The 72,089-nt window shown below is 40.9% G+C and overlaps 1 long non-coding RNA gene across 2 annotated transcripts; it reads left to right on the top strand.

The window, feature by feature from the left end:
• Nucleotides 1-21,361: 21,361 nt before the first annotated feature.
• LOC131225417 (uncharacterized) lies at nucleotides 21,362-23,964 on the top strand. 2 transcript variants are annotated; one of them, XR_009161346.1, is made up of 5 exons: nucleotides 21,362-21,704; nucleotides 22,198-22,269; nucleotides 22,791-22,851; nucleotides 23,422-23,512; nucleotides 23,761-23,964. It is a non-coding gene; the product is annotated as an uncharacterized LOC131225417 (long non-coding RNA). The 2 variants fall into 2 exon arrangements; XR_009161347.1 differs by having other exon boundaries at nucleotides 21,362-21,741.
• The last annotated feature ends 48,125 nt before the right edge of the window (nucleotides 23,965-72,089 follow it).

Genomic DNA, 72,089 nt, shown 5'->3' with positions numbered 1-72,089 from the left:
TTATATAAAAAATGATTCTCTAAAAATCAAGAATACACCTCCTACATTTATAAAAGGAGAATCCTCAAACTCTAAAGGTAAGAATGTAAGAGAGTTTAATTAAAATAATTTCAAAAACATAAAACCTCTTCAAGTTCCTAAAATTAATACTAATGCCATCAACTATAGAAATTAAAGATATTTTAAATCACCTTTAGCTGAAAAAATCATGGACTTACTCAAAGAGCTTCTAACATCCAACTCAGATGGATTTGGAGTTAATAGAAAGTGGACAAATTCTAACTCTCAAAAACAGAGAAAATCAAATGATACTCTTAAACCCAGAACCATAATGAAATGGGTTCCAAAGGTTACATGTATTGTTGCTCACACAATTTTTAAAGCCATGAGTCACTCAAAATGATACATGGATAGTGGATGTTCAAGACATATGACAGCTGACAAAACGATATTCACCAACTTCAAAAAAGTAAAAAATGGTTTAGTTACTTCTGGTGATGGAAGCAACCGCAAAATCATAGGCCAAGGTACGGTTCAACTTCCTAACCTCCCTCTCTTTGAAAATGTACTTTATGTTGAAGGTTTAAAACATAACCTCTTAAGCATATCTCAAATCGGCGATAACAAACACTGTGTAAAATTTTCAAATCACAGATGTGAGATTACAAATGAGAAGGGTTGTGTGATATTAAATGGTCGTAGGACCTCTGAAAATTGCTACATTATTGATGACTCATGCTCATCTAACTATTTCTGTTACATAGTCCAAACAGACGAGACTGAATTATGACATATACATCTTGGACATGTTAACTTTAGAGATCTTTATAGATAGAGTAAGAAAGATCACATTCGTGGCTTACCCAAATTGAAAAAGGTAGAAAAATTTGTGGCTCATGTCAGATTGGCAAGCAAATAAGGAGTAACCACAAGAAAGTGAACTCCTTAGCCACAACAAAACCTCTAGAACTACTCCATATGGACTTGGTGGGTCCAACAAGAATGGAGAGTAGAGGTAGAAAGAAGTATTTTCTGGTTATTGTTGATGATTTCACCAGATTTACTTGGGCAACCTTCCTAAGAGAGAAATCAGATACTCTTGATTGAGTTAGAAAAATTCTAAAAATAATTCAAATTGATAAAAGCATACTTGTGATCAAAATTAAAAGTGATCATGGTACTGAGTTTAAAAATAACAATTTTGTGAAATACTGTAATGACTATGGTATATCATATGAGTTTTTTTCACTTAAAACACCTTAACAGAATGAAGTTGTTGAAAGAAATAATAGAGTTTTACATGAAATGGCAAGTGTAATGCTAAATAGCATGAACTCACTAAAAAACTTATGGGTTGAAACTATTAATAATGTTTGCTATATTATAAATTGTGTGTATATTAGGAAAGCTAAAGATAAACCTATGAGTTATGGTTTGATAAGAAACCAACTGTTAAATATTTTTGGACTTTTGGAAGAAAATGTTTCATTTTACTCGACCGAGAAAATTTGGGAAAGTTCGAAGCCATGAGTGATGAGGGAATATTTTTGGGTTATGCTCTAAATAGTTGAGCATACCGTGTTCTTAACAAAAGAACAGGGGTGATTTAGGAATCTATTAATGTAGTGATTGATGATCACCTGATCACACCCACTCCAAAACAAGATGATGAAGTCAACATTATAGATAAACCTGACTCTTCATCCAAATTAGTTAATACTGAATTAAGATTAGTTAAAGGCCATCCGACTGATCAGATATTGGGGAACCCTTGTACTGGTGTTCAGATTAGAAGACAATTAGAAAACATCCGTAATTACTTCTGCTTTACTTCTCAAATGGAAGTGGCAAATGTAAATGAAGCACTTGCCGATGAAAGTTGGATATCTGCTATTCAAGAAGAGTTAAATCAATTTGTTAGAAATGATGTTTGGTACTTGGTTTTTAGACCTTTTGATAAACATGTAATTAGAACCAGGTGGATCTTTAAGAACAAATATGATGAAATGGGGAATATCATTAGAAATAAGGCATGACTGGTTTTACAAGAATATACTCAGATAGAAGGTATTGATTATGATAAAACTTTTATACCACTTGGGCGCCTTGAATCCGTAAGATTATTTATTTCAATTGTATATCATATGAAATTTAAAATATATCAAATCGATGTCAAAAGTGCATTTTTAAATGGTGATCTATATGAGGAAGTATATGTTAAACAACCTTAAGGTTTTGAGGACCCCAAACTTTCAAATCATGTATACCGTCTTAAAAGGACACTTTATAGTTTGAAACAAACTCCTAGGGCATGGTATGAAAATTGATTAAATTCTTTCTTAGTCACAACTTTATCATGGGAAGTGTTGATGAAACCTTATTCATCAAGAAATATAATGATCATATATTAATTGTTCAGATCTATGTTGACAATATTATTTATGAATCTACATGATCTAACTTGTCTATTGATTTTGCAGATCTAATGAAATCCAAGTTTGAAATGAGTATGGTTGGAGAACTAAATTATTTTCTTGGATTATAAGTAAAACAACATGAAGATGGTATATTCATTTCACAAACCAAGTATGCCTTGAATCTTGTAAAGAGATTTGGGTGTGAAAATGGAAAAAAGTTTGATACTTTTATGAGTACAACTCTCAAACTCTCTAAGGATAAATTAGGTAAAAGTATAGACTCCCATCAATATCGAAGGATGATTGGTAGTCTTCTATACATAACTGCTAGTAGACCTGATATTGCTTTTAGTGTTGAAATATGTGTTAGATATCAATCTAATCCTAAGGAATCACATCTAATCGCTGTTAAATGGATAATCAGATATGTCACAAGTACTGCCAACTTAGGTCTATGGTATCCGCATGGTACAACTGTATAAATTACTGGATATTCTGATGCAGACTGGGTAGGAAATATTGATGATAGAAAATCTACCAGTGGTGGATGTTTCCACGTAGGGAACTGTTTAGTTTCCTGGCTCTGCAAGGAACCAAACTTTGTATCTCTCTCAATAGCTGAAGCTGAATATATCGCAGCTTGTAATGCTTGCACCTAGTTGATATGGATAAAAAGAATGTTAGCCGATTATAGTATTACGCAAGACACAATGACATTATACTGTGATAACTCAAGCGCAATTAATATTTCAAAAAATCCTATTCAACATTCTCGTACTAAACATATCGATATTCGATACCATTATATTTAAGAATTGGTTAAGGACAAAAGTATTACATTAAAATATATTCCGACTGAGAAGCAGCTTGTAGACATAATGACAAAATTGCTGGACAAGATAGATTTTCCAAATTAAATCATGATATTGGTTTGTGTATTTTTAAATAATTAATCATGTTGTTTATGCATTTTGTTACTACTATTTATATGCATAACATGTAAATAAATTTAAAATTTTAAATAAAATTTTTAAAATTTTTTGGCCTGCTTGACCAGTCGAGTACATCCTCGACTAGTCGACCTTCGACGAGTCGAGGACAGGCTCAACCAGTCGAGGATCGTGGGTTTGGACAATAAAAGGGGAAAAAGCACTTTTGTATTTCATTTCCCTTCTTCTTCTTCAACTAGTCGTGGCTTCTCTCGACGAACCCATTTCCCAATTTTCATTATAAGTAGTCCCTTTTCATTTTCCTTCTAGATTTAGGTTGATCTTTGCTAGTTTATCTTGTATTTGTGGTGTATTTGTGATTTTTCAACCTTTTTGTAGTGGGTTTTCAGCAAAAATCTGATCTAGACTCAACCCATCTACCTATGTTAATCTTCTCTCGTGCAATCTCTAAATGGAGTATCGTATTAAGAGGAAGGCAACTCACAAGGGCCATGGCGGCTCCTTCTCTAGGTCGACTCCCATTAGCGTGAGAACCCTAAGAAGCCCCGAAGAAGATTTAAAGCATGTTAGAGATTTTCACGCAAGAGAGATTATAATAGAAAGGACTGTTAATGTTAATCACATTGCACCGTTTCAGCTTGTGCCTATCTTTCAAAATATTGGTTGGGAAAATATTTTTGGTTTAGATGGAATGGCTTACCATTTCATTGCGCAAGCCACGTATGTGTCCATAAGCGACATGTCCCTTAAAAATCTTACTTTTACAATTAATTTTAGAGAAGGGATAGTCACTATTAATCACCATTTAATTTCATCTTTGACTGAAATAGCCGTCAATGATAATGACATTCTCATTGCCAATCTCACCGATAGATTGACTCATACTAAGCAACGGGAGATTACTTGTAGACTATGTCGCTTTGACGCTGAATGAAAATCTGGTAATGCTCTTCGTGCTAACCAGATGATTCCCAACCATCGCGTCCTTCATCGAATTTTCACGTCCATTGTGTATCCAAGATTCGGGAATAAATCTGAACTTACTTCCTTTATGATGTCTGTTATTCATTCTATGGTTATTGGTGTTATAATATGTCTTCTTTCCTTAATGTGTATTTGATCATTCAATTATGAATTCATCCTGTTCATGGTTCAATTCCGTTTGCCTATCTTATGACTTGCCTTGCTCTTCATTGCAATGTTGTCAATCCTTTGACCGAGGCACCAGAGTCACAATTACCTTTTAATAATGCAAATTTGAACAAAATGAATCTGGAATTTCTTTTGGGCTAGCAATATGATGATAAGGAAGAAGCGCTTACACCAGAGGACATGTCGATTGACGATATATTTGCCGAGCTTAATGAGTCAGACGATCCAGCTGATCCAGACTTTCAACTTTTTCAGGTTGATGATCGGCTCAAATCCTTAGAGGAAAAGGTTTCTGAATTGAAGGTCTCTCAAGACAATTTGGCATAAAATAAAAAATCTTCAATGAAATATATGCGCAAGTATTTTCATCTCATTGCCAGAAGTTTGCACCAAATTGATCCTTCTATGCCTTTTCCCTCTTCCTTTGGATTTGACTAAGTTTATTTGTGTTATTGGTCTGTAAACCTTAATATTCTGTGTGTTTGCTTGATGACTTTTCTATTCTACTAAACTCCTTGAATGCTTATTATCCTTAACTTGACATTTGCATATGCATACTTCCTAATCAATTCATATCTTTGTCTTCTTCGACTTTCATTAATATGGTTATTTGAATGTCTTATTTTTCTGATGGTAAACCATTCTTTCCCTTGTCCAATTGTGACAACAGGGGGTGATTTTAGTTTTGTAGAATGAAGAATGCATGATACGTGATTATATGATTGATATGAATGATTGTTGAGGGTCAAATATTGCATATTGGACCCCATCTATTACTTAGTTTTATGAACATGATAACGCTTAATGTTCTCTTTTAATCATGTTTGTGTTGCAAGGTGAATTCAAGAGCTTGGATTGAAAAGGATATTAAAAGCATGTATTTAACACTCAAGAATCACTAAAGCCAAGAATGGATCTGATGAAACCAAGAATAAAGAATGTATATACTGAAGATCCAAGAAAACCAAATCCAGAATGAAGAACATCGGAGTTTTGAAGTAAAATTTGGAGATCCACTAGTCCTGGCTCTGGCTCGACCAGTCTTATGTACGCTCGACTAGTCCTGGCTACACACGACTAGTCCTGGGTCCTGCTCGGCCAATCAAAGGTCGACCGGTCGAAGGTGTCTCGACTCGAACTCTAGCGAGTAAAACTTCGTCCTGCTCGACCCGTTGAAGGAGACCCTCGACCGGTCAAGGATGGCCCACGACCAGTCGAAGGTGGCCCACAACTAGGCAAAGGTTACACAATTTTTGCACGGACTGTGTAAATTTGAGATGGTTTCCGAAAATTTCCACTCGGTGCGAAAGTGCAAGACCTAAAACTATAAATAGGGGTCCCTAGAGCACCCCTAGGCATTATCTAGGGTTTGAGGAGTGGTGCAAAAGCATGAAGAAGCTGTCACCAAGAGTTTTTCTTCCCTTTCTTTAGTTGTTTTTATACTTTTCTTAAGAGTTTCTAGTTCAATCATGTATATGGTTGGCTAAACCACTTAGCTAGTGCTAAGAGGTGAAGCTTGTAGCGTGTTGAGATATTTTTTTATTACTTTGATTCATGCTTAAGTTGAACTAACTTTGATTCTAGTTTGATATTTAAGAAATACTTTCATTTTTTAATGGTTTGTTGTGACTTAACTTACAATAGATCTGTGATAACTTTGAGTATGTTCTTTTCATGTATTGAGTTTGTGAAATTAGGAAATCTTGTTGTTCACCATCGTCCCATTGGCATGGTTAGGTGATGAAATCCTACCTAATCTTCTCAATTCTCCTATGATTGGTTGTGGGATTGGTAAATCCTGTTGTCTGCCTTATCTCCTGGGCATGGTTTTGTGATGGAATCACTTCCAGTTCTCATACCTCTCATCCATTGAGAATTAGGTCAAAGGAAGTTTAGATTTAGTTTTACTGAGATATCTTCCAATTGGATAAGATGGGACTCTGATTCCAGTTGTGTCCTTGAATCAAGCATAGATCTCCCTGATCTCTACAAGTGGATCCATGAAAACCCTAGTTACCACCATTGAATTTGTTAGTTTTAATCACTTTAATCACATTTACTCTCTCAATTAATTCGGGTTTAGATTCACACCTTCTTCTAGTTCTAGTTCTAGTTATTTTCAGAAGACACACAAGTCTGTCCCTATGGATTCGACTTTGGTCTCACCAAGATTATTACTACATCACGACCCTACACTTGGGGTTGTGAACAATGATATACGTTTATATAAAAATGCTTAAAAGAATGTATGTCATAATACAGGGAAAGCTCAAATTTAAGGGGAGTAGTAAATTTTTTGCTAGTTCATCTATGCTGCAACAAACCTTCTACAACTTGGGATCAAGAATACAAGACTTCATTCTAATTGTTGTAATAATAAGTGTTTTGTCATGAAATTGACAAAGAGAGAGATTGTAAAAGCTATAATGTGTAAAACACACCTTATTTATTAAATTTCATTTAGACAAAACAACTTACGAAGTGGCCTTCGAATGTGGATCAAGATGGAAAGTTCAAGCTCTACTAAAGTTCAAATCAAGTAGAAGATCAAGATGGAAAGTCGGGTCTACGTGACCAAACTCAAGGATGATTGTGAACACTACCCAAAGATCGCGGGTCACCGAAATTTGATTGGTAGGACCGCAGGACCAAAATGAACGAGATGCATACTCACAAATACACATGCACACATGCGAACTCGGGTCTGGTCTCACAACTTTCTTAGAAGAGGAGACAATATCATCCCAACCTATATTGAAGGAAATTATGAAAGAGGTTCATCCATAAAAAAATGAAACTTACATGGACCTTAGAAACTCGAAATGGCTTAATCATACCTAATGTGCCCAAAAGTTTACTCTTGCTCCTCCTTAGCCAAAAAAGCATTCTAAAGATATGTGTGACCTCCCTTAGGGTTCATAAGAAACTGAAGGAAGGTCACCCATTGTGTGAACTTGTAGAATAGCTTGGGGCCCTCTCTATTATGAAAAAAAAGGTAGGCAAAAAGATAAGGAGAGAAAAAATTGTCCAAAACAAAATGTGACCCATAAGTTACACTTAGGTCTTGCTTTGCTTTGAGACCAAGAAAATAAAAGAAAAATACATCAAGCACTCTCTTGAGATGAAGAACTTCCCATGGTAGCTCCCATTTCCTTTTCATATAAGGATCCATGGGAAGCTCTTGTCCCTTGAAAGAATAACATTTTAAGAAGGGAAAAAAAAGAAAAAGTAAAAAAGGGAAGAAAATGATAGGGATGACATGAGGACTATGAGTTGTACCTACGAGAGGATCACCATTTCACCAGCTAGGGGCCTTCAAAAGAGCACTAGAAGAGGGGGTTTGCCTTGAAAGGAGAAGAGAGAAGAAGAACATATGAGAAGGAAAATAAGTAAAAAAGGGAAATGAGGAAGTGGAAAATGAGTTGTTGGAACGAAGTGGGGAGGGGTAGTTATAGTGGAATAAGCAATACATCATGGATAGCCAGCAAAAATCCGGTGGACAATAGGGTGTTGGGCGGCGCATCATAATCCACACAACTACTTTTTGAGATGAGACTTGAGAAGGAGATTCCCCTTGGGAATAGGAAATTCATGGGGAAGGAACGAAATGTAAGGAGCTCTGGGAGGAGGGGAAGTTGATGGGAAAGAATTGAAGGGAGAAAAAATTGAGAGAAAATGAGGAGAAATGAGAAAATTAAGTGAGAATTTAAAAAGGTAAATGAATGATATGAAAGAAAATGAGTGATAGGTGAGAAGAAGATGAAAAATAACTAAGAGAAGGGTGACATGAGAGATAATGAGACATGATAAGAGGGGAAGAAGAAAAAGAAATTATAAAGTGTTGAGTGTGAAATGTTATATATCTCCCTTATTATGCGTTGGTTATATGAACATGGATACACTTAATTGATCTAATTACGCATTTTTTCTCTTGGGAGGTGATTTTAAGAGTTAAGGAGAATTACGCTTAAAGCGATGATTTAATGCTCAAATAATAACCAAGTAGAGGATTGGATTTATAGAGGTTAGCATTTAAGAATTCAAGAGTCCAAGATCTAAGGAAACCAAGTAATGAATGAAGAAAAATCAGAATTTAAAGTGAAGAAATTGGAAAGTGTAAAAATCAACACTTAGATGCCATGAAGTAAGTTCAATGCCATCGAAAAAAAATTCACAAAATTCAGATTTTATTGTTGGACATATTCATGCAACCTTCTATGAGTGTTAGATTCCATTGAAGGAGTGTTTGATGCCATTGAAGAAGGTTCGATGCCATCGATAAAATACCAAAATTCAAGAGTTCGTTACTGGACAGTTTTCTGTTTTTATCCGGTTTCTTCGATGGGAGTTTAATGCCATCAATAAGATATCAGAATTCGATAGTTTGTTGCTAGATAATTTCCTATTTTTAATCAGTTTCTTTGATGGGAGTTTGATGCCATCAAATATGTGAAAGTTGTGTAAATTCAAGTCGATTTTGAAGTCAGTGCAAATCAAGCCTATATAAAGGGATGCTTTAAAATATTCTAAACACAAATTAGGGTAGGAGTAGAATAAGGAATTATAGAACTTCAAGTAGTCCTCCCTCCTCTTCAATCATTCAGTTCTAGTTAGTTTTAATAATTTTCTATTTGAGATTTAGTTCACTCATGTCTATGGTTGGATAATCTCTTAGAGCCAAGAGGTGAAGCTTGTAGTTCTTCTTAATGTTTATTTTACTTTAATTCATGTAATTTGATTTTCATGTTGAACAATTCATTGATATTTGGTTTGAATGAAGAAGTATTTCTAGTTTATTTTGATTCATTGTCAACCCTAGGCATATTGGATACTTAGGAAGACTAAGAATATTTTCTTACCTATTTTGTAAGGGATTGATTTTGAGAATCCATTGATCTATCGTTGATTTCGGGCACGATAGATGCTTTGAATATAATACAATCAAGTTGTTGATACTTTATGAGAGAACCAATTTAATGAAAGTTCAAATGTTTTTTGAACTTATGAATGATGATTTAACTTCTCTATTATCTAGATGGATGGGATAAGATCTCGATTCCAGTTGTGTGATTGAATTGAATAAAGTAAATTAACATTAACGAAGCTATGAGTGGACCCGTAGCACTCTAGTGTTTTATCTCTGATAGTTTATTCTACAATTACTCTTTAAACCAGATTTTATTAGTTAGTTTTGTAACACCCCGAAAATCAGCACTCGAGTACATAAACTCCTATCCCGAGTTTCTGAGTGTTAACCAAATAAAAATGCACGTGTGACCTCGTTCATATTCACACTCATTTCACACACAAGCAATCAGAGTAACGCAATTCAGTTTAACAGATCCCAAAGTGAGGTAGAGATAACAAAAATCCAGAATTATAGGGCTAACCATAAAATATCATTAAAATATGGTGTCTGCTCAAATAGGGATTATACAAGCCATAATATACATATCCAAGACGATTAAAGTGTGAATTTTTCAGTTTGGTCTAATCCTCTGAAACACAACGTCGGTGGTGCAAGCCACTATAAGCTCACCCGTTTGAGATCTCAACAGTACCTGCATTGATAATATCAGCTAGTGAGTGTTTTAAAACACCATCCTAGGGTGGAAGTGAGTGATCAACATAGTAGTTCCATTAACTCTAGGTTACGCATGTTATCAATTCCACTAGCACAAGTAATGATAAAGAAACTTAAACACTAAATTCCTAAATGCTCTTGTTAATGCACATGCATGCTGTCATGAGATTATGCATGCCCTTATGATCCAACACTCCCTCATAAGCGATTTTGACACCTCATTCACAAATGCCAACACTCCCTCAACACACGACTACAACACCTAAGTTGCCATAACCTATTCTAATGCAATGCTATGAATGTTTATGTTACACCTCCATTTAATCAATGTCCTTATCCAGATCACTTGGCCCAGGGCGATTGCAGCGGCTCTAAGCTTGTGATCCATGATCCAAATTTAAGTATCACTCATTTATCTTACAAATTATTAATTCCTGAGGTAAGGCATGATACCCAAAGGTGTAAGGATTAACTCGGTATGGGTCATCACCCAAACACCGAGTATGATCACTCAATTCTGAGGTGCTTGTCACAGTAAACCAAATCACCACAAGGAAAAGGGCTCGTCAACCAATTCCATTCATGCCCGAGTCATTCGAACGATGCTCTGGCACGGAAACATAGGTCAGGTAATTTGACGGGGGCCATTCGAACAAGGATCTATCACCTCATGTGCTTGTTGGTCACTATGGGGAGGCTCGTCACCCCAGTGTAGGCTGACATCATAGACACAATGTCACATATCATCATGCCCAACTCTCAAGACTTGGGGATTGTACCATTAATAGTTAATAGTAGGCCTCTCAAAGGTACGGGGTTCTTCAAATTCAGGCAGACATAATCATACATGGTGAACACAAATGATTGGTCAATTGTTAGGCTAATTCAGTTGACTTAAACAAACTTTGGTGTAGCCAGCATTGTGTGCAAGCATCCTGTGTAGTTCAACTAATGCTGGTTATCCGCGTTCGGCCAAGTTCAATTGGACTAATCTGGAGAGACCAACCCAATTGGGGCCACCCTCATGGATTCGTGGTTTGCCGGCCAACCCGATTACCCAGGTAGTCCCGGTCAGTCAATTGTACTAATATATTGACTACTGTGACTATAGGGAGGGATATAAACAGTAAATCAAAAAATTCTACATTATAATGCATTTCATCGAACATGCAGGTGGCATTACACTAAGATAGAAATTCATGAAAAGTAAGCAGTCATACAAGTGCGCACTGTTTAACATGCATTCATCTACTTATTATATTAATCATCAATCGACACTAATTAACACACATTCGTCCATACGTTCCTCAAATTAATAATCGATACTGGTTAGCATGCGTTCATCTACACATTACATAAATCATTAATCGACACTATTTAGCATGCATTCATCCATTCATAGCATAAATTATTAATTGTGAGATGGGGTTTAATAAACAAAAACCTAGGGGTAATGGTCTGCACCTTTAAGACGGAATCTCCAAATTCGGGCTCGTAGGGTTAGAGATTTAGGGAAAAAAGAATCCTACACCAAATTCAAATTAATTAGGTGAGAATCATGCGATTGATCCTAGAAAACTTAAGTTAACAAGTACGATTCTTTTCTTACCTCTCAATTAAGAGGGGTGGATTTAGCGGATGAGAATGGTCGAGGCTATGGCTTGATCGAAGGAAATCCATCAGGAATGCTCCAAGATCTCTCTCTCTCTCTCTCTCCCTCTCTCTATTTCTCCCTTTCTTTCTTAGGCAAAATTTGTATGGGGAGATGGGGGTAAAAATGGGGGGCTATTTATAGTTCCAGAATGTGCACAAATAGCCCCGGTGACTCTTTTTCCATTAAGGTTGCCCTTGAGCAGGTTGTTTTCAATTTACAAGGCATCACCGGAGGCCCACTGGCTTAACTAAATCATGTGGTAGGTGCCCCGCTATAAGATCTACGTTTCATCACAACCGAGTAGTAAACGGATGATCTGATTAGCCATGGGGACCCCATTTATGATGGATAATCATCGATGATCGATTGGGGCTACAACTATATGGATATGTGTTGGGAAATATCCTTAACTCACACATCGAGTTTGGTTGAAACCCAACGGTCAAAAAGTCACAACTTGGCAAAAGAGCAGAGAGTCCAATTCACTTAAATTTCAGGTTTCTACCTTGGGCATTTGCACATCCTATACACTCGACCTTTAGTCCAAGTTGAGCGATTATAGACACTATCCTGGCTCAAAATCTGTGATGGACGTCAAGCCTAGTAAGACAATCGTTATTCTATAATTTCGAATCTACTAGACCACTAACGTGCGATCTATATCTAATTCGGTGAATCTAGGCATTTTTGGAATGAATTAGGCAACGAGATTTCTCATCCATGATGATTGAGGTATGGATTAGCTAAATTCATAGTATTGCCTATTCGCAATTAGCAGAAATGGTGATTTGACTCTAACCACCATAATCAAGAACCCTAATTGAACTATACTAGAAACTACTCGAATTTGTAAAATGTATTAAAAATATAAAAGATTAATTTAATCATATGGGATGATTCCTAGTATGATTATAATAAAGTCCTAAGAAGATACCAAATCTAAAAACTCTAAGATGAAAAAGATCTGCGCGGCACGTTGACAATGTGTAGTTGCAAAATTTTTTAGTTTAAATACGTATATTTCATATAATATTTTTGGTACTTTTAGTTAATATATTATTTTTATTATTTTTCTAGTTGTTTATCATCTGGTATACTTTAGCCCCACCAAATTTCATTACATTTTGAGTTCTAAATTTTTTTTTTAAAAATTCTGAGAATGCCAGTTGCCTGAAACTAATGATTTTGGTTCAGTTTTTAAAAATATATAAAATTAACATCCTTTTGTTTATATATACATATATATATATATATATATATATATATATATATATATATATAGATATATATATATATATACATATATATATATATAATCATTAAGATTCAATATGATTTTTGAATCACCTCAATCGGAGTTATAGAAAAATAGATATGAATTTTTGAAATCCATGCACTCAAACTGTCAAAATCCCAATGTGAAGAATATTACTAAACAGAGTTATTCGGTTGCACCGATTCCCACTCGGTACATCCAAACCCTGCTATCCAAATTTGTTTGGTTGCTCGATGTTTACTTGGTGCAACCGAGCAGTGCTGTCCCAGTTTGCTCGGTGCAATCGAGTTCCACTCGGTGCAACCGAACCTTGCTGTCCATATTCTTTAAAATTCTCAAATTTCACTTAGTCGGGCAGTTTTGGTGGATCCAAGGTCACTCGTTTTAGCCCCAAACATGTGTGAATACTCACACAGACATGTACTTAAGTCCATAAATTAAATGTACTGCCCATAGATGTCCAATTCTCAACTGTCAAAAAATCCGGGGTCTTACAAGTTTAGATTATATTTCTAATTCTAATGTATTCCAGAAATCTCCATGGGTACGACCTTGGTCTCAGTGAGATATTAATACATCGCAATCCCGCACTTCGATTGCATTTTTCCTAAAATATAATAGTGTTTAGAGCAAGAAATAAATGCATTTAATTTGAGGAATTATCTTATTAGAACATAACAAAGAGAGCATATGTAGAACAACCATTGTATTAACAATACTGAGTTCATTTACATCCTTTAATATCCCTTGATTCTACGATAGATTATTTGAAATACATAAGTTGACGAAGTTCGAATGTCGAATCGAATCTTAAATTCATCAGCATTTTGACTTGTGCTTCGGTCATCTCCTTAGGAGGAATGTTGTGCTAGTTTGATCATTCGATCTTCCTCTTTTCAAGCTTGTCCCTTATGCAAAAGGAGAGCTTGGAGCGATGAAGATCGACCAGGGCGATTTTGACAGCACCTTGGCCTCTTTCATTACTGGCTATATGACAGCCTGGTTGCGCAGTCCCTGCAACCGGTTACTGGTTGCGTGACCCACGCAATCGATAACTTCTCTCTTTCTCACCTTCAGTCTTCCTCCAGAGCTCTACTCTTCTTCCGAAATTCTCTTCTTCTCAAATGAGAGGGGGAGTGGGGTATTTATAGGCCTCCACATGTGCGGACCCTCAACCTTTGTGCCATGGGGCCTACCTTGCATCAAATCTGACTGTCCATAATAATCTACCTCTGATCTTGGTTGCACGACCTGGGCAATGGGGAAGTCGATTGTGCGGTCCGCGTGCACGACCCGCGCAACCACTAAATATGATGATTTTCTTCTTTCTTCTTCATTCCTCTAACTCCCTTTTGATCTTCTACCCTTTCAATCTTTCTTCATTATTTTTATGCTCCAACAGATGCCTGCTTGTTTATTGGAATCAAAGAATTAGGATGAATTATTTTTTAATTTCTAATCCTTGAACACGTTGTGAGACCCCCGCAACGGCCACCCGAGCACCGTACTCCGCCTAATTTTCTATAAATAGCCGGCCCCCACTTCATTTCTTCACTTTCATTCTCTGCAGCGAAGCCCTATTTCATTTTTTTCTCCCCGCGCAACGAGCTATAGTTGCAGACCCATGCAATGGAATTCCATTTGTACAAGTGAAATTTGCATTGCGCCGCTCGCACAACTGTCCCTCAGCTGTTTTTCCAAACTTAGCCAATTTTCTGAACCTTTTATATTTCCCACTCAAATCTTTTTTTTCCTCAACCTGGTTTTTCCAAGACTTTGATCCTTCTCATCATGGCCCGCACAAAAAAGAACTTTCATTGTTGTTGATCCCCCTATTGAACATCCTTCTCATTGAGAATTACCTAACCCATCACCTTCTGAAGCTAGATAGTCTCCCTCATCTCTAGCCCAACCTTCGTGCAAGCGTTTCAAGACAACCGCTAAGCGCCCTACCTACGTTAAGGAACCGGTGCTCCTTGTTTTCGACTTCACTGAACGCATCAATACATTTCCATCCCCCATCCACAGAGCCATCACTATAGGCAATCTTAAAAGACCTCCCAAACAAGGTCGTGAATACGACTGGGAGCAATGGCTGAAATCAACAGCGCATCATCAGACCATCAACTAGAAATCTCTCACCAGGGAAGACACTCCATCCCCTTCCTGACCAAGGAAGATTCGCCGGAATAGGGCCCAAGATTTTTAGGAGAAAATTAAGGAACACAATAAGAAGAAATTGCATAACTCCTGGGAGTCGATTCGCACGATTGAGGGTGTCATAAAATTTGACAACCCTTACAAGCAAGGCATCGTGGTGATTCCAGTCAGCATCCATTATCACCATTCCATTTTAAACTACGAGCCTAGTGATCATTTCAATGGAGAAAGATTAGCTTATACTGAGTCTTAGTCATTGATAAAATCAAGATTACTGGAAGACATTCTGCAGCCAACAAAACTGAGACAATAAATAGGTGATATTCATTCCATGATCTTCCTCACCCTATCTTACGATCCCCATAGCCTTTATCCCACTTGTTTTCATGAGACACTTCAGCAGCGTTTCAGCAAACATTGCCTCATTTGGAGTCCTGATGAATTCAGAACAAGGGGCCTCTTGACTCCCCGCAATTATTATTCTGAATGGGGCCATGACAGTTCTTGCGAAGCATACGGGGATTTTATCCAAGATAGGTATCTATACTGCAATTGAAGCAACATCATATCTTTTCTATAAGGAGTCTTCCATCCTAAAGGCCTTTCTCAATTACTGGTGTCCTTCCACTAATTCTTTCCATCTTCCTGAAGGTGAAATGAACATTACGCTCTGCATATTCATTGGATTACCGGTTAGCCAATAACTGGAAAATTCTTCGATGAATTTGTCCCCACCAACGATAAGTTAGCCTTCATCTCTTCGCCTGACCGTATCGCATCTATTTCAAAAACAACCACGAACTCTTCAGAGAAATGTCCAAGTTTCCAAATATCCACAAGATTCGCCCTATGCAATGGCTAGCCCATTTTAGCATGGCTCTTAGGTAACCTTTCTTCTTTTCAAATTAGCGTTTTTATTGCATCTTGATACATATTAATGTTGACCTCTCCTACTTCTCCTTTTTCTTCTAGGTTTAATGGTAACCACTCATAAGAGTTGGAAGGCCTTCGTAAGAACATAAAAGAGCACACTGAATATTCTCTTTATGAGGAGCTTGCAACATTTATTGCTTATTGGTTAAGCATAGTGGTTTTTCCCAGCTCCAAGTCTGTAGATGCCATCTGCCCTTCACTGTTTGTAGTAGCTGGTGCCATGGCCAAAGGGGTCAAATTCTCCCTTGTTCCCCCTGCTCTATGTTCAATTTATAGAGGCTTTGGAGAGAACGCTTCTCACATAAAAAGTCCCTCCGTCGACTCTGCTTTTACTTACATACGATGGCACTATTTCATCGGCTGGCTCAGCATTTATTTCCCTTGGACCTTTGAATTTCCGAAGAAAGATTATGTTCATCCTTATCAGAATTCCCTCTGGTTCTTTCAAAAGAGAGCCATGACGAAGAGGTCCTACGACTGGGCAAAAGATGCTATATCTTCTAATGCCAAGATTAATTATTTTCATTTATGCTTGCTCCATTACACAACAGACACAGACAAGTCAGACACAGAGTCGCTTACTTAGGGAGAAAAGGCATTCTTTTTGTCGATCAGATCGTGCAGTCTCCCGTTGAGGGAGGGAACAAAATTTTGGAGAGAACCATACTATCCCAATCATTTTGCTCATCAATTCGGCTTTGAATAGGTAGTTTCTAAAGATTACGGACTAGTGACCTGAAGGATGCGGAGTTATGGCACTGGTCCATTTAATTGGCTAATGGTATGGAAGCAATTGCTAGGCTGAGCTAATTCTTCTTTCATTATCCTGGGCTGCGACCGTATTCCTCGGGCTTCATATAATCACATGAGATGGTGGTTTCAGTAGTCTTATCTTGTAAGAAAAGGTCTGCCAGTAGCTAAGCCCATCTGGCTTCCACCACCAAGGCTTAGGGATCACACAATTAAAGAGGGAGTAGGCTTCATAGCGGAGACCAATCACGCTCCTTTTGGTGGTCATCTTTGCGTCAAATATTCATAGATGAACCTATTTGTGAGAAGAAGCTTAACAATACCCTAGAAGGGTGGATAGCTTACGGTGTCATTCATGAATTTGAAAAAGATCCTCAACACCGATCGAAAAAAAGAGGAAATCATAGAGGCCACTTCCCCTATGCTAGAGAATGTTGCCAATCTTCAAGACTAGCAAACCTCTTCTACTCATCTTCAACATCAGTCGACCTCTTCTCCTGCCCCTAGGACTGTCCAGCCCAGTCCTTCTTCACCCATGACAAGATCTCGAACGCATGCTTAAGCTTATTCCCCTTCACCTCAAGAAGGGACTATTGCTTCTGCTTCTTCGGCTTTAGTTAACGCAGATCCTCAACCGAGAAGCAGCCAATCTCTTCTTTCTAATGGGAAACAGGTTGTCATTAAAGAAGTCAGCGAAGGAGATTCGGAGAGCGAAGGTTCAACTTCCTCGTCTAAAAAATACTGTTTCTGACGAATATGAGGTGGAAATAGAGGATCAAGACGATGACTATGAGGAGGGGGAAGTTGATATTAGCGATGAAGAAGATGTCATTACAGAAAATGTTCATGTTGATGAAGAACACACTACCAAAAAAAGGGGTAAAGTATACAGATTATGTTAGTTTTTTGCTACAGATATAAACCGTAGCTATAGTTACTACGATTTTAATTTGTAGCTAAAAAGGTGCCATACAATTAATAATTAACAGCTATATAAGGGGCCCTATAGGGCCTAAAAATATGTGTTCTATCTAAACCGTCTATATACTTTGAAATATTATTATAGAACATGAAAACAAAAATCATTTAGATCGAAGGTTAAAGTGGACCACAGGGTAGGAAACATGGAGATTAAATCACATGTACTTCCTATGGTGTGGTCTACTTGGGCCTTTAATCTACTTTATGTTTGGGATTGTAATGACCCAGAAAATTTTGTGCCAAGACCCGAGTACTACCTCTATTTTTTTGAGAAGCTATTTGTGGGGTAATTAGCGCTAAACTTGATTGCTTGTGAAATTAGCATCAATCACTTTAAATTTGATCTGCATGACTCAAAACTTGTAGAATAGTTAGCGCTATGTTACTCTAAAATCTGGGATTCAACGCTAAATCCAGTTGCTCTTGGGAATTTTTGGAAGCTTTGGATCAGACCTGGACCGCGCGTCGAAAGTCCGATAGCGATGATCTTAGACATTTATGGTCATCATGTTGGACTTGGCCATCACCTCAAAAATCAAGTCCAGATGATGTCCTGGGTCGATTTGATTGAATCCGGAGTGAAGAGTGTGAGAACGGTGAGAAATTAAATATGCTTTTATGAAATCTGAGTCGTATCACTTGCGTGACGATTTTAAGCGATCTGACCGTTGGATTTTGACCCAATTTTACCCTCGGATCAGGGAAGGTGGCCCAAACATGTCATAATGCTTGTGGACCTGATCAAGTTGCGGTGACCGTTGAATTGAGTGTAGTTTGCCACGGCTGATTTGTAAATCCGATCAGTACAAAAACTCAGCCTGACCTAGATCCATGGTCAGTGAGCTAGTCCGACCGCACGTGGAAAAGGGACTACCAGAAGTGCTTCGTTGGATCGAGAGAGGCCTGTTTTGGCTATAACCTAAGTATACCTTGGCCCTAGGGCTATTTTCATCAATGTTAGGCCTATATAAAGACCTTAAAACCCTCACTCTCTTTTCCATACGAATTTCCTAACCCTAGCTAAGAAAGAGAGAGAGAAAGAGAGAGAGTGAGAGAAGTTGGTGAATCATCTTCAGATTCTTTCCTATTACTCTACATCCTTAAACCATCACTTTTGAATCGTTATTCCGGCGATTCTAAGTTCCTTCTTGGGTAAGTTAACCTAACCCTAATCTGTTTTAGAGCTTAGAATAGTCTAAGTCTGGTTGTAGCTCATTTCTATTCTTGCTTTAGGTTATCTTGTCGCCGTTGACGAAGACATATCGTCTGAATCCGTTCGGTGTGCTATTTCTGGTTTAAGGTGCGGACTATATTCGTATAGGTTATGGTTTTCAAGGCTTTCGATGCCAGTTAATAGTTTATTCTTGTTATGGGTGTAATTTCACATGCCAAATACTATGTTTATTTTGCGTTCCTGATATGCATGTGTTATATTGAGATTTGTGTATTCTATGTATATGTAGGAAGTACTGTGTATGCATAAAATATGAACATGTGTTTGCCATGATTATTTGTCATGTACTTGTGCTAACTGTATGTGTGTCAACTCCTTGGCAAAAGGAATTGTCCAAATGCAAGTATTTTCACCATGCGTCATGTATGTTGAACTATGTATTTTAAGTGTTTGTAGAAATGTCTGTATGGTCTAAAGGGTAGCATACTATCCTATTTGCGGGCGTTGAGAAGTGATCCTCAACTCTCCTATTGGTGTGTATGATTACCCACATGCAAGTCACATTCCTTGTTGTTTAGTTTCAAGTATTACTTATGTATAAATCCATGCTAAGTTGATATTCTTCAAATGTTCACATGCTACATGATGTGAATTGTTGTTCCATTACTATTCTAAATTGTTGATATGAATATCTGTTGTAGTGGAATGTGTTTGGGACTAGAAAATAGTCCAGGAAATCGGTAATCGGCCTTAAGTTCGTGGCTGAGGTTGCTTTCATCACGAAGGACGTGATTTGACGAACCCGAGTCGTATTAAAGTTGTCGGCAGTGGTTTGGCCACACGGAGTGTTTGCGCACTCTATGTCATTCAACCTAACGTGCGCTCGTGCTAGTCGAGTTCGTCAAGTAACCCGATTGTCCGATGTATGTTCACCATGTATGGACGCTATTGTTTGAATCTAAGGTACCAAACTTACCAATGAAATCCTGTTAACTGTTGTACCTTGATCCGCTAAGACTCATGAGCCAGACATGGTAGTATGGGACACCGTGGTCGAGCTGTCGGCCTACGTTGGGGTGACGAGCCTCCCCGTAGTGACCAGTGAGCAACCAAACTCGTGAGCCGATTATAGTGGTATGGGACACTATATTCATGTTGTCAGCCTACATTGATTGGTGACGAGCCCTTTGAAGTGACCTCGAGCATACCTGGATACCGCATTGAGGTGACGAGCCTTATTGTAGTAACGAAGGTATGATAGGCATGCATTGATTGGTGACGAGCCCTTTGTAGCGACCTAAAACCATATGATCGTATAAGATGATCTAGGACTGACGACCCTAGAATGGATCACTGTGTGGAAAGTGATATGAGGAAGGTACCTTAGCTTCCCAATCCGGCTATATGAAAAGGACTAATAACAACTTAGTAATCATGTTCATACACCGCATTGCATGTGCCTGGAAGAGGTGGAGCACTTGAGGTGATGTCATGCGTAACGTAAGATGAAGATGCTGAGGGTGTATAAGCGAGGGCATGCATCATTCTACATACATCCTTGCACTAACAAGAGTGATTAGGACATATTTTATTGTTCTATTTTATCATTACTGCTTGATTGAATTGATAACATGTTAACCATTGCTGTATTGTTCCACTGAGTTGATCACTCACTCCCACGTTCTGGGGCGGTGCTTAAACACCAACCAGACTCTGTCTTAGCTGCATATGTTGATGTGACCCATGAGGCAGAGCAGGAGTTTGAGGATGATGAGGCCGCATTTTCTTTTATGTAATTCTTAGGCAGGTTCTTGTGAGCCATATCCTGATGCGCAGGAATTCTGGATTTTCTTCTGGGAATAGATAATGTCTTTTAATACTTGTATTTTTGATAGTAACACTTGTAATATGACCTGGTATATATACGTATTTCAGGGACTTACACATGTACACTTATGTTTCTTTAAGTCTTCCGCTTGCGTCTTTCACTTATCCCTAAATTATGTTTGCAGTTTGGCTTAATCTATCCCATGTTTTATGTACTCATACAGACAACATACATTCATCATCAAATATGTTGCATAAGTGATGTTTTGAAACTCGGGAGCTGAGTTATGCTCGACCCCCGAATTTCAAGGTGTTACAGGGATTATGAACTAAAATAATTTATTAAAATTAATGAACAGAATGGATAAAGCAAATACATCATGGTGGGCCCCACGGAGCCCCTGAGAGGACTGTCCATGGTCCTTATGCCCAAAATTGGGTGCGCGCTCAAAACAGGTCAGCACCCAAATCTCCCCCCATTTCTCTCACTCTCTCTCACCTCTTCCACTGAATCCCTACTCTCCTAAACCCTTCTCCCAACACTCGACGCTCTCAAATCCTCATCTCCCAAAACCCTTCTCTCCTCCCTACAAAAACTGACTGACCCTCTCTCTCTCTCTCTTTGTTTATTGAGGTTTGGTGGTGTTTTCGTAGGGTGTATAGCAATGTAGATGGGAAAATAACAAGAGAGGAAGTGCAAGAGGTGAGGATTTTTCTTCTCTTCTTCCATATGTAGCCATGGCGAGTGCTTCTACGAATAAGCTATTGAAGTTGAAAGAACAAGCAGAAGAATACTCCTTTTTAATCATGGAAGAACTCAACCCTAAAAATTTCGGCTACATCACGGTACACCGTGCTTCCAATCATAGCCGAAATCATCAAGGTACATTTGATTCGGGATTTTTTTTATATGGACAATTGATTAGGTGCTTTTGACTTGATGCATCTAATTTAGGTCTTTTGAATTGAGGGTTTTGATTGAGTCTTTTGATTATGTTCCATACCAATCTCCAGTTTGTTAGTAAATTACCAGTTATTATTAATTTTTTTCTCTTTTCATTTTATATAAGTTGGGCCCTTTTTTTTTTAGTTTTTTGGTGCATAGATCATATATAATATCAGAATTTAGGTCATTGAACAATGGCCTCACTTGCAAAAAGTGAAAAATCCATTGTATATAATCTCCTGTATGTGAAGAATGCTAACTGTTTGATGAAATGTGTCAACAAGGAATGTTTTATGTGGATCGCATTTGAGTCCCATATTTTTTTTCTCTACCCATGAGTCGGCCCACATGGTTGTATGGTTGGATGACCTACATTGAAACTTGATGCTGCAGGACATGCCTCAACAATTGAAAGTGAGGCTTCTAGAGGAAGTGGGAGAGCATGATAGAGAACAGATATTGTCTGTAAGCATGATATGCCTTAGATTATGTCATGAGTTTCTTAGGTTTGAAACTGTTGATATGTGGTTTTTTTATTTGATTTTTCATAATCAGTATTTGGTGTGACCTTTGAGCCATGCAAATGGTGGGCTCCACAATCAGTTAGATTCACTCATTAGATGGGCCACAAAATCAATATAAATGGATAGCCTAAGGCCTGGATCAATATACAGGGGTGGCCCACCTGATGAGTGGATCAACCTGATTTTCGAGAAAGGTGATGTTCATGGAGTGGCCCACCTTTTGCATGGGTGGCCATTTCCACTAAATGTTTGCAACTCAAAACCACTTGTGCTCTAAATGCAGCCTTAGACTTTAAAACCAATATGACATTTGTTGTCAACTGTTCTCTCAGTTGCAATGGCTATTGGATCACACCGCTTATCTTAAAAAATGTTTGTTAGTGGATATTAATAGCACTGCTTCAACTACAAAAATACAAAATTCCGAGGTATGAAAATGATTTGTATCCTCTCATTATGCAGGGTGCAATAACATAAAGGATGACAACTATTGAGGAAATGGTGGGCTTGTATGTGTTGTGTGGTATCAAGACAAGAACATTAAGCATGTTCAGCTGAAAGGAACATAAGCAGCTTCTGAAGAACTGCAATATGCTTTACAGGATTAAGTGGGACCTAAAGTCCTTTTTATTCAGTTATATAGAATTCAAAATGGATTTTACAGTCTGCTTACAGTTGTTGGTGTGTTGTTCATAGGCATGCTGCGATAGTTTTTTTTTTTTAAACCCTTTTTCTCATTTCTGTAAAATAGGAGAGAGAGTTGGTCTCATTTTTGTAAGATAATATTTCTCTGAGCTGATCAACTGTTGGTATAATTACCTTTCAGTTTCCTATATTTGCGAAAGAGTACGAAAAAGAATTGGCAATTGTAGCAAATGAAGCTATCCAGAAGGCTACTCGCAATAAATTGGATGTTGTTTTTATAGATATAGCTAGGTGGATGTAGGTAACTGTTATGTAGGATATCTTTGGGGTTAATTTGTTTTCCTTCTCTTTTGCTCTTTTGGTAGTTGGAGTACCTTCCAGGAGTCTTGTATTTCTTCACTGGTGTGCATTTGTGTACTCAATTGCATAATTAAATGTTACATTTCAGGACAATGAACAACACTAATGAGAGCACTTTCCAAGCTCATTTATCTTAACAACCTAGATCTGGTTCTTTTAGCTTGAGAGGCACTAATCAGGTTTAGTATTTGTTGCAACTTTATTGTGCTCGCTACATCGAAATCATGCTTTTTAATTCCCTTCTATTGTAGAAGAAAGAAAACAACAACCATCTAAGAAAACAAAATAGATGGTTAACCAATGAGAAATTGATAGAATTACAGTTCAGAAACAAAATATGTTCTTATATTTGTTTGTCTTCTAAAGAATTCAGAAAGATGGGTATTGATTTTTTATTTTATTTTTAGAATTTTTGAATTTTGAATAGGTTGGGCTGTTGATTGTAGATGGGTACTAGAACAGCTTGCTTGCTCTGTTTGACCACTAATGTAAGAAATTTAGATGGGTACTACATCCAAAGCTAGCCTAAGTTATTTCTTCTGGTTCATTAAATTTCAAGACCAGTAGCTCTCAAACTATAGTTAACCTTTCTTTTATTCTCTAGTTTGTGATTATTGTAGATGACGAAGAAGGAGATCTTATCATGGAAGCATCTCTTACAGGTTTAATGTCATTTATTTCATTTTAGTTATCAGTCTCTTCTATATTTTATCAAATCAATAAAAGCTTTCACAATCTCAAACAATAAAACTAACAATCATCAACATCCATGAAGATGAAAGCTTCACAAGACGTTAAAAATCTTACACGTTGAAGAGAATAGAAAAGAAGCAGGAGAAGAAGGAAAGTACATCAGGTTTATTTTCTTCTTCTTAAACCTTCATATGATTTGGCTTGGCTCTTGGAGAGGGATGAATTATTTTTTTAGTTCTTCCTTCTAGCTCTTCAAAATATGATGTGACTGGAATTCTTATTACAAACCTGCATTTCTTCTTTTATACACTTCAACTTTCAACACACACACCATGTCATGTGCCAAGCACATGCCATGTCACCAACCTGACACTATTTCATTTCCCTTCATTCGAATTTGAATTTCAAATTGAAGACTCAATTGCATTATGAAGTTGTTCTCTGATGGATAACACTTGTACATATCCCCCACATGCTAGAGACGAGTTAAAATGTGGTAGGTTATAGTGGCATGTATGGCTACGCACTAAACTAACAACAACTTGCAGAACAAAAAAATAAAAAAAATAAAAATTCTATAAGTGATCTTCCTAACCTATCCATGTTAGATTGTCATGTGTACAGTGTCCATGTAGATGAACATATGGATAAAATACATGCATGCTTGTTGGTGCGTCCTGTTGAAAGTGTTGAAGCCCTGAGTTCTCCTACAGGGGAACCGACATCTCTACAAGGTGTTTTTTTTTCCTGTTCTCTTTTTCTTTTTTTGCACAATCACTTTCAAGTTTTATGCATGTTTGTTTGGTAGTCTTAAAAAAAAGAGAGTATAGTATGTGTTTGCATGGTGTATTGCCTGATACTCATGCCATTTATTTTGTTTAATGCTTTGCATCTTCATAGTTCCATGCTTAACTAGAATAATTTCTGCATGTGAGCATTTACTAGCATTCATAATGAGGTAGGAACCCTCAAATTATTGTTACCTTTATTTCAAGTCCAACTTCAAGGCTATCAGTGAACCTAGTACAACAAGATTTATTCAAACCACATCCTAGCTTGATGTCTTTATATGACCATATCGTATCAACGGAAGTATTTCTAAGAAAAAGAGAACCAAAACCAAAACCAGGGTTACATTTAGAAGTGACTTGGGATTCGAGGCTTCACTCATTTAGAACTAAAATTAGGGTTGCATATCAAATCACTGAGGTTGTTGCATAGGTTGTTGTGGCACGAAAGGGCCCTGCTGATGCGGCTGATTGTGAATTGAATGGCGGGGCTCCAAGCAATCAACTATCAATGGTTCATCTGATTCGAGCAGTTTCGGTAAGTATGTTGTTCATCTGATTTTTTTTTGGAACAGTTTCAGTATTGTTCATCTGATTTTTTGGTATCTAGGACAACCGTCTTAAGGGAGTGCTCTCCACTTCACTACTGCAAACTGTACTCCATCAGATTCAACCCAATGTTACACGGCCTTGATTCTAGGACAGAGCATATGTTGACATTTTAGGACCTGCTCACGACAGGGTGTGAATCTCATGTGTGTCTGCCATGTTGGCACAAGTGCCATAGGATTGCCTCTTGAATATATGTTCCTCTGGCACAATAGCACATTCTCCGGCAAAAAGGATATCCATGAGGTGTCAGCCAAATGCAAAACAACAACATCCCTAGACATCCCTATTCACACACCCAGACGCAACACATGGATGTTAATGTCCAGGTAGATATGGACATCCTTATCTCAAGAGTTGTACATGCATGTAGCCAACGAAAATTCCCCCTTGCAATAAAAAGGATATTGTTGTATTTGTAAAGATGTTTTTTAATACCATTTTTCTGTTCACAGTAGTTTCTATTGGTTATCATGGATATCTTCCCAAAGATATTTTGGCAATTAATCTGTAATTATAAATTATCTATTTGATGTCCATATCATCTTTCTGACACCAGAACTTCATTATGTACATTATTTATTTAGCAGGTATTTTACTGTCTATGGTGATTGGTGAATCAAATGTTAATGGAAAAAAATACTAAAATGTTCTTTTAAATCAGAATTAGTGCACAACCATTATGCCTTGATGAATCAAGAATTTTTTTTTGAAGAATCTTGATAGTTTACCCTCATTATTTATCTATAACTAATTTGTTGATGCGACATGATATCTATTTTTTTTGTCTATTGGTATTAGGCCATATTCGTTGTCACACCCTAAACCCAAAAATTGGATTCACAGGAATCCCGATTGCCGAACTCGGTGCCGACAGCTTCCGTAGTACCCCATTCTTGGTTCCTAGCGTCCATACACCAGGTTCTGATCCTGGGATCCTACAAGGAGGATTTTCCAACATACATTTGTCTCAAAAGAAGCATAACCACAAGTATACCCAAATCATAAAGGCAACATCATCATCACATATCCACTAATATAATCATTTAAATACAATGTTGAAAGGGAAATACATATATCGAAATCAAGCTCTAGAAGATAGCTGCACGCTCCAAGCTCAACACCGATGTAACCTAACACCACCTGCACACATCTATCATGCATAAGCTTATAGAAAGCTTAGAGGATGGTGAAAGTGTGTGCATAAGATAAGTGTCAAGTATGCAATATCAGAGTAATCAGAGTAAGCGAAAATACTGATAAGATCATGAATCATATGATATCAGAGTAAGCGAAAATATATTGGTAAGTCCTTGAGTCATATAATATCAAAATATGCAATACAGATCAACTATACAAATGAGGAGTCATAGAGAGCCAAATATCAAATGCCGAGTGTACAATGCAACATGTAAATCCTGCTAAGTCCATCTAGGCCATATAAGTACAAAAAACATAATACCCAAAATGCCCTATGAATGCGGATGCAATATGCGATGCGAATGAAATGACCAAGCTGGAGTGTGAGGTTAGGATGATAGTACGTAGTATTGTAAGCTACGGGGTCCATCACAAGGGACTTCTCTCCAAACCAGTCTCATACCTAAATTTGGATAGTCAGACTCAATGTGGTAAACTCCTGGTCTCAGGTTAGTCACCCGCCCAACTAAAATCCTGGCCATATGAAAATACACGTAATAAATAGTTGCGCACCACCAGCCTGAGTGGATAGTGAATGAATGAATGAATGAATATGTAATTCTTGCTCAGTAAGTCTACATATCAGTATGATTCCTCTCTGGGATCATCACCGGGGTCTAGTACACTCCACGCCAACTGCCGCCCCATCAAGTGCACAACTGGGTAATAATAATATATATTATCCGCCTGGCCAGTAGTCTGCCAATACCTACCCGACCCATCGATAATGGACCCATTCCTCGAGCTGGTCAAACTCAGTCTAGCTATGCCTACTCCCTTGGGCGGGTAAGGCCACACCCCCTCCCAACTAACCATGACACAGTGGGAGACGTGGCCTCCTGGTATTCGGCACTCGGATGCTCATGTATATCCACTCGATCTCAACGTTGGGGCATCCTTTAGTACCAAGATAGTTTTAGAGATTTTCATCCAGGGCCATCTATGGCAGCCCGATGCTCGAACCAAACATTTCTAGTGTCCCATATGGCCATCCACGATATGCCTGTGGAGGCTACGACCCTGATGTAGCAAGGGTGAACAGTAATCACAACACACAATGCAAGATGCATGAGTCATACAATCTAGTCATGCATCAATCCTGCGCATACCGTGTGCTCATGTGAGATAACCTCTACCTATCATGGAGTCTCACAACAATCTGCCCAATGACATATGCAATGGTCAACCACATCTCATAAAAAACATGCAGATGATGCGTATGGGCATGTATCATGGTACTATACGGTCTCACATACTCATAATTAGCATCAATAACAGACATCGACAATCAACCTCGATAAGGTTGACATTTAACCAACATTGCCCCCAAGGAATGACCCATATAGAGCCTAATATATAGTGGACTCATGGCCTCACACAAGGGCCAAATATACAACACCATGGGCCTCACTCAAGAGCTTAATACACTTCACGATGGGCCTCACTCATAGGCCACACATACATCAAGTGGGTCGCATCTTACGGGCTTAATATACATCGCAATGGGCTGCTCACATGGGCCTAATATACATCAAGTTGGGCCTCATCATATGGGCTGGAAATATATCACAATGGGCCACGTCCCATGGGCCTCGAATATATCATAATGGGCCTCAATAATCGGAATCGACCTCAACAATCAGCCTCGACAATCGGCATCGATAATCAGCATCGATAATTGGCACCGACAATCAGTATATAAACAAGGCTGGGTCCATAGTGATCAACCATATTATAAAGATCGGCCCACAACCGTGGTTATATCAAATCTAATGGCACGGAGCCATCCGTCTATGGTGAATGAGGCCCACTTATTTGGGTTAACCCACTTAGAGAATGGTGTGAATGAGCCTAACAAAGCCTACGGGAAGGTCACAATAAGGACATCTAACCATCATTACACATAAATGTGGACATCTAACCAACATTGCTCCTAAAGAGTGGCCTACATAAGGGATTCATACACAACATAACAGCCACACATACATTACATTGGGCCTCATTCATGGGCCTCTCATGTATCGCGTTGGGTTTGCTACAAGGGCCTCAAACATATCACAATGACCACACCCATGGGCCTCATACAATCTCAATGAGCCACATATACATCACATTAGGCCTTGCCCCTGGGCCTCGAATACATCGCAAGTGAGCCTCAAATATACTTCATAGGTGGGCCACATACCTGGGCCTAATACACATCACTATGGGCTACATCACATGGGCCTAATATACATCACTATGGGCCACAACCCATGAGCTTTAAATACACAATAGGTGGGCCCTACACATGGACCACAAATATATATAACAGGTGGGCCTCAATGGACGACCACAAATACATCAAGATGGGCCTAATCACATGGGCCTCATATATATATCGAATAGGCAGCACCAATTAGGCCTTACAAACATTGCAATGGGCCATAACATATGGGCCTTGCATACATCACAATGGGCCTCATAACATGGGCCTCATATATATTAAGGTAGGTCTTAACAACGGCCTCATACACATCAAGGTGGGCCTCAACTACGGGCCTCATATACATTAAGGTGGGCCTCAACAATGGGCCATAAATATGGCAAGTAGGCTACATCACATGGGCCATATGTATATCAAATGGGCCACACCCAAATATAAGTGGTGATAAGGATTTCCATCATTAAAATTCCCAAGAGTTTAATGGTGGACGTTCAAACCCACTATATCTTTACGGTGTGGTCCACCCGATCAAAGGGCTGGACACATTACGGTGTGGCCCGCCGTTATATATTTAAGATCCAATCTATTCATAAGTTAACATAGTGATAAATGAAGTGAAGAGAAATATCAGCGTAATTTGGAACTACTGTGGCCCATGGAAGTTGAACGGTGGGTGTCATGGTCCACTATTTAAATGGTGGGGTCCACTTGAACTTTAAATTTGACCCATCCCTTACATCATACTATAAAATGATATCTCAATATGGTTGGACGGTTTGGATACAACTTATAAATCATGGTGGGTCCCACCGTCGAAACAATGGATGATAAAAATACATAGATCAATGTGGGGCTTGTGGGCTTGCTGCCAACAAAGGAGCAGCTAGATAGCTGCTGTACATGCAGCTGGCTGCACTAAAAGGCAGAGGTGGGTCCCACGTAGGGCCCACCACCATATATATGTTATATAATATATAATATATAATATACAATATATTATGTTTATAATATATCTGACGTTCAGGCCAGTCACATACATCAGAGGTATCCCCACACGTGGGGCAAGTGTGGGTGAAACACTACATTAGTGGGTCCCACGTGGGGCCCACCATAACGTTTGCATCCAATCTGTTAATAAGGTCACAAGACTTGAATGAAAGGAAAAACAAATTTCACAATGATCCAAAACTTCTACAACCTAAAAAGGGTTTCAACGGCAGACGCCCAATCCCCACTGTTTCATGTGACGTGGGCCACCTGAGCTTTGAAAATGGCTGATTTTTGGGTGGCCCACAGCTCGGAGGGGGGGCCACCAAAGGCACGGCGTGGATGTCCTAGACACATCATAGTGGGGCCCACCGCTAGGACCGTGGTCCCTGCCTTTTTCCCACATCAGTGCAGCAGCGTGCTGCAGCGTCGGCAGCGCCTGCTGCTTCCTTTGTTATTTTTTTTGAAAAAACTAAAATTTTGAGGTTTTTCGAATGTAGGGCCCGTATAAAGTGAATCCAGCCCAACCAATGCACTTTAAGGCTCAAGACAGACCCATCATGGCCAATATTCGAGGTATTTTAGAGTATAGAAACATCAGGTGGTTTTTCAATGGTAAAAATCCCAATTTTCTATGCTGTGGCCCACCAAAAGGTCGGATCAGCTTCATTTTTTGGATCAACGACTAAAATGAGTTGGGGAAAAGGATGGACGAATTGGATTAAATCCATACGTCAAGGTGGGGCCTATATGAGTGGCCCACCCAAATAGCTTAAAATTTTATTTTTATTTTTATTGTTAGTACACCCACTATCTGTTCACACGTCTAGCATCCAGGACGTTGGATGGTGTGAAAATGATTCATCCAAGTGGGTCCCACATGGCTTGGACGGCGATGGGATCCACTAGATGGACGGTTTGGACACCACATACACTCATCATGTGGGCCACAAAATAAATAAAGAAAGGAGAGAGAGAGAGAGAGAGAGAGAGAGAGAGAGAGAGAGAGAGAGAGAGAGAGAGAGAGAGACATGTGATGATGGAGGGACCCCGACACTATGGGCCCTCCCTTGCATGCTTCACGACATACATCAAGTGGGTCCCATTTCGTATGGGCCCACTAATCAAAATCAACGGTGGAGATCCTTTCTCCACCGAAATGGAAGATCTCGATGACCTTATCCATGCAAGGAAAATAAACATTATGATGGGGTCCATGGAGAATGGCCCCATCATGGAATGATCATGAGAATTAAGGTGGGTCATCGCCAAATCTAGGGTCCAAAATGAGATCCATACCATCAATCGGTAGGCCTCACTTGGCCCATCATACAAACATGAAAACTAGCCTATAGAAGCACCCCCCTTAGATCTCTTCTTCCTTCTTCCACCAATGCATGCTAGAGCTCTAAAGGAACAATTTCAACGGTTGAGATGGTCTTTGGAGGGTGGGATTGGATGATAGGAAGGTGGGCCACACTAGCTTCTCCTCTTAGAAGCCATGGACATTGGGTGCTTGGGAGGAAAATGAGAGAGAAATGAAAGTGAGAGAGATTGTAAGGAGTGAGGGATGGGTGATGGAGTGATGGGTGATGTGTACTTTGACATGTGAGGGATGGGTTGCTTTGACTTTGGGGTTGCTTGGAGATGGGGTGAAAGGTGATGTGTACTTAACATGAGATGGGATGGAGTACTTGATATTTGATGTGATTGATGGATTGATTGAGGTGACATGTTGTAGAGATTATCTTGAGTTTCTACACGTGGCATTTTCCTCTAATCGAACGCGGGCCCACATCTCCTGGCTAGGGTATCAGATCGGTATGCAAGACGCGGCATTGGAACGGCAGCTACGGTGCGGTCGCAATGGTACAAGTCTCGGATTAAGCTGACTTAAATCTATGGGATATAACTTAGGGTCATGCGCAAACGTTGCCGAAATTCGACGGGAAGGATTGCGGGAGTTGACGGAACAGTACAGACTAGGATATAAGCCTTACATTCGTGCTCAAGGCTTGATAGTTAGTCAAGTCAGCATTAAACATCGCTTGATGCTTCTTTCTTTCTTTACTTTTTTTTTGTCTTTCCATGACTGAATGATGCATGCATTTCAGTCTATTTTTTATACGGTTGTGATAGGAGGTGTTTGAGGTCCTTCCATGCAACTAAAGATGCTAGTGCTAACTCAGCCTATAAATCTCTTGGCATGTCTAAGGCTCAAGTGAAAGTATGCACGCTTATGAAACCATCTTTCATTTTTACTACATGTCATGTTTTTGTTCATCTTGCTTCCGAAAGTTTGGGGCATTCACCTTCACATTCTTGGTTTGACATAGGCGATTCAAAACTTCTTGTGTGCAAATTGCCAATATAAACGGCATCAGTGTTTTTTTTTTTTTTTTGTGGCAAGTTGGGCTCTTCGGATAAATCCAGCAATGCTGAGGTTTGTTATATTCTAGCAGAATTTTCAAGTCATTTAAAAAATATTAATTTGATCTTTTCTTGTCTGAATGATTACAATTTTTTTGCGAAGGATTAGATTATTAATTTCACTGGTAAAACATAGAGATAACAACATTTTGTCTCATCATTTATATTAGATGCCAGTAACTAAACTGAAATCAGCCTATGATGTAAAAATTTAATCATGGTCAAGTGACTGCTGATGATATAAAGATCAATTCTACAAATCCCATTCTTTTCAAGCCTTTCTTGCAAGTTGTTTGTATAACAAGGAATATGAAAAAAGAGATACATTAACCACTCTAGCTAGTTCTCAAGTTTATTCATGAAGATCAATCACCTAGAATTGATAAGAGTCAAGAAACCAGTCATAAGAAGATAGTCGTATTACAATTAAAACTCTAGCATGTAATTCTGTCTCAAAATATTTTTGGTACTCAAGATATGCCAATGGAACAATGTTTGTGTGAGGTGCACCTACCTTGTACATGCCACAGCCTAAAGGAGGTCAGTTAGCTTAGCAAATGGGTCACATGTATTTGAAAAAAATGGACAATTAAGCACTGATGGATAATTCACACTGTGTGCATTTGGCCCACCCAATGAACAGGCTGGCATGATTTTTGGTCGGTGGTGCATGCATAATGGAGCCTGCCCCTATCTATCACATGTGTCACAATAACATATTGTGAATATGATCTGGAATCCTGCTCTAGTGCATGCCTTAGCAGCTGCTTCTTTTGGTAAGGCTGGCGTTAGGTACATTCTCTTTAGTGATGGTATGTGTAGTTGTGTACATTCAATTTTCTTTTATTTTGGCTTTATAGTGGGTGTAGTTTAGACATTTTTAGGTCAGTAGCTCAAACTTCTATGTCCTTAATGCTTAAAACTTCCTGACTAAGATGCTCATTCATTGTGGCCTTTTGGCTTTCATGTTTTCCCCCGTATTTCTGCAACCTGTGGCCATTTCTATCATCCAGAATGTGTTGCAAAATTACTTCATCCAAGAAATGATGTTGAAGCAGAAGAGCATAAAAAATAGATAGCTGCTGGAGAACCGTTTACTTGCCCTATTCATAAATGCCTTGTATGTAAACAAGGAGAAAACAACGAGGTTGAGGAGTTGCAATTTGCTCACTATAGACGATGTAATGATTTGATTGTTATTTGTAATGTGAATGTAGGATGCATTATATGATTTGATTGCTATTTGTAATATGAATGCATCGTTTTCTTTCCTGATTGCATTTTATGTACTATTCCTAGTAGCATTAATTGTATTAGCTTAGATGAGTTAATCAATCACAGCAGGTTCTTGCAATGGTAATAGACACCATTGTTATAATTTTTTTTAAAGTAGCTACGGATATTAACCGTAGCTCTTGTTCTAAAAACCATAGCTATTGCTAACTTCAGCATATTGCTACAGATTTCATTCTACTTTTAGCTACAGATATTATCCGTAGTTATATGTACATTTCACTACATAAAGTATAGCTACAGATTATATCTGTAGCTATTGATATCTATTGCTATAGATTTAATCCGTAGCCGTAGTTTTTTGAGCTTTAGCTACAACACCAATTGCTATGATCGTGCTATGGACTATAACCGTAGCAATAGGCCTTTAGCTACGGTTTTTATCTGTAACCTTTGCCCCTTTTTCTAGTAGTGACATGTCCCTTCGACCTCTGAGGTTGTTCATGAAAAGACTTCAACCATAGTGGGGGAATAAGAAGATGAACCCCTAGACTATGGGGAATATGGTTATTCACCATGTAAGAAAATCTTGCTTATTTTTTATTTACTTCTATTCTTCTCTCCTTCCCTATCTTACGTATTTTTATCTCAGGTGATTATGTTGTCAATATTGGGGCAGATAATATTTTGCCCGTAGATATACCTCCTGTCATACCAGCGGCTTCACCGAGATTCTCAATGCCCCCACGGGCAATGGCACGTGAAATTACTTTTTTGGTAGAATCAACTGATCTACCAACTCCCACCATCATCGATTCGAGTACTGAAGCTAGGACTCCATCTTTTGCTGAGATAGTGGGACCTGGTCCTATTCTTACTAGAGAGATATAACCTCTCACTATTCCAGTACCAGTAGAAGGTAGACTCTTTTCTTCATTTACACTTTCCATATTATCCGCACTTATAGTTTTTCTATAACTTTATATCTTTATTTCTTAATAGGGAACTTACCTCAAAGTGGCATGGTAAGTTCTGGTTCTATTGGGACTTCATCAAATGTGCTATCTCTTGAGAAGATCTCCACGTATAAATTGGTGTTAATTAGGAATTCCATATTAGCTATTGTTGAGATGTTTAAAGATCCTAATCAATGGTCAAATCTGGCTGTTGCTTTAGATGTTCTAGATAGTGCTGCACAGATGGCGAAAGTCAGTGTTTCTTCTATACGCGATGCTCTCCTTAGATTCCATAATTTAATAATTACTTTGACATCAGCTGAAACTGCGATTGTCCCGCCCAAGATTTTGGAGTATAGGAAGCAACTTGCATACTCTAGGGAGAAGGTTTCTCAGATTGCTCCCATCATTTCTCGTCGCGACCAAGAACAGCTTTAATTGCAGAAGTAACTAAAGACTTTTGTTGATAACAAGATGACTATTCAGAATCGTATTGTCCTTTTAAAGTAAGAAATCACTCAGCTAGAGAAGCAGGATCTAGAGGAAGATCTGAACATTGAAAGAGTACAGGAAAAGATGTAATGTAGCCTTCATTCCGTGGACGCTGAAAGATTTGAATTGGTTAGGAATGAAGAATTAATTGCCTCTTTGGAAGAAAAGCTAACTGGTATTGTCACACCCCCCAAACTTGAAAATCGGGCTCACAAAATTCTCAATCGATGAATCCACTGCCGACAGCCTCAGTAGTACCCCATTCTCAGCTCCTAGTGCCCATATGCTAGATTCTGATCCTGGGATCCTACAAGGAGGATTTTCCAACGTACATTTAACTCGTAATAAGCATAACCAAAAGTTTACCCAATTCACAAAGGCAACATTATCATCACATATCCACTATTATAAGCAGTTGAATACAATGCTGAGAGGGAAATACATATATATCGAAAATCAAAGCTCCAGATGACCGTTGTATGCTCCAAACTCAATGTTGCTACAACCTAACATCACCTGCATGCATCTATCATAAATAAGCTTATAGAAAGCTTAGAGGGTAGTGTAAGTGTGTGCACAAAGTAAGTGTCAAGTATTCAATACGATGTCATAATCATACAATATCAGAAATACTGGCAAGATCATGAATCATACGATATCAGAGTAAGCAGAAATACTGACAAGTCCATGAATCATACAATATCAGAGTACGCAATATAGATCAGCTATGCAAATGAGGAGTCATAGAGAGCCAAATATCATATGCCAAAGATACAATGTAATATGCAAATCCTGCTAAGTCTGTCTAGGCCATATAAGTGCAGAACCATAACAACTCAAAATGCCATATGCCTCCTGATGTAATGCAATATGCGATGCGAATGAAATGACTAAGCTGGAGTGTGAGGTCGGGATGATAGTACGTAGTATCACAGACTCTGGGGTCCATTACAAGGGACTTCTATCCAAACCAATCCCATACTTAAATTTGGATAGCCAGACTCAATGTGGTAGACTCCTGATCTCAGGTTAGTCGAGCACCTAACCGAAATCCTGGCTATTGCGAAGGTACACAGATCAAATTAGTTGCACACCAACAACTTGAGTGGATAGTGCATGAATAAATGAATGAATAAGTGAGATGCTGAGTATATAACTCCTGCTCAATAAGTACACATATCAACACTGTACATCTCTAGGATCATCACAAGGGTCTAATACACTCTACATGTAATCACCGTCCATTGGACGCGCAACCATGCAAGTGGAAGAGACCTCACTATCCGCCCGACCAGTAGTCAGTCAATATCTACCCATCACATTGATAGCGGACCCAATTACGAGCTGGTCAAACTCAGCCTAGATATGCCCACTACCCTAGGCGGGTAAGGCCACAACCCTTTCCCAACCGACCACAACATAGTGGGAGATGTGGTCTCCTGGTATTCGACACTCTGATACTCATGTATCCACTCGGTCTCGACGTTGGGGCGTCTCTTTGCCTCGGATGTTTAGGGAATTTCACCTAGGAACATTTATGGCACCCTATGTGGAAAAAGATTTTCAGTGTCCCATTTGGCCATCCATGACATGCCTGTGGAGGTCACGACCCTGATGTCATTAGGGCGTACAATAGTCACAATCACGCAATGCAAGATGCCTGAGTCATGAAGTCAAATCATGCATCAATCCTTCGCATGAGAAAACTCTGCGTATTAGGAAGTCCCATAAACCACCTACACTATGACATATGCAATGGTCAATCACATCTCATATTAAACATGCAGATGATGTGTATGGGCATGTATCATGATGCTATGCTATCACTTACTCATAATCGGTATCAATAACCGGCATCGATAATTAATATTAGCCTTGACAATCAACATCGACAATTGTCGATCTATACAATCAGAATCGGCCTCGACAATCAGCCTACCTCGATGATCGGCCTCAACAATCACCTATACAATCGAAATCGGCCTCGACAATCAGCCTATACAATTGAAATTGGCCTCGATGATCGGAGTCGGTGGGAATGGGCTTAATAAGGCCTAAGGGAAGGTCACAATGTGGACATTCAACCATCATTGCCCATCAACGTGGACAATTAACCAACATTGCTCCTAAGGAGTGGCTCACATAGGGCTAAACATATAGTGGGCCCATGACGTCACACAAGGGCCGCAAACACAACATAGTGGGCCACATACAATCTCAATAGGCCACATCATGGTGGGCCATATACAATCTTAATGGGCCACATCCCATGGGCCTTAAATATATCACAATTGACCTCTCATACAGGCCTAATATACATCACAAGGGTCACATCTCATGGGCTATAAATATGTCACATCGGGACTTATCACATAGGCCTTACATACATCACACTGGGCCTCATCATATGGGCCACAATACATCATACTGGGCCTCATCAAATGGGCCACATATACATCATACTGGGCCTCGCCAAATGGGCTACAATACATCATATTGGGCCTCATTAAATGGGCCACAAATACATCAATGTGGGGTCCACTGCACGGACGGTAGAGATTAAACCCAGTACATTACATGTGTGATCAGCACACCATAACAGGTGGGGTCCACATCCCAACTGGACGGTTTAGTCATAACACAAACCTTAAGATCAGGACCCCTAAGTCTTGTAGACGTCAATGCAACAACTATATTCCTAGTGGGGTCCACATAGATGGACAGTTTGATGAACACATACATAAAGGTGGGTCCCATCGTCCCACCTATCTGGACGGTGCGGATTACCACATAAATCATGCAGCCCCACAGAATCTGATGACGTCACAACAGCAACCATATAGTTGGTGTGTGGCAGACCAGTCAATCCAATCCCCACCATCCAAGGAATGGACGGTGGAGATATACAACACAAATCTCATGGTGGGTCCCATTGTCCAAGGTTTGGATGGTGCAGATAAGACCAATACATCAGCGGTGTGGTTCCCACCGTCCCAAGCAGTGCACGGTGTAGATGCACAACATACATTAAGCAGTCTCGACTCCACATGGCACCGTCCAGATGGACGGTGCAAATATAAAATACATGCATTTAAAGGTGGGTCCCACGTAGTGGAATTTGGACGGTGGGTGGATGTTTTGCATATAACACATGCCCGTGATCAGACCCACATATGTATGGTTTGGATACAACAGGTACATCACGGTGGAATCCCACCATCCCAACATGGATGGTGTGGATCAAATTCATATGGTGGGTGAGATGCACTAGCCATTCAGCTTAACGCAGGTGGGTCCCCACTTGGGGCATACCATAACATAAAGTATATAATATATATTATTATATTATGTATATATTATTTTTTAAAAAAGTAAACCTACTAATCATCAATACTGCGGCCAGTGCTGCTGACCGTCCAGTAAATGGACGACCCACAATCAAAAGAAATACAAAGGTGGGTCCACACGTGTGGGACCCACCAAATATACATATTTATATATTATATATATATATATTATATAATATTATATATATATATATATATAAATATAATCCAGCGCAACATCCAGCGTCTTGGATGGACGGCCTGGATGAAAGGTAAATACATTGAGGTGGGTCACACCATCTAGGAGGCTGGGCTATGTGGATAAAATCACATGCATCATGGTGGCGCCACGTGGGTGGGCCACTAGATTTGAATCAAGCTGATATTTGTTTTCCCCTTCATCTGGGCCTGTGTGACCGGCCGGTCATGCAGGCCCCAAATCGGGATCACGGTGGCCACTTGTTAGACGGCATGGATAAAATACACATAACATAGGTGGGCCATCATACAAGGGAGAGAAAGAGAGAGAGAGAGAGAGAGAGAGAGAGAGAGAGAGAGAGAGAGAGAGAGAGAGAGAGAGAGAGAGAAACGTGGTGGAGAGGAGGGACCTCGCCACTATTGGGCCCTCCCTTATACAATTTATACATCAAGTGGGTCCCATAAAAAGTGGGCCCTTAAAACGAAAATCAATGGTGGATCAGCCACCTATTACACTCTTTCTTGGTCCCTTAGCTTCCTTAGCACATATGCTCAACTTTTGATGGTGGATGATGAAGTTTTGATGGTGGGGATGAGAGCTTTTGGGTGATAGAGAAGTGGGCCACACTTGGCTCTCTCTTAGGAGGCTTGGACGTTGGATTTTCTTGTTGCTTGGGAGTGAAGAGAGAATGAGAGAGAGAGAGGGAATGATGGGATGAAAAGAGATGGAGCTATGGGTGAAGTGATGGAGTTGTAAGAAAGGGATGGGTGGGAGAGAGAGAGCTGACTTTGAGAATGGAAAAGGGATGGGTTGCTTGTACTTGTGATATGGTGTGTACTTGATTGATTGATTGATTAATTGATGGGATAGGTTGTAGGGATTCTCTCAGAATTCACACACGTGGCATTTTCCTTGAAATCAATGTGGGCCCACATCTTCTGGTCTGGGTATCGCATCGCTGCGCGAGACTTGGCGTTGGAACCGCGGTGGCAGTGCGGTCACTAGGATACAAGTTTCGAGTTGAGCTAACTTAGATCTACGGGATGCAACTTAAGGTTGCGCGCAAATGCTGATTATAGGTCGCAGGTTGCCAGAATTCAGCCGGGAGAACTGAGGAAGCCTACGGAATGGTACGGGCTAGGATATGGGTCTCACAACTCTCAAGTATATATGTCAAGGCACAGTCAATCTACAAAAGGATAAAGATAGCACTCTCTAATCTCAACTTACCCTCCCAAGATGCATCATCAACACTATGGTGATCTTACTGAACCTCGGATCAGAAACGATCATAACTAGGATACTATGTAGCCTCACAATCTCAACGGTATGAAGCTATATTAGAAACTTCTAAGTTATTCAAACTCAGGGATCTAATCATTCTAAGTTCTCAATAATCATAGAGTGAAGGGTAGCCATCCGCAGATATGTGATGTTATCTTCAGGTATTCCCAAGTTATGCTTTGATACCATCTTCTGTCGCGCCCCAAACTCGAAAACCAGGCTCACAAAATTCTCGATCGCCGAATCCGGTGCCGACAGCCTCCATAGTACCCCATTCTCGTCTCCTACTGTCCATATGCCAGATTCCGATCCTGGGATTCTACAAGGTGGATTTTCTAACATACATATAACTCGTAATATGCATAACCACAACTTTACCCAAATCACGAAGGCAACATCATCATCACATATCCACTAATATAAACAGTTGAATACAATGTTAAAAGGGAAATACATATATATATCGATAATCAAAGCTCCAGATGACCGTTGTATGCTCCAAAGTCAATGTTGCTGCAACCTAACATCACCTGCATACATCTATCATAAATAAGCTTATAGAAAGCTTAGAGGGTGGTGTAAGTGTGTGCACAAGGTAAGTGTCAAGTATTCAATATGATGCCATAATCATACAATATCAGAAATACTGGCAAGATCATGAATCATACGATATCAGAGTAAGCAGAAATACTGACAAGTCCATGAATCATACAATATCCGATTACGCAATATAGATCAGCTATGCAAATGAGGAGTTATAGAGAGCCAAATGTCAGATGCCGAGGATATAATTCAATATACAAATCCTTTTAAGTCCTTTTATGCCATATAAGTGCAGAAACATAACAACCCAAAATGCCATATGCCTGCGGATGTAATGCAATATGTGACGCGAATGAAATGACTAAGCTAGAGTGTGAGGTCGGGATGATAGTACGTAGTATGCAGATTATGGGGTCCATCACAAGGGACTTCTATCCAAACCAGTCTTGTACCTAAATTTAGATAGCTAGACTCAATATGGCAGACTCCTGATCTCAGGTTAGCCGTGCGCTTAACCGAAATCCTGGCCATTGTGAAGGTACACATATCAAATTAGTTGCGCACCACAAGCTCGAGTGGTTAGTGAGTGAATGAATGAATGAGTAAGATGCTGAGTATACAACTCCTGCTCAATAAGTCTACATATCAACACCGTACATCTCTGGGATCATTACTGGGGTCTCGTACACTGTACATGCAATCGTCACCCACTAGACGCACAACCATGTAAGTGGAAGACACCTAACTATTCGCCTAACCAGTAGTCATCCAATATCTACCCGGCACATCGATAGCCGATCCAATTACGTGTTAGTCAAACTTAGCCTAGATATGCCTACTACCCTCGGGTGGGTAAGGTCACAACCCCTTCCCAACCGACCACTACACAGTGGAAGACGTGACCTCTTAGTATTCGGCACTCGGGCACTCATGTATCCACTCAGTCTCGATATTGGGGTGTCTCCTGGCCTCGGAGGTTTAGGGAATTTCACCTAGGGACTTTTATGGCACCCCATGCAGAAAAAGATTTTCTATGTCCCATCTGGCCATCCACGACATGCCTGTGGAGTTCACAACCCTGATGTCGCTAGGGCGTATAATAGTCACAATCACGCAATCTAAGATGCCTGAGTCATGTAGTCAAATCATGCATCAATTCTGCGTATACCGTGCACTCATGTGGGATAACTTTGCCTATCAGGGAGTCCCATACACCACCTACACTATGACATATGCAATGGTCAATCACATCTCATATCAAACATGCAGATGATGCGTATGAGCATGTATCATGATGATATGTTGTCACATACTCATAATCGATATCAATAACTGGCACCGATAATCAATATCGACCTCGATAATCGACCTATATAATTGGAATCATCCTCGATGACCGGCCTTGACAATTAGCCTATACAATTGGAATTAGCCTCGAGATCGGCCTCGACAATCAACCTATATAATCGGAATCGGCCTCAATGATCGCCCTCGACAATCAGAGTTGGTGGGAATGGGCCTAATAAGGCCTAATGGAAGGTCACAATGTGGACATTCAACCATCATTGTCCATCAATGTGGACATTTAACCAATATTGCTCCCAAGGACTGGCTCACATAGGGCCAAACATATAGTGTGCCCATGACATCACACAAGGGCTTCATACATAACATAGTGGGCCACATACAATCTCAATGGGCCACATTACGGTGGGCCATATACAATCTCAATGAGCCACATCCCATGGGCCTTAAATATATCACAATGGGTCTCATATCTGGGCCTCAAATATATCATGATCGGCCTCCCATATGGGCCTAATATACATCACAAGGGCCATATCCCATGGGCTATAAATATGTCGCATCAGACCTTATCACACCATAACAGGTGGGGTTCACGTCCCAGCTAGACAGTTTAGTCATAACACAAACCTTAAGATCAGGACCCCCAGGTCTTGTTGTCGTAAATGTAGCAACTATATTCCTGGTGGGGTCCACATAGATGGACAATTTGATAAACACAAACATAAAGGTGGGTCCCACCGTCCCACCTATCTGGACGGTGCAGATTACCACATAAATCATGTAGGCCCCACAGAATTTGGTGACGTCACAGCAGCAACTATATAGTTGGTGTGTGACAGACTAGCCAATCCAATCCCCACCATCCAAGGAATGGACGGTGGAGATATACAACACAAATCTCAGGTGGGTCCCACTGTTTAAGGACTGGATGGTGTGGATAAGACCCATAAATCAACGGTGTGGTTCCCACCGTCCCAAGCAATGGATGGTGTGGATGCACCACATACATTACAGTAGGCCTAGCCCCATATGGCACCGTCCAGATGGACGGTGCAAATATAGAATACATGCATTTAAAGGTGGGTCCCACATAGTGGAATCTAGATGGTGGGTGGGTGTTTTGAATATAACATATACCTGTGATCAGACCCACATGTATGGTTTAGATACAACAGGTACATCATGGTGGAATCCCAACATTCCAACATGGACGGTGTGGATCAAACTCATACGATGGGTCCCACAGAAATCTGGTGACATCTCACCAGCAGCTATATAGCTGGTGTGAGATGCACCAGCCATTCAGCTCAACGCAGGTGGGTTCCCACATGGGGTCCACCATAACATAAAGTATATAATATATAATATTATATTATGTATATATTTTTTTGAAAAAAAGGAAACCTACCAATCGTCAATATAGTAGCCAGTGCTACTGGCCATTCAACAAATGGATGTTCCACAATCGAAAGAAATACAAAGGTGGGTCCACATGTGTGGGACCCACCAAATTTACATATGTATTATATATATATCTAATCCAGGCCAGCATTCATCGTCCTAGATGGATGGCCTGGATGAAAGGCACATACATCGAGGTGGGTCATACCATTCGGGAGGCTGGACGGTGTGGATAAAATCACATGCATCATTGTGGCACCACGTGGGTGGGCCACCAGATTTGAATAAAGCTGATATTTGTTTTCCCCTTCATTCAGGCCTATGTGACTGACTGGTCATGCAGGCCCCAAATTAGGATCAAGGTGGCCCACTTGTTAGACGGCATGGATAAAATACACACATCATAGGTGGGCATCAAATAAGGGAGAAAAAGAGAGAGAGAAATGTGGTGGAGAGGAGGGACCTCGCCACTATTGGGCCCTCCCTTATACAATGCATACATCAAGTGGGTCCCACAACAAGTGGGCCCTTAAAACGAAAATCAATGGTGGATCACCCACCTATTGCACTCCTTCTTGGTCCCTTAGCTTCCTTAGCTTCTATGCTCAACTTTTGATGGTGGATGATGAAGTTTTGATGGTGGGGATGAGAGCTTTTGGGTGGTACAGAAGTGGGCCACACTTGGCTCTCTCTTGGGAGGCTTAGACGTTGGATTTTCTTGTTGCTTGGGAGTGAAGAGAGAGAATGAGAGAGAGAGAGAGGGAAGTGATGGGATGAAAAGAGATGGAGTGATGGGTGAAGTGGAGTTATAAGAAAGGGATGGGTGGAGAGAGAGAGAGAGAGAGAGAGAGAGAGAGAGAGAGTTGACTTTGAGAATGGGAAAGGGATGGGTTGCTTGTACTTGTGATATGGTGTGTACTTGACTTGATTGACTGATTGATTGATGGGATAGGTTGTAGAGATTCTCTTGAAATTCGCAAGTGTGGTGTTTTCATTGAAATGAACACGGACCACATATTCTAGTCTAGGTATCACATCAGCACGTGAGACACGACGTTGGAATCGCGGCAACACTGCGGTCGCTAAGATATAAGTTTTGAATCGAGCCGACTTAGATCTACGGGCTGTAACTTAAGGTTGTACACAAATGCCGATTACAGGTCATGGGTTGCCGAAATTCGACTGGGAGGACGCGGAAGCCTACGGAATGGTACGAGCTAGGATGCGGGTCTTCAAGAAAATTTACAACAATACTTAGCAGCATTAGGCATAACAAGAGAACTATGAGATGTAAAACTTTGACATATTTGCTTTAGTTATTACAAATACTCTTGGAATTCCAAGTTATACAAATATTTTATAATGTTCTTGATAATGGTTCTGATTGATGTGTTATGCCTTTTTTAAGTAACTCTTATGGCTTGTTAGTAAGGGATTTTCCTATATGATTTTTGTCTTAGTTGGCGGTGCTAAGTTTATTTTAGTTAGATCATCACACACAGTTTATCCTCTTGAATAGTAGAGCCACACAGTTTTTCATACTCTTGAGTAATGGAGTCGGGTCTCACGTGATAGTCTCTGTAACTCTTAGGAGTCCACTGGACTTCTCACAGCTTGGTGAGTTCACAAACAACGATCCATCAGAGGGGCTCAGTGAAGCTATTGGGACCGTGAACTCGGTTGGATTTACACACAGGGTTGGCAGTAGTAACTCTCAAGAGTTCATGGGGTGCACAAAGCGACCTTTGGGGTACCAAATATAGGGCCGCTAGTCCATTAATGAGTAGGTTTAGGCCATTTCTCATGAGTTACTACTGAAATCAAGCCAAAGATCTAGGGGGTCTTACGCAAGGTTGGCCTATCTATGGATAAAGCTGAAGAGCTCATACTGTAGCCCGCGTTTTTTTCATCTACAAGGTCGGACCCATTCACGAGAGGGCATTTTCATCTGTTTCCCGTAAGGCTATCGGAAAGCTATATAGATGGCATGGGTGTTATGCATGACTAGCCGTGGAAGACTTTTGGCCCTTTTAGGACTTTCAGTTGTTAGCTTCGTCCACAGCCCACATGGGTATGTATTTGATGGCCTTCATGGGCTTTTTAGGGCCACTGGATTCTCACTGCTACCCGAATGGTGAAAATGATAGGTCTTATGCGTAGCTAGCCGTTTCTTAGGGCTAGGCTAGGCTGCCTTGAAAGATAATGGTAGGTGGCCATTGTTATCATGAGAATGATAGATATCTCTGATTGAGATTGATACATCACCACTTCTGCTAATATCTTCAACGATATTCATGTGTTGTTCACAATATATTAGCTTGGTGATGATACTAATTTCAATAAAATTCTGTAGAGCTTGCTTGATGATGATAACAATGGTCACTTTCCTTCTGTAACACTTGTTGATATGTAGTCTTGATGCGCTCCCAAATTTCTTCTTTATTCATTCATCTAACAGTACATTGCCATGGCCTTATTTATTCTTGCCCCCTATTGATACAGAAGAATTATTCTGATAATATTTTGAATCAAAATCAGTAGTATCTTCAAGGACGATATCTTTTGATGATCGAGCATTGACCGGTATACTGATACATTGTCCATCTTGGTCTACGACCCTGTACGCTCCATTGGAGTATACTTCTTTTATTATGTATGACCCGTCTCATTTGGGCTCGAATTTACCCACTGTTCTGTGGGTGACCGGTATCGGTCTTTTCAGCATTAGCACCAGATCCCCTTTTTAAAAAGAGCGATACATGACTCATTTATCAAAGGCGGCTGATATCTTTGCCTGATACGACTACAATCGCTGCTGAGCTGCTAGGTGTCTCTCATCAAGTAAATCCAGTTCCTTCAGTCTTATTTTTGCATTTTTATCATCTGTAATTGATTGATGTACTGCCACTCTTAGTGACACTACTTGTGTTTCGATTGGGATGACCACCTCTATGCCATAAACTAATGAATACGGTGTTGCTCTTGTTGTTGTCCAGTGGGTACTTCTGTATGCCTACAATGCTTTTTGTAATCTTTCGTCCCAATCACGCTTGTTTCCTATTACTATTTTCTTTAATATCTTGACTATCATTTTATTAAATGCCTTTGCTAATCCATTGGCCGGTGGATAATAAGGTGTTGAAAATGAATGATGAATACTAAATTTCTGACATAGCTTTTCCATACCTCTATTTTTTAAAGGTGTGATGTTATCTATAACAATTTTCTTCGGGATACCATGGCGGTATATTATTACGTGTCGGATGAAATTAACCACATCTTTCTCCTTGACACTGCGCAATGCAATCGCTTGTCCATTTGGAGAAGTAATCTGTCATTGTCAAAATATACTATTTTCCTTTGGACGAAGGTGGATTTATAGGACCAATAACGTCAAGTCCCTAGGCAGAGAAAGGCCAAGAGGTGACCGATTGATGCAGGTCTTCTGGAGGAATGTGTATAATAACATCTCCATGAATCTAACATTCGTGACACTGCTTCGCATCATCTATCACATCTTTGAACATGGTAGGCCAATAATACCCCATTCGATGTATCCGGTGAAATAAATTTTGACCAGCTTGATGTGCCCCACATTCTCTAGAGTGCGCTTCTCGCAGCATCTAGCCTGCTTCTTGTTCATCTAGGCAATGTAGCAGCATCCCATTATAAGATTTTCTATACAGTACTTCACTACATATGACGAATCTACTCGACCTTTGCTTGATTTGTTGTCTCTGTGCAGAGTCTTCTGGTAAGATATCATATTGGAGGTAATCTATGAAAGGTTGATGCTAATCATCTGTCATCACCTCCAAACACGATATAGGAAGCGCCTCAATAATTTCATCAATGACCTCTAAAGAGGGTAAAAATCTTCTTTCTTCTATAGTCACCTGGAGAGGACTTCGATTTGGGTAGGACAGAGACGCTGTCGGGCTGGCCGAAGTATCTGCTTTGCATTTTCAAACCGCGGTACATGCTTGATTTCGACATGACAGAACTGCTCTAATAACTATTATGCCTTTTGACAATAGCAAGAGCTCTTGCTTTCTTATCTCGAATTCGGTTGTCAATTGATTTATGATCAATTTAGAATCCCTGAAGATATACAACGTTTTTCTCTTCATTTCTTGAGCAATTTCCATTCTGATGATAAGAGCTCTATATTTGGCCTCTTTGTTTGCACAAGTGGTACCCAACATGAAAGAGTAAGGTAACAAGTCATCTTAAGGAGTAATGAATATCACCCCGACTGCTGCCCCTAATGCTTGAGAAGCATCGTCAAAATACATCTAACATGGGCTTTGTGACTCGGCCAATATAACCGGTTCATTGGGAAAATCATCGCTAATAGTCTCGCATTCTGCTATAGGTTGTGCTGTCGGGAAATCCGCCACTGCTTGCCCCTTTACCGCTTTTGCCGGCCCAGACGTAATAGTATATTCTAAAAGTAACAACATCCATTTGGCCAGTCTCCCAGATACCATTGGTCTTGTCATCCAAAACTTTATCGGATCTGCAGTTGAGATCAAAGTTATGTCATGCGAGAGACGATAATGCCTCAACTTCTACACCGTAAATATTAATGCTAAACATTCTTTTTCGATCAGGGAATAATTGCATTATGCACCTATTAGAGTTCTGCTTAGATAATAAAGAGCGTTCTCTTCCCAGATTCATTTACTTGTGCCAACAAGGCCCCTAACGAATTCTTGGCTGCAGATATGTATAAAATGAGTGGCTTCCCTTTAACTGGGGTTGTCAATCCTAGTGGCTGCTTCAACAATTCCTTTATCGAATCGATTGCATTCTGACAGGCTTTGTTCCATACAAACTTTGTGCCTTTCTTCATCAAATGAGAAAATGGCTGACATCTCCCTGCCAGATTCGAAATGAAACGACGAATGTACGCTAGCTTTCCTTACAAACTCTTTAATTCTTTCAATGTCTTCGGAGGTGGCATATTTTAAATGGCTTTAACTTTCCCTGAATCAATTTCAATGCCCCTATGCCTGATAACAAAACCGAGGAATTTTCCTGATGATACCCCAAATGCGCATTTAGCTAGATTCATTTTTAGCTGCTTCTTTCTGAGTCAACGGAAGATTGATGCTAAATGTTCGCGATGTTCCTGATGATTACCTGACCTGACTAGTAAATCATCAACATAACATTCAACATGTTTTTGCATCATGTCTTGGAAGATATTCTGCATTGCCCTCTGATACATTGCCCCCGCATTCTTGAGACCAAACGACATAACTTTATAACAATAAATTCCCACCAAAGTTCTAAACGCTGTTCCTTCTTCGTCCTCAGGTGCCATTCTAATCTGATTATAACCTGCATAGCCATTCATGAAGGTCATGGTAGCATACTGAGTTGTACTGTCAATCAATAATTTAGTTATTGGGAGAGAAAAATCATCTTTCTGACAGGCTTCATTCAGATTCCTGAAGTCAACGCACACTCTGACTTGTCCATTTTTCTTCTTTATCAGGACAATGTTCGATATCCACTTGAGATATTTGACCTCCCTAATAAACCCAACTTTTATCAACTTGTTCACTTCTTCTTCTATCAGGGGAACTAAGTCCGGTTGAAATCACCTCTACACCTGTTTAACCAGCCTTTTCCCCTTAGAAATGTTCAACCGATGCATTTCTATTGACGGCTCTAGACCTGGCATCTTCGCATATGTCCAAGCTAAGACGTCTCTATTTTCTTTGAGAAGTTCACCGTATTTCTTGGCCTCCTGTTCAGAAAGACCAGTGTTGATGAATGTGTTCCTCGGCTCTTCCTCTGTACCCAAGTTTACTTCTCACAAACTATCTATCGTTGGCTGCCTCCCGTCTTCCATTTGCTTTGGGGCCATTTCAAGATGCTCGATTATTTTAGGATCTTCCCTGATAACTGCCCATCTATGACCATATTCACCGATGATTTTGCCCCTACTCCTTAAAATTTAGGTCGATGAGTTCTTTGTAATCGAAACCTATGTTTTTCATGATTTTCTTGCTTGCCGAGCAATATTTTTTAAGATCTTGTAGTGTCAGCTTATCGTAATACACATTATTCTTGGCCTCTTCCCATATCTTTGCTTCTGCTTGGGCGTAGAATTCTATTGTTTCCAGGTATTTTGCACTGGCCTGACCTGAAACCTTTCCGAAACAGCTGAAAACGGCTTATTTCTTTCAGCATATGGCAATGGCACCGTATAATTGGACTGTAAGATTTTCAATTATTCAGGTGATAACAGAGTTAATGACAGTTGCCCTAGTTATCTCAGATGCTTCGGTATAAAATAAAATTTCTTCTTTGTTTCTGCAGCTTTGGATGATTCTGCCTTTTTTGTATTTTCTTTTATCATCTTTACTTGAATGTCCTTCAGGACTTTATTTTCATCATTCTTTCTTTCTTCTTTAGCGAACCCCTTATAATAATTGGTGTCTGTAAAGAAGGCTTCAGCTTCTGTCTAAGGCTTTGCATCGGCCATTACTTTATAATGTATCCCATTTTTACAGTATTTGAAGCATTGATGCAGAGTAGAGGGTACGTGCCATACTAATGTATCCATGGCCTTCCTAAGAGAGGATTGTATGTCGTCATTACGTTTATAATATGGCACGTGACATCAGTGGTTAGCTCTCCTATCTCCAATGTCACCGTAATTTTACCAAGTGCATGTTGCCCATCTTGATTGAAGCCCTGTATCATCATTTCATTAGGGTATAGATCGGAATGACGGTAACCCAGTTTACTCAATATTGAGAGTGGTAAGGGATTCACTGCAGACATGGTATCAAGCATAATCCGTTTAACCTTCTTGCCACGGATATGGCCCTCTATCATTAGTGGTCTATTATACCCGGTGTCACAGACTAAATCATCGTCAGAGAAAGAAACAACTGGTAGGAAGTCTTCTCGCTCTTTATATTCTTCATCTTCCATTTTTGCCAACAGAGTTTCTCTGACATCATGATTGGATAGCGCTTGAACCAAGCTCTGCCGTAATTCTTCTGATAGCTTAAGCGCATCATAGAAGCTTAATCGAGCCGGTATGCCCTTCAAATGGCTTACTACATATTAGGTCACTTTTACTGTCTCATTCTTTTCTTCTCTCTTATCACTATCACTCTATCCTTCGACAATTTTTCTTCTTATAATTCCTGTTTTATGCTTCGTAGGGCTTATTATCTTCTTTCCTAATTGTAGCATAATTACTGCTACCTTTCTTGTCACCTTTCAATCTTCTTTCTCTTTCTTTTCTTAGACCTCCTGGATTGTTAGCATATTCACCGTTGCAATTGCATCCCTTTATTTTTCTTTTCTGATCACTATTTCAACCCTGTCTATCATCCATTGCATTATACATTTCAACGTATAATAATTTTCCATCGAATGTCCCACTAGGTGATGCTAGCGGTAAAAATCTCTCTTATTCTTGTCACGTCTTCACGACGCTTGGGTGCTGGTAGTTCTATCGTACCGAATTTTAGTAATTGTTCATCATAGGGACAACATCTTCCCTATCGAACACAAACCCTTCGTGACAATTGAGCGCTCTAGCCTTTTTCCACTGTATCTGTTTCTCGGCCGATTCAATTCTTCTTTCCATTCACACCTTCCCCCCCTCCAAATCTCTTGCATCTTGACTTCTTTTTTCACGATCTACGCTATTTGTGGCCATCCTGTTGGGTCCCCTCCTGATTGTCTCATAGTGAAACGCTGGCATCTTCCGAGTCATTAGCTCTAAAGCATGGGCCTTAGTGGATAGGTCATGGAAAGTCCTGATATCGGCACTAGTGAGTCCGAACGTGATTCACGTTTTCATGTAGTTCGGACACATCTTAACTTGTTCCTTTTCTTTCGACAGCTGTCTACACGAGGCTCCCAATGTCTTTCATCTGTCTGTGAACTTCTCTACTGGTTCCCCTTCTCTTTGCCGTACAGAAGCTAATTCTGTGATACCGACATCACGTTTTGAAGAGAAGAAGTTTGACATGAAGGTGTCCTGCATTTGCTCCCAAGTGCGTATCGATCCCAGAGTTAGACTGGAATACCATCGGAACACTTTGCTTGTCAGGGATGATCTAAACAATCATAAGCAATACTGTAGTATCGTAGAGAAATTCCCCATACTAGTAATAAAGTGCATTAAATGTTCTTCCGGTAACCCTTCTCCATTAAATCTCTGAAAATCTAGATGCTTGAAGTTGGCTGGGAATAGGATGTCCTCTACCTCTCTTAGGTACGGCATTCGATATCTAAAATGGTAAATATTCTCATGCTCTCTTTCTACTCTAACAGCTTCCTCAATAACTTGTCTCACCTCTTCTTGTGTCACAGTTCTCGCTGTAGGGATAGACCCAAGTGATCCTGCCCATGTTGGTTGGAAGCCTTCAGGTTGGTTCTCTTACCCATTCATTGTGCCCATCATCGGAGGAGCCACTATTTAGGCTACATTTTGTGTGAGAGTCGCTAAGGCTTCTCTGAGATTTCTACACTCTTCCATTAGTGTTCTTTGTGCTTCTGCCATTTCATTCATATGGTCCTCTGTAGTTGGCATATTCTTCTGGTTCATTCCAACCATATGTACTGTGGCTTTTCGGCTCTTCGACAAAGTCGTAGTTAGAGTGGGGCGAGAATATGTCGACATAATAGGACTTACGAAGAGAGGGGAAGATGGAGTATTATTTGACTTCTCTGTGCTCTTATTGTTGTTGATTGATTTGGGTGATACAAACATTGGTGAGCATGCTAGTAATGCCTTACCACTTTGCTCTTTTGTCCATTTAACACTTGGGGCTACCAAAGTCGGCAAGTCGCGAGACGTTAACTGTGGAGTTATTCGCTCGGGATATATCGCAGGAGGGGTGAGTTTGGGATTCTTACTGGCAGCATTACGTGTTATCGGTCCTCTAACTCTTAGTGAAGACAGATTCATTCTGGGGCTCCTCGTATTTCGGGCTCTCGTCCTGCGAGACATTACAACAGTCCAGTCCTTATCACCTTCTAGTGCTTGAGGAGAAGTAGATATAACTCCAGCTATTACTCGGGTCGAGTTATTTTTGCTTGTAGGAAGATGAGCCCTATGCTTCGGGAGTTGGTTCAGCACATATTCCACCATGAATCCGGTTGCAGTGAAATAGAAGTGCACCTTTCTTGCAGAAATTGCCATTGGTTGTAATTTATAGCTTGATCTCTTCACCTTCAAAACATAGAATTAAATTATAATTAGTATTTGAAGAATTACATAATATATCTTAGAGATTAAGGGGAGGATGTTCTCACTGAGAGTTGCCATTTTGGCGTCAAAAGATGCCAAACTATAATAAAAGTTCTATAATATCCTCAATGTTAATATCAAATAAGATAAATATTCCCAGCAGAGTCACCATTTTATTTCGAATAAGAAACAAGTGTATTTGATTTGGGGAATTATCTTATTAGAACATAAGAAAGAGAGCATATGCAGAACAACCATTGTATTAGCAATACTGAGTTTATTTACATCCTCTAATATCACTTGATTCTAAGATAGATTATTTGAAATACATAAGTTGACGAAGTTCGAATGTCGAATCGAATCTCAAATTCGCCAGCATTTCGACTTGTGCTTCATTCATCTCCTTAGGAGGAATGTTGTGTTGGTTTGATCATTCTATCTTTCCCCTTTTCAAGCTTGTCCCTTATGCAAAAGGAGAGCTTGGAGCGATGAAGATCGACCTGGGTGATTTCGGTAGCACCATGGCCTCTTTCATTACTGGCTATATGATAGCCTGGTTGTGCGGTCCGTGCAACCGGTTACTGGTTGTGTGACCCGCGCAATCGATAACTTCTCTCCTTCTCACCTTTGGTCTTCCTCCAGAGCTCTACTCTTCTTTCGAAATTCTCTTCTTCTCAAATGAGAGGGGGAGTAGGGTATTTATAGGCCTCCACACATGCAAACCCTCGATCTTTGTGCCATGGGGCCCACCTTGCATCAGATCTAACCATCCATAACAATCTACCTCTAATCTTGGTTGCGCGACCCGCGCAATGGGGAAGTCGATTGCACGGTCCACATAACTGATTATTGGTTGCGCGACTCGCGCAACCACTGAATATGATGATTTTCTTGTTTCTTCTTCATTCCTCCAACTCCCTTTTGATCTTCTACCCTTCCAATCTTTCTTCATTATTTTTACACTCCAATAATTAGTATTAAAATTAGGTTAGGATTAGGTTTGATTGTTATGTAATTCCATATTTGGTTTTTCTAAATTATCATGTAATAACTTTGTTCTTCCGTTTTGTAAAATCTAATAAATTGCCTGGACTTTCATTTTCTTAAGTAAGTTTTAGTTAAACTTAGGATTGAGAGTGTTTCATGCCCAAGTGGGTCTGCAACAACACTCTACGTCTCCTGAGTGAAGGAGGATTAGTTGAAGGTTAGCCTATCCATCACCAGATTAGACACCAACTTAGAAATCCTAAGTTAACAGAAAACATGACTGATAATTAACATCATCATCCCGATAAAGAGCAACAAGATGAGAATGATGTACAAAACGTTTCTCCACTTAGAAGATTATGAGATTACTTCCAAGCAGCGAGGGCGAGTACATCTTCTTGCATGGTATTTCCACATAAAGCTCAAAATGTGGATTTTAAACCTGGAGTGATCCAACTACTCCTAAAGTTTCATGGACTTAATTATCAAAGTCCATATCTACTTTTAAAAAGAATTTGATGAGATTGTAACAACACCACACTTTCATATGTGTCTAAAGACACTTTAAGACTAAAGTTGTTCCCTTTCTCTTTAAAGGAGAAAGCCAAGTCTAAGCTTTACTCCTTAAGACCGAGGTCAATCGGGACATGGGCTGAGATAACCTGGGAGTTCCTTAAAAAGTTCTTCCTGGTTCGTACGACCAATACCCTAAGGAGTGCAATTATGAATTATTCTCAGAAAGAGGAAGAGATATTCTTTCAATACTGAGAAAGATTCGAAGATCTTCTAAATTTTTGTCCACACCATGGTTATGAAACTTAGCAGGTAATAAGCTTTTTCTACGATGGACTGGCTTCACAAATGTGCCAATTCGTATAGATGATGTCTAATGGAGAATTTATGAATAAGGATCCTGATGATGCATGAGATTATTTTGATATGCTCGCTGAAAACACGCAGTCATGAGATACTTCATCTAAACCCATTAATCCCAGACCGAATTGGTCTAGAGAGAAGGGAGTAATGTACATCTTAAGGGAGGAGGATGATGTCAATGCTAGGGTGGCTAATCTCATAAGAAAATTCGAGGCCATGGAACTAAAGAAAGTAGAAATGGTCAAACCTAACGAGACCATCGAGATTGCTTGTGGTATTTGTGCTAGTAACGTACACTTGATATAGGATTGTCCCATAATTCCTACATTTTAAGAGCTGTTACATGAGCAATCTAATGTCGTGAACAATTACTAAAGGTTGTTGAATGCCCCCATCTCAAGCACGTATAATCCTAGTTGGAGGAACCATCCAAAATTTTATTGGAGGAATGGGCAAACGGTTGATACAAAAAGAAATACTCAACGGAATTTTCCTTTAAGTTTAACCCATTGTTAAATTAGAAAAGAATCCAAGAGGATCCGTTTCTAAAACACATTTAAAATCAAGAGCTATTCAATTAGAATACATTGCAACCATTCTGGGACCTTAACAAGTCCATTCAAAGATTGAAGCCACATATAGTTAGGGAGAAAGGGACTTTTCAACCCAGCCTCTACTAAACCTAAAACCACAATGTGAGATAAGTAACCCGAGCTCTTGAAATCAGCATGCAGAATAAGCTAAATCCATCACCACTATTAGAAGTGAGAAAATAATTGATAGAAGCATACCGATGAGGGCCGAGAAGCCTAAGGACTCGGGAAGGACTTGGAGGGAGCTAAGAATGATGATGGGCTTAGCGATGCTTCACATGAGAATGAAATGAAAAAATAGTACAAGCTAGTTGTACCGTTCCCTTAAAGATTGATTTCACCAAAACCTTTATCTAACACTCAGGATATCTTAGAGGTTCTGAAATAAGTGAAAAGTAATAATCCTCTGTTGGATGTCATAAAACAAATATCTTCATTTTCCAAATACATAAAAGACAGTATGGCTAAGAGACAACAAAATATTTAAAAGAAATTTTTTTTTGATATAAAAAGTGAGTGCAATCCTCAAACAAGATGTACCCCAAAAATATAAAGATACCGGTAGCCCAACCATCTCTTATGTAATTGGGAATCACTAGATTGAACACAAGCTACTTAACTTGGGGTCAAGTGTGAATCTAATTCTACGAAGAACTCAACCTTTATGAATTAAAACCCACCAGGACCACACTTCAACTTGTTGATCATTTAGTCTGTATACCGAGAGGAATGATAGAGGATGTGCTCATCCAAGTTGATAAATTTTACTATCCAGTAGATTTTATTATCTTGGACACACAACCCATCAGTAATACTGTAACGTCTTAAAAAAATCCATACAAAGACCCGAGCACCACCTCAGGCAGAAATCCTTAATGACCGAATCCTTTAGAAATTAGACGAAAATTAATTAAGTAATAAACTAAATTAATCAGTGGATTTCATGAATCACTATCTATACAAACTGCAAGACCCAAAACTATTAAAATTGCTAACTCAACATTACTTGAAAACTTAGGATAAATCCCAAAACCTGGTTGCTCTCGTGAGCACATTGAAACTCCGTATTGGACCTAGACCAGGCGTCGAAGGTCCGATGACCACAAAACTATATGGTTATGATCACCTTATTGGGCTTGACAAGCATTGCGGGAAGCGAGCCCAAATAGTATCCAGAAATGTACAACTTAAGCCTGGAGCAAAGTGTGTGAGAAATGTGAATATCCCTAAAAAATGAACTCAAACTTAAGTAAATTGGACCATTCACTTATGGGTGAAATTGAAGACTTCAGACTGTCAAATTCTGACCAAACTACACCCATGGATCAGGGAAATTTTCCTACACCTATTGGTATACTTATGGCCCTGACAGAGTAACGACGACCGTTGATCTGATTAAGGTCCTTCATGGCCGATCAGTTTATCAGATCGTACCATAAACACAATTGTGGTATAGATCCATTGTCAGGGAACGCACTCCATGACGTGGGTAAGAAATGGACCTTCTTAAGGGCCGTATTTGTCAAAAACAGGCACTCTTTGGCTATAACCCAAGTATACCATGGCCCTGGGGCCATTGACATCAGTTTTGAGCTATTTAAAGGACTTAAACCACCCCTTCTCTCCCTCATACGAATTTCCTAGAAACCCTAGGAGAGAGAGAGAGAGAGAGAGAGAGAGAGAGAGAGAGAAAGAGAGAAAATGAGAGAAAAGAGGGAGGAAGAAAGAAGGGTTCTTGGAGTTTGTTGTTGGGATCCTTTCCCACAACTCCTCACACTGATTCGCCTCTCTACTACGCAACTTAACCCAATTCTAGCTACGATTTGGGTAAGGAATCCTAACCTTATCTTGTTTTAGGAATCCAATTAGAGGAATCCACGGGATATCTAACCTATTTCATTGCTTAGGTGTCCTACATTCGGTTTACGGGAATATAGTGTTCGAACCGAGTTCGAAACAAGCAAACCGACGAAAGGTACGGAATATAAATGTTTAGGTTATGGTTTTCAAGGCTTTCAATGTCAGCAATGATTTATGTTTGACATGATTGCCGTCATATGATCTTAGTTATGATGTATTCGATGAATTTTGCATGTGTGCGAACTATGTGAATATAGAATGCATTCCACGTATTTGTTGAAATGTTTGAATGAAATTGAAATTATGATTTGTGTTTGCTATGAATATTAAGCTGGAGTATAAGTTTGTTGTATGAACGACAACTCCTTTATGAAAGGATTTGCCATAATATATGTTATAACTAAATTAGTTCATATATGGAGTAATGTGTAATCTAAGTGCTTGATAAAATGTCTGAATCAGAAAATGCTTGTTGGATCGCTTCTAATGAGGGTGTTGAGATAGCATTCTCAACTACCTTATCCATATCTAAAATTTCTTTCATGTAATATAAATTGCTACTATGTGATTCATGGGTGAAATGCATATGTATAGTAACATGTTCAATGTGTTTGATAAAATGCTCAAATGAGAATTATGTTTGAATTATTTGTTAAATGCTGTTATGACTATCATATGTGACTACTTGTTGCATTTGAGTATGATTGGTACTAATACGTAGTCCAGGCAATTGGTAACGGTTCCCAATGGAGTGGTCAAACTAGTTTCGCTACATTAGATATGTTTCATGAATCTGAGTCATACTCTAATTGTCGATAGTGGTTGGGCCACGTGGAGTGCTTATGTGTTCTGTGTCGATCAATTCAACGTGTGCTTGTACCAAACGCACTTGTCAAATAACTTGATTGGCCTATTATGTGTTTACCATGTGTGGACGCTACTGCTTGAATCTAAGGTACCACTTACTAATGTAAAGCCTATTTAACGATGGTACCAAGATCCGCTAAGACTCATGAGGTGGGCATGGTGGTGTATGGGACACTATGGTCGAGCTGTCGGCCTCGCTGGGGTGACGAGCCTCCCCGTAGTGACCAGTGAGTAACCCAAACTCGTGAGCTGAATATGGTAGTGTATGGGACACCATATTCGAGCCGTTGGCCTACATTCAGGTGATGAGCCTCCCGTAGTGACCTTGAGTATAAACTAGGCCTATACTGAGGTGACGAGCATCTCTGTAGTGACCTCGAGTGTAAACTCGTGAACTTACCTATCAACTATTTTTCATCAGGGGTAATGCCCTACAACTCGCCTATAGCATGTGATTAACTAGGATTGGCAGCCCTAGAGAGATCATTGTTTGGGTAAATGATATAAAGGGAGGTACCTTAGCTTCCCAATCCTATTATATGAATAAGCCTAATAAATTACTTTGCTAACACGCTTATGCACCACATTGCATGTGCTTTGGCGAGGAAGCGCATGTTTAGGGAGTTTGTCATGCGCGATCGTGAGATGATGTCACTGAGGGAGTGCAGGCGAGGGCATGCATCATTACGTATATCATTCCTGCATTAACCAGAGTAGTTAAGAAATGTTTGTTGTATTGCCTTATCATTACTGCTTGACTGAATTGATAACATGTTAACTTTTACCTTATAGTACCATTGAGTTGATCACTAACTCCCACTCTAGGACTGTTTTAAAATACTAACCAAACTCTGATTTAGATGCAGGTTGCAATGAGGCTTACGTGATGGAGCTGAACTTTTTTTACGAGGAGGATTTCTCCTATGTCCAGCTGTCAGGCGGGTCTGTGTAGACCTAGAGCCATGTTGTCGAGATTACAGGGATATTGGATTAGTAGAACATTCACATTTTGTCATTTTGTATAACTTGAAACAAATTATGTATATATTCAGCCTGGTAGCACGTTCATACTCTGGAGGTTATGAAACACGTATATACTTTATATATATTTAGTTCAATCTTCTGCTTGCTTATTTACATTAACTCTGGAGTATGATATGCTGATTTAGTATAATCCCACTCATATTTAATGCACTAATTTGGACAACATTTAAACATAATTATCTATGTTACATAAGTGATGTGTTAGAACTCGGGAGTTGAGCTTTACTTGAACCCAAATTTTTGGGGTGTTACAAGTTAGTATCAGAGCATGATTTGGATTAAACTGGACCTGGGTTATGGTGACACAATATACTCTAACGCATTTTGACTTAGGAGGGGGCGATAACATGCAAGATTCCAAGTTTCACCAACGGGCAAGATTGGCCATTGAAATGTGACTCGTACGCGTCCAAGATCCTGTGAAATGATCTCGATTCCTTCCTAGGCCGTCAATCGATGAATTTAAACCATTAGTCGGCAAATCCCAAATTTAAAACACACCAAAAGGCATGAATATGTGCGAAGTGGACCGAGAAAGTGCATCATACGGATGTAGGGGCACAAAACCTATTTTTCGGTGGGACCCAGGGGTCCCCTGCACTTTTTCAGTACCTTGGGAGGGGAAGGCCACCTCCCCCAGGGGGCGGCACCACCGCCAGCATAGGGAGGTGCAGGGGCACCGTGCCGACCACGGCGTACCGCGCCCACCTCCAGCAGGTCGCAGTGGGCCTGCGGGTCCGGTGTCCCTCCACCTCCACATGCTCATGTCGGGCCCATTTTCATGTGGGACCACATTATTTGGGGTCCCCTTTGTTCATTTCACCCCTCTCCTAGCTCTCAAAGCCTTCCAAAAATTTAATTTTCTCTTCCAAATCTCTCTTCCATACACACCTTCCATCTCTTGCACCCACCTCCACCATTCTTTCAAACCCATCTCTTATAACCTTCCATCCCCTTTATTTCTCCTCATTTGAGCACACAAACCCATCTTTGTGTCTCAAAATCCCCAAACTTTCCCATTCACTTCAATATCCATGCTTTTTCTACTTTCATGGTGCTCTTCGAGCTAGTTACCGCCATATCCTCGCTCTCAATGCTCCTTTCCCTCATGGGAAAGAAGAGGGCATCTGCGGGTGAAGCTGGGCCTAGCTGCCCAACCCGTTCAAGGAAGAAGACGGGCGCCAAAGCAAGTACGAGTGTCGAGTGAGAGCAAAGGATGAAGTGGGATCTCGATCCCTAAATTTTGCTTGAAAGATCTCTACCACCAGGCATCGGTCTTTGTAAGTTTCACGGCCATAAAGTCGTATTTGAAGCGCATATTGATGAAAGGCTATTTGGGCTATATCCAATGATGGACTTCTTGTTGGAATTTGGGTGGGGTCTCATATTTGAAGGCAAGTCTCATGTATGTGAAAGCACTGTCCGAGCCTTCTATGCCCACATACGGGATCCACTACTGGAGCCTCTACAGTTTACTATACCCATGAGAAGGTAAGAATCCATAGTCAATGTTGATGTGATGGCCCGAATTATGGGAATTGAATGTGGAGAGGTACATGCTAGTGAATCTTATCTCACTAGTATTCGAGAAAGAGATCACCGTATGGTGTTTCTTTGTGGTCGACTAGTTCACTAGAAGCGAGGCAATTAACTCCCATTGACCAAATTGACAAACAATTTCCACCTGCTCCACCACATATTCACATATAATGTGTATCCTAGGTGGAGCAGTCGTACCAAATGCACTCGTTTGATGATGGACTTCCTGTACAGAGTTGGGTAGGGAGACAAGCTATGTCTGCCTACGTTCACCCTGCTACAGATAATCCAGACTGCACGCTCTATTAGGGGAGATACTTCCCTCCCATTTGACCGACTTATATGCAAGATTGTACGTAATTTCAGATATAGACTTAACATGGATGAGCTTGTGCTGATCCACTTCATTAATGACACTATACTCAACAACATGGGAATTGGCCCGCGACAACGTCAAGCCCGACTCAATGAGTATGGGGATGAGATAGAAGAGGACATTGAAGAGGAAGAAAGTAGTGAAGAAGAGGAAGAAAATGAAATAGAGGAAGGAAGTGAGGAAGAAGAGGAGGGGTCCCAAGACTCAGATAGGGAGCCTCCTCCTGCTACAGAGAAAGACCGCCATGATCAGGCCACCCTAGAAGCCCGCCTGGCTCAGATTAAAGAGAACCAGGCCGCCCTTAGATAAGAGGTCAAGGAGACCTGGGCTGAATTGAAGCAAATGCTTGAAGAGAGTCAGGCCTATATGAAACAGAAATTTAAAAGGATATCTCGCACTCTGAAGGCCCTCCTATGCTGTATACAGGACAAGGGTTCTCCTCCACCTTTGCCAGATTCAGAGGACTAGACATATGTCGTAGTCGTCTTTGGGTTTTCCTTGTTTCTTATTTTCCTTTGTAATAGCCTTGGTAGGCATGGTTGGTTACTAGTGTGCTTAGTTTTAAAGCTTTGTTAGATTAGCTCACATGCATTTTCTGTTATGATCCATGTAAGACTACATCTCATGTATTGTGACAATTTTGGCTAAATGAAATGCATGAAGCTTCTTTTGTTATGAAATGTGTAGAATGCTTGGAAAATCGAGTGTTATTACTTAAGAATCTTACACATGTTGCACCCTATGTTGTATATAGGGAATGCCCCCTAAGAACACTCAGAGCACTGCACGTCTCGCACTTGGTAGATCGATTAACGGGGCACCTCCCCCAAGCGATAGCCATACGGACCCTAGCCTGGGCCTAAATTTTGAGACTATGCCTGATTCTCAGCCGGCCACTGGCCCCACAAATGGCCCAACACCTTTTGCACCACCGGTTCCAGAACAGAACCATGTGTCCTCATTGATGCCACACGTACCACAGTTGGCTCCTCCTCCTGATAGGTTAGAGAAGATGATATTTTTGATGAAGCATCAGCAATAGTTTTTAGCCACTATTACGGGGGCCATTGCTCAGAACATAAATGTGGTCTCGCCTGCACTACCTGTGCAGCCCGATGGAAACATGAATACTAGCGGTCTATTTGAATGCTTCCAGTGCTTCCGACCTCCCACCTTTACGGGCACTCACAGGCCTGAGGAAGCCGAATACTGGCTAGATCGCATCTCTAAGATGCTGAAGCTGCTGCACTGCACTGAGGTAGAGCAGGTTGAGCTGGTCACGTATATGTTCGAGAAGGAGGCTAATTTATGGTGGAACAGTGTCCTAGGAACAGTTCCCACAGGACACGTGTGGACATGGGAGGCGTATGAGACTCGCTTCCATGAGAAGTACTTCCCCCTCACTTACCGTAATGAAAAGGAGGGTGAGTTTCTTCGCCTCCTATAGGGAGGAATGACCGTGTCGAAATATAAGAACAAATTTATAGAGCTAGCTAGATACACTCCTTTGATCCTAGCAAATGAGCCAATGAAGATGTAGCGTTTCTTAGATGGTCCGCAACCCGATATCCGCACGAAGATGTGTTACGCTAGCATTCCCAACTATGCTGAGCTAGTGAACATGTCCCTACGAGCTAGCAGGATGGAGACGGACTGTCCCGTACACGTATGCCCATGGGCCTGAGGCTTCGACCTAATTTACCGAACTGGTCGTTCCTCAGCAAGAGGCCACATGCAGATTCGCCCCCTAGGCTTATGGCTCCACCGACCCAGCCGAGGCAATCGGATCTATGGTGCACCTATTGTAATAGGATGGGCCATACAGACACCTACTACTTTACGAAGATGAGGGACAATGCTTTTATGCTGCCTCAGAAGATCAACCGTCAGCAACTGCAAGCTATATCAGCAACACCTCTGCGATCGGCACCACCATCACAGCCATTTTACCGACCACCTATACCTCGAAATAAGCCACCTAATGACCTATGGCAGTGCAACCGAATTGTCCTCAACAAGAATATGTACATGGAATAGCAGCTGGTGTATCTGAGATAGCAACTGCAGTGCCTTTAGTCTTTGAAGTCACTGGCCACATTCAAGGTACACCTGTATTTCTATTGGTGAACACCAGGTCCACTTTTTCAATAGTATCATGCATAGCAGTCAAGCGACTAATGTTGGAACTACTCCTATGATTGGGGTGAGACTCCTTACCGCCACAAGAACCTTCTCAGACTCTACCAAGATTTGTAAGGGTTGCTCGATAGACTTAAGAAGCAGAACAGTACTCGTTGACATGATTGTTGCCCTACTATGTCATTATCATGTCATCCTCGACATGGATTGGCTCACCGAAATAAAGGCAGAGATCGATTGTGATACCTAATTGGTGACAGTGCATGCACCCGAGGGCACGACCTTTACTTTTCTAATGCAAGTCAGTTAGCCCTACCGTATAAGTTGTCATGCTTCCTTATTGGAGAATGTTGATGGTCCAACACTTGGGGACACACCTGTGGTCCAAGATTTCACGGATGTGTTTAGGACAATACCTTGACTACCTCCTCAGTGCGAGATCGACTTTACTATCGACCTTGTGCCCGGTGCGACATCCATTTCTTTACCTACGTATCTGTGCCTCCATGTGAAATGGAGGAATTGAGGAGGCAGATTGATGATCTGTTGGATTCAGGTTTCATACGGCCTTACGTATCTCCTTGGGGAGCACCTGTTTTGTTTGTAAAGAAGAAAGATGGATCGCTGTGATTGTGTATTATTATCGCAGGTTGAACCATGTGATAGTAAAGAACAAGTATCCTTTGCCTAAGATAGATGATCTATTCGACTAGTTGAAAGGGGCACAATATTTCACAAAAATTGACCTATAGTCTGGTTATCATCAGTTACGCGTCAGGATGAAGACGTGTAGAAAAAAACATTTAGAACTAGTTTTGGGCACCATAAGTTTCTCGTGATGTCGTTCGGACTTACGAACGCACCGGCAGTGTTCATGGACCTCATGAACAGGGTGTTTCGGCCGTATCTATACTGGTTCGTCATCGTATTTATAGATGACATTTTGATATACTCTAAGAGCCGAAAGGATCACGAAGAGCACTTACAAGTAGTCTTCGATACTCTCAGGAAGAATCAGTTGTTTACTCAATACTGAAAATGCGACTTCTAAAAGGAAGAAGTCAAGTTTCTGGGACATGTGGTGTCCAAGGAAGGTATTTCTGTGGACCTTGTTAAAGTGACCACGGTTCAAGATTGGGAGCAGCCCGGTTCGGTTACAAAAGTGAGGAGTTTCCTCGGCCTTACAGGCTACTATCGCAGGTTCATTAAAGACTTTTCCAAGATCGTTAGGGCGTTGTCTCAACTCACTCGGAAGGATCTTAAGTTTGCTTGGAACGAGAAAGTTGAAGCAGCCTTTCAGAAATTAAAGGATAAGCTGACATTCTCACCCGTGGTAGTATTGCCAGAGCAAGGGGTCAGATATACTATATATACCGACGTGTCTTGTGTTGGTTTGGGCTGTGTCCTTATGCAAAAGGACAGAGTAATTGCCTATGCATCACGACAATTGAGGAAACACGAAGAAAACTACCCCACGTATGACCTAGAGTTGGCAAGAGTTATTTTCGCATTAAAGCTCTGGAGACATTACCTCTACGAAGAGGAGTTCGAGCTCATTTGCGACCATAAGAGCCTTAAGTACATATTCACGCAGAGGGACCTGACTATGAGGCACCGACGTTGGATGGAAACCTTAAAGGACTTCAAGTTTGAGGTCTCCTACCATCTTGGTAAGGCTAACCTTGTGGTTGATGCCGCCAGAAGATAATAAAATTTGCAGCTCCGTTAATGATAGAAGAGAGGAATATGGTAGAATTTGTGTGAGACTTCGAACAAAAGCTTATAGTTGAGGAGCCGTTCGAGAGTGTCGCACACATCCACGTACAACCACTTATTAATGACCGGATCATTGTGGCTCAAAAGAAAGATGAATTGTTGGTAAAGATGAGGAAACGAGCGAGCAACAATGAAGACTCCTAATAGAGGGTTGGTCTAGATGGAGGTTTGAGATATCGCGACCGCCTATGCGTCTCAAATCTCCATGACTTGAGAAGGGGAGTCCTGGAAGCCGCACATAATTCGAAGTTGGTCATGATCCCGGTAGTACAACGATGCATCAGGATTTGAAGCATTCGTACTAGTGGGACAACATGAAGGCCCACATATCAGATTTTGTATCTCGTTGTCTCATATGACAGTAGGTCAAGGATGAGCATTGCCGACCTCCTAGTTTGCTTTAGCTCATGCCTATAGCTGAATGGAAACGGGATTTCATATCTATGGATTTTATTTCTGAGTTACTAAAGATGAGGAAGGGACATGATTCCATGTCACGCCCCGAACTCAGAAACCGGGCTCATAGAATTCCCGATCGCCGAATCCGGCACCGACAGCCTCTGTAGAACCCCATTCTCGGATCCCGGTACCCATTCACCAGGTTCCGATCCTGGGATACTACAAGGAGGATTTATAATCATCAGTCTGATTCATAATGAGCATAACAAAAAGCATAACCCATGAACAATAACCATAAGAACACCACCACAAAATCCACTATGATAAAAAACTTTTTAGTACAATGCGACAGAAAGGAAAAATACAATGTAACGAAAGAAACAAAACTCCAAAAGCTCTGCTGCACGCTCCAACTACAGCGAGACTATGGCTACGATGCGTCCTTGCGTCACCTGCACGCATCAATCGTGCATAAGCTTATAAAAAGCTTAGAGGGTGGTGTAAGTGTGTGCACAATATAAGCGTGCTCAGAACGCAAGGTCAGAGTAATGCAGAATCATGGTGATGAGTACATGAATGCAATCAGCCGTACCAAGGTTATGCGGTGCAAGATATGAATGTCATCGGCCATAACACGGCCATGCGATGTGAGATGCAACTCAAGCATGTCAATCCTTATCATATATCAGTACAGTTCTCACTCTGGATAATCACCGGGGTTTAATATACTCCAAATGGCACTGTCACTCTCCTAGCCGCACAGTCCAAGTGAGCGTAAGAAACCTCACTATTCGCCTGTCCAATAGTCTGCCAATACATATCCGGCACGTCGATAGCGGACCCATTCATGAGCTGGTCAAACTCAGCCTATTATTGCCCCTACCCTCGGGCGAGTAAGGCCACACTCCTTTCCAACAGACCATGACACAGTGGGAGACGCGGCCTCCTGGTATTCGGCCCTCATGCGCTCATATATCCACTCGATCTCGACGTTGGAGTCATCCTTTAGTACCATCGGGTTTAGGAATTTTCACCCAGGGACATCTATGGCGCCCATATGCTAGAACCAAATATTTTCGGTATCCAATCCTGCCATCCACGATATGTCTGTGGAGGCTATGGCCCTGATGTTGCTAGGGCATACAGTAACTACAATCACACAAATGCAAGTGCATGAGTCATACTACTAGTCATGTAACAGTCCTGCGTGTACCATGCACTTATATGGGGCAACTCCGCCTATCAGGGAGCCCATAAACAGTCCGCCCGAAGGCATATGCTATGATCGGTTACACCTCACATCAGGCATGCGTATGATGCGAATGATCATGAATCATGGATCTATACTATACTAAACATGTATAAAGAGATGAGCTCTGATCAAAACGAAGATGGGCCTAGACGGCCTATACATTACAGGTATGGGCCTATTAATGGGCCTTAAGGAGAGTTATAATGCCGACATTTAACCAACATTATCCATTCAATGTGGACGTCAAACCAGCATTGCTCCCAAGGCGTGGCCCGTTATGAATGTCAATACATATGCTATGGTGGAGTCATACTACAAGGGACATTATGTACGTCCCATTGGGCCTCGACCCGTGGACCTCTAATACATCAAATGGCCCCATACATGGGTCTCACATATATCAAGGTGGGCTTTCAATGACAAGCCACAATTGCATCAAGATGGGTCTAGTCACATGGGCCTTGCATTCGTCAAGTGGGCCACACCAGTGGGCCTTCTATACATTACAATGGGCCTCTTAATATGGTCTAAAAAAATTTCTAAATGATTGGACTGGTTGGATGAAACACATGCATCATGGTGGGGCCCACTCTAATGGAGGGTATGGTTTACAATACATACATAAGTGGGTCCCATGTGGGGCCTACCATAATATTTATTTCGCATCCAACCCATTGATAAGGTCATTCAGAACGGGGCCGACAGTAATGTTTATATTCCAAGCAATCTAGGGCCCAACATAATGTTTATTTTCCAACCAACTATTCATAAGGTCATGTGGACCAGGGTAGGACCCACTGTAATATTTATTTTCCACCCACCTGGGCCCACGTGTAATATTTATTTACATCCAACCTATACATAAGGTCATGTGGGCCAGTGCCCACCATAACGTTTATTTACGTCCAACCTGCACATAAGGTCATGTGGGCAAGGGGTAGGGCCCACTGAAATATTTATTTGCCACCAACCTGTTGGGTGGTCACGTGGGCAGGACCCCACCATGATATTTATATGACGCCCAACCTGTTTATAAGGTCACTTGGACCTGGCGGTGGGTGTGGGACCCACCGAAACGTGGTTCACAAATCTAGCCCACTCATTATGTGGGTCCCACCTGGTTGACAGTCCAAACCAAGTTTCAGCAGCATCCAAAACTCAGGTAGGCCCCACCAAGTGATTTTATACGTTTTGGAATGTCTTCACATGATTTTAAATGGTGTGGCCCACATGAGTTCCATATATGGCTGATTTTTGGGATGGACGGTTGGTCCGTGGGGACCCATCAAATGCACGGTGCTGATGGACGAAACGCATCACGGTGGGGCCCACAGCGGGGGCCGTGAGGCCTGCCCCGTCCGCCCGTTTACCAGCACCTGCGCGCTGCCTGGGCGCCTGACAGCAGCAGTGCTGCTGCTGTTGCCCTTTTTGTTTTTTTTTTTTGAAAAAAAAAAACCATTTTTCCATGGTTTTCCTGGGGTAGGGCCCACATCAGATCGATCCGATCCCGTTCACTAGTCCCTGTAGATCGATACAATCACATAGAGTCCAATATTGGGATGTTTCAGATATACAGGAGCATCAGGGAGTAAATCAAAGGTAGGAACACTGTTTCCCATACCATGGCCCGCTAGGAAACCGGGTCAACCTCATTTTTCGGTTCAACGCTTCAAATGACTTGAGGATGAGGATGGTCGGCTTGGATTGTGTATATCCATCAAGGTGGTGCTTGCATGAGAGGCCCACCACTTCTTCTTTTTTTTTTTTAAAGTACACACCCATGCCAGTATACACACTCCATGACGGGCTCGCCCGTCCAGCGTCCAATGACGCTGGACGGTGTGGATAAACACATGCATTGTAATGGGTCCCACATGGACGTGGCCCACCAAATATATGCATATAATATATATATATATATTAGATTATATGTATAATACATATTATCTTATATATATTATATAAAATATAACATATATATATATATATATATATATATATAAAAGATGCATTGGGCCCATCCAAACAGTGGATGGTATGGATCATCACCTGCAATAGGGTGGGCCACACTGTCTGATGTAGATGGACGGGTAGATATAACACATATTGATGGGATCCACACCATTACAACGAAAGAGAGAGAGAGAAAAAAAACATACGGTGAGATAGAGAGGAGGGACCCCGCCACTATGGGCCCTCCTTTGATACAACACATACATCAAAATGGGTCCCACAACAAGTGGGCCCTAAAGATCAAGATTTCAACAGTGGATCACTCACATTTAAGCCTCCTCCTTGCTCCCTTGGCCTCAAATGCTCCTTGCCTTTGCCTTGGACGGTGGATGATGGGAGATTAATGGTATGGATGAGAGATGAGAGGGTGTAGATGGAAGATGAAAAGGTGGACCACACTTGAGAGGGAGAGGGAAGCTTGGACGTGTGAGGCTTGAGTTGCTTGGGAGATTTGAGAAATGAGAGAGAGAGAGAGATGATATGGATGGGTGAGGTGTGATGGGTGATGGGTTGGGTTGAAAATTTTGAAAAAGGGATATGGTTGTTGTTGAAAATGGGAAAAAGAGGAATGGTGAGGTGGAAAGAGGGTGGACTTTTGAAAAAGAGGGAATGGGTTGTTGTACTTGGGGTAAGGGATGCATTTATGGTTGATTGATGGGACTAATTGTAGAGATTCCCTCGAAATCCGTAACGCGCGGCATTTCTTCGGAATAAATGCAAATCGACATCTCCTAGCTTGAGTATCCGTTTGGTGCGTAAGTCATGGCGTTGGAACTGCGGTGACGACGAGGTCGCCAAGACATAGGTTTCGGATCGAGCCGACGTCGGTGTGCGGGATCTGGTTTAGGATTGCGCACAAACGTCGGATACAAAGCGAAGGTTGCCGAAATTCAACCGGAAGGACCGCAGAAGCTAACGGAACAGTACGGACTGTGACACGGGTCTTATAGCTCTCCCCTCCAAATAAAAATTTTGTCCTCAAAATTTACACAATCAAAGCAAGGAGTCATAAGTCATAATAAAGAGGAAACAAGGCATCGTCGAATAAATATCAGAGACAACATGCAACATACAACATACAATCAATCATCAAAGAGATGAGGATAGCGCTCTCGAATCTCAGCCTCGCGCTCCCAAGATGCCTCATCCACAGAATGGTGACCCCACTGAACCTTCACCAAGGGAATGACCTTGGTTTGGAGGATCTGCTCCTTCCGATCAAGGATACGTACTGGTTGCTCAATATAAGAAGTGTCCTCACGAACCTCCAATGGCTGCCAATCAATAACAGGAACTATGTCTGACCCACACTTCCTCAACATAGAGACGTGAAAAATGTTGTGGACGCCAGACAACTGAGATGGTAAGGCAAGCCGATAGGCCACAGCGCCAATGCGCTCAGTGATCTCAAAAGGTCCTATGTATCTCAGGGCAAGCTTACCCTTCGCTCCAAATCGAACTATGCCCTTCATGGGCGAGACCTTGAGATACACGTGGTCCCCCACATCAAACTCCAAGGGACGACGCCAACTATCAGCAAAACTCTTCTGTCGGCTCTGAGCTATGCGCATCGTCTACCTGATGATATCAATAACCTCTGATGTCTCCTGTACAAGCTTGGGACCTAGGAGACGTCGCTCTCCAACCTCGGTCCAACAACTCGGAGATCTGCACGGTCTGCCATATAATGCCTCAAAAGGAGCCATGCCAATGGTCGCCTGATAGTTGTTGTTGTATGCGAACTCAGTCAATCGCAGATGCTCATCCCAGCTACCATCGAAGTCAATCACGCAGGCCCGAAGCATATCCTCAAGGATTTGGTTGACCCTCTCGGTCTGGCCATCGGTCTGCGGATGATACGCGGTACTGAGCTGCAACTCAGTGCCCATAGCTCTCTGAAAACTCCTTCAGAACTGAGACGTGAACCTCAGGTTTCGGTCAGAAATGATCGAGACTGGTACATCGTGCAGCCTCACAATCTCCTCAATGAATAACCTCGCAAGCCGGTCCAAAGGCCAAGTCGCACGAATCGCAAGAAAATGTGCCGACTTCGTCAGACGATCCACGACAACCTAGATGGCGTCATGACCACACTGAGTTCTCGGGAAACCCATAATGAAATCTGTAGATACGTGCTCCCACTTCCACGTCGGGACACTCAATGGCTGCAATAGACTAGGGGGTCTCTGATGATCGGCCTTGACACGCTGGCATGTGTCACACTTGGCCACAAAACTGGCGATCTGGCGCTTCATCCCCACCCAAAAATACTGTCTCCTCATATCACGGTACATATTCGTTGAGCCAGGGTGGATAGAAAACTACGATCAATGTGCCTCGATCATAAGATCTCTATGCAACTCAAGAATATCCGGGACACACAATCGGCCTCTAAAGCGAAGTCCACCATCAGCACTAATCTGCCAATCTGTCTGACTCTCAGATGCTGCCTCTGCTCAATAATCCTGTAACGACTCATCTGTCTGCTGAGCCTTGATTACCCTTGTGATGAGAGAGGGTTGAATTGACAAGCTCGATAGCTGAACGATAGAAGACTGCAGACCAAAATCAAAGTCGTACTCTGCTATATCCTCGAGCATCCTCTACTCCTGAATCATCATATGTGCCACCAGGCCTCGTGGCTGATGGCTGAGGGCATCCGCTACCACATTCGCCTTGCCTGGGTGGTACTGGAGGTCAAAATCATAATCCTTCAGAAGCTCCATCCAGCGTCTCTGTCTCATGTTCAGCTCAGACTGAGAAAATAGATACTTCAAGCCCTTGTGGTCAGAGAAGATCTCAAACCTGACCCCATAGAGATAGTGTCTCCACACCTTCAGTGTGAAGACGACTGTTGCCAACTCCAAATCATGCGTGGGGTAGTTCAGCTCATGAACCTTGAGTTGACGAGACGCAAATGCTATAGGTCTGCCGTGCTGCATCAGGACAACACCCAATCCAATACGCGAAGTATCAGTAAATACCACGAATCCATCACTCCCAGAGGGAAGAGTGAGGACAGGAGCGGACGTCAGACGGTCCTTTAGCTCCATAAATGCTCGCTCACAGGCATCACTCTAAATACACTCTGCGCCCTTTCGAGTCAACCTGGTCAACAGGGCTGCAATACGGGAGAAGACCTCAATGAAACGCCGATAATATCCCGCTAAACCAAGAAAACTGTGGATCTCAGACGCAGTCGTGGGCTGGCCCCACTGACGCACTGCCTCAAGCTTCGAGGGGTCCACTGCGACACCCTCCCTCGTCACCACGTGACCGAGGAATCTCACCTCCTCCTGCCAGAACTCACAGTTCTCCAACTTTGCATATAGCTGGTGGGCACGAAGGGACTGCAAGGCGATCTCCAGATGTTGCATATGGTCCTCACGGGTCCTTGAATATATCAGAATGTCGTCGATGAAGACCACAACAAACTGATCGAGATATGGACGAAAGACCTCGTTCATCAACTACATGAAGACCGCGGGGACATTGGTCAGTCCAAAGGACATGACCTGAAACTCAAAATGACCATAATGCGTCCTGAAAGCTGTCTTCGGGATGTCCTCCTCTCGGACACAAATATGATGATAACCAGAACGCATGTCAATCTTTGAAAAGAATTATGCACCCTGCAGCTGATCAAATAAATCGTCTATCCTAGGGAGCGGGTACTTGTTCTTAATCATAACCCGGTTGAGCTCGCGGTAATCTATGCAGAGCCTCAACGAGCCATCCTTCTTCCTGACGAAGAGTATCAGTGCTCCCCAAGGTGAACTACTCGGATGAATGAATCCCAACTCATGCAACTCGTCCAACTAACGCTGCAGCTCACGCAACTCCATCGGTGCCATAGGTACGGGGCCTTCGAGATAGGCGTGGTACCAGGCACAAGGTCTATTTGGAACTCAATATGACGGTGCGGAGACAATCCCAAAATCTCCTGGAACACGTCAGGGAAGTCGCAGACAACCGGCCACTGATCAATACAAATGGCAACAGGTTACTCAACGGCGCAGGACATCAAGCAAGATAATGGCTCTCCTCGGGGCTCTGTAACGAACTGAAACTGCGGCAAGTCTGGTATGCAGAACGTGACTGTCCTCGTAGAACAATCCAAGATAGCGTGGTACTCGGCAAGCCAATCC

This window comes from Magnolia sinica, chromosome 14, assembly GCF_029962835.1.
Source record: "Magnolia sinica isolate HGM2019 chromosome 14, MsV1, whole genome shotgun sequence".
Lineage (NCBI taxonomy): Eukaryota > Viridiplantae > Streptophyta > Magnoliopsida > Magnoliales > Magnoliaceae > Magnolia > Magnolia sinica.
This window is presented reverse-complemented; position numbering and strand designations above follow the sequence as displayed.